Raw genomic sequence first — 51,589 nt, forward strand, 5'->3', positions numbered from 1 at the left:
TAATTGGTTTCTCTAAATTGCCCTTGGGCGTGAATGAGTGTGTGCATGGTTGTTTGTCCTGTGTGTGTCTGTGTTGGACTGGCGATCTGTCCAGGCCGCCTACTGCCCGTGGACCGCTGCAGCTCATTTCCACTACAGGTGGCTCTTCTTCTACTATCTCCTTCCTTCTGAGTGCAAATGTAGCACTCATTCCACTGTCAATGAAAGCCAAGTTTTGATTTGCTGTCTTCATTTCTTGGGAAATAATCACTCGATCCTCTTCAAGGTTTTTAATATCTCTTCCCTGGGGAAGGTCTGGAAGAAAGTTTGTTTCAGACCTACTAGGTTGTTTCTTCTTCCTCGTATATCCCCTGGACCTCTCTTCTCAGAGTTTATCTTTAGTTCCTGACAGCCAGCATCTCTTAGTTTCTGCCTATAATTGCCCATCTTAAATTTTAGACTTATTTTCCATTCATACCATCCTGATGTGGAACCCGGTTCCTTGAGGCAAAGGTGTTTTTCAACAAGACCGATGGCTGCACTTTCAAAGTCTTCATTCGCAGGGTACACCTTGAAGGAAAACATTGTCTCTGCCATCTTATCCAGGATTTCAGACATCATATCTTTTGAAAGAACCAAAAGTTTTCCATGAGTTTCAAAAGCATCATTTCCCTGCCTAAGCCTAAGCTCTGCATCAAATGAAAAGGTGGGAACTGGAAAGACTGTCGGCCTTGGCTGTGAACGTCCAGTAAAAGATGCTGATTGGCTGCTACTTGTAGACGTAGGAGAGGAGACTGAAAATGTTAAACTTGAACTACAAGAGTCCACACATGGCTCAGAGGAACCAGGGCAGAAGATGATTTTCAGTGTAGCCTTGTCATTTGGAAGATCATCAACACATGTCAGGTTACAGAAGTCTTGAAAGTCCTCATCTTCGTAGTGAAGGTCAAAAGACTGGCTCAGCTGTAGTTTGTTATTCAAAACCAGTTTAAGGTCCTCAACTGATTTAGGAGAAGAGTCCAGTCTTAGCTTTCTGATGTCCTGAGGTGAAACTATCAATCGTAGCAGCATCTTTGTTGGATTGACAACTGCTTTCTGTGAATTATAAAAAAGGGCCAAAATTAGGAAACAATTAATTAGCTTTTGTTTTCCAAAATGTAGGCAGGCTGTAATTATTTTTTGAGTATTTTGTGAAAGCAAAACATTTTTTAAATGAAGAAAAGGCCACAAATATAACAAAGCCAGAAGCACAACGACAAGAACCTGTAAATGAGAAGCTGACAACATAAGGAAGCAACACAGACATGCAACACTGACCTGCACAAACTAAACAACCAAAGCAGTTCAATTCTACCTTAATGAAGTAGGAAGGCCTTTGGTGACATATAGTTATGTCAGAATTCATTTCTGTGGTTTTATGTAATGTGATCCTGGTTCCTAGAAGTTTTTTTTAACTTTTTGCTGGATTGCCGCATGGGTTGGACCCTTCGCCAGGAGAGGGGAATGTCAGAATAAAGAATAAAGTAACATGGGGTTCCAAAAGTTTTTGCACTCATGGGAAAAAGGATAGCTCAGACCTCCAGTGAGGACTTAGTGACAATGCGAGAGAGACGTTGTGCTTTGTTTATATAAATGGTGCATAGCTCCCTAAGACCACATTCTGAAAACCTGTCTGAAATTATGCTGTTGATTCTTTTGTGAAATTTTACATCTCCACAGATTAGACAATTTTTGACATTTTCTTTGGGTATTCTGAAACTATCAAATATTGACCTGTAATCAGACCTTCCTCAAACATCATGTCACATTTTTGATATTCAGAATATTTAACTGATGGTCACTGCTAGTATACCAGGTGAAGTCAGAAGATCAATTCTCTTTGATTTTTCTGGATATTTTGATGAAGTTCCATGTAATTAAGCACCTAGGGTAATAATGAACCACTGCATTTACATAGCAAAATCCAGAAGGAAGACAAAGGCTTCATTTTGTTGATGTTGTGGAAACAGAAAAATTTGTTTGTTTCTTGCGCTGTTGAATGCCATAGAATGGTTGTGATTCCTCTGTAGATCGGGGAGACAAGTTTTTGGGCTACAAACACACTATGCATATCACCCACAGAGTGATGGAGACGTGGAGCGTGAGAATGGGACTAGCCAAGTGTTGTGAGGGCTCTGCCTATTGTTCTCACTTATGAGATTGAGACAAAGGACACAGGCAAATCTCAGTCCTTTTGAAGTGCTGTGTGGCCAATCTCCTAATTTGGGCATGGGAATATTGCCAAGATCACTTTCTTCCACATCTTTGTGTGAAGATAGGATGTTGTTTTACTGTCCACTGTGTTTTCTCAAGTTTCACAGACGTTGAAGGCTGCATTACCAGAAACAGCCACTTCCACCCTCCAGTCCTTTATTCCTGGCGACTGGATTCTGGTCAGAGAATCTAGGAGAAAACACTGGAAGTCCAGGCGCTGGAATGGCCCATATCAGATCCTACTAGTCACCCACACCGCTGTCAAGGATCATCCACAGCCTGAAAGGTGTGAGGACAGTGGACCACCACAAGACAAAGAACTGTAAGCTGATCACTGGCAAGTGATTAAAGAACACTGTTCTTACAAGGGCACAATAATCCCTTGGGCAGTGCAACGTTATTGCCTCACTTGCCCCACCACAGTGAGAGACACATAGGAACATACTGGGAAGACCTCTACACACTTGCACATAACCTTTCTCTGGATGATGGACTGGCGACGTCTGCTACGACTGTCAAACATGCACCACGAAGCTTATTCTCCTTAATTTGTTTTTCATTTGATGAATACTAGGCGCTCCTTTGCCTGGACAGTGTTGTGATTATTAATCTGAGAATATTATTTAATATTAATATTTTAATATTTTATCAAATAATATTTGGGTCTGTTAAGGGTTGTCCTGTGAATAGCAGCCCAGTAAGGCGATGGTATTAGGACAAAATAGAAAGGTGTGAGACGAGCTCTGACATTATGGAACAGCATAAACTCTGCACATATAAGGAATGAATTCACACAATTTCTTAAAATACAAGAATTTATTAACAAAAATAAGTCAACTCAAAGTCAAACATATTTCAATCAACAAACTCTTTACTATGCTAAAACAATCCAACTAAACTACCAAGCAGAATTAAAGAATAACGAAGACTAATGGGCTATGTACAATATAAACAAGTTGATTAAAGATGATTGAAAATTATGACCAAAAGAGTGATGCAACATTACCATGCAATGTTTATGTTTGAGAACCAAGGATTATCTTGAAGAATCTGGAAGTGAAGTTAAGTTAGTTTTGGAACTAACTTAGGAAATAATCAACAAACGTTTAGACAACCCTTCACAATGCAAGATCAGATAAAATATTATTTTAATAAAATAATGTTTTAAATAATGATCTGCCGAATAAAACCAACCTCCTGGATGACTAATTCTCAACGGTGTCTAATTAACTGCCTTTATTTATTGAAATAATATTTGAAGAAATATTATTGAGTAATTTGGAAAAGAGCCAAATCTTTCTGGAGAAATGTGGCTTAATGGTGTTTACTTAGTTATCAAATCTAGTAAATGATGTTCAGGGACTATTATCCACTAGCTTGAAAACCAACAACCTTTCTGTTGACTAGCCTTAATGCTAGCACACAGGTGTTCTTACCGTTAACAATTAAGCTAGCAAGAAGCGGATAGCTTAGCACCAGAATCAACACATACCTTTAAAATACCAGGATTAATGAAAGGGTTAAAATGCATAAGTGCGGACGGCGCGTTATGAGCAATGTTCTGGTCAAAACCACCCTTTAAATAAAGTTTATCTTAGCTTTAAAACATACAAAGAACACAGAACCGGCACGTGCCGTAACTAGCCTACTAGCGCTAAAGATAGCCAGGTTCCACAAAACAAACTTCATAACATGAAAACGTTTAGATCATTTCATCCTAAACCTATCTGTAAATCTGCCCAAACCTAACCTCTGATCATGTTGAGGGAATGTTGTCCAAGGGCGAAGTTTGAAGAAGATATCCACCAAAAGGGTTAGCTTCCCGCTAACTTCCTCAGTTTCTCCCGATCAGAAGGTGCGTTCGTTCTGTGAACAAAAGGGTTAGCTTCCCGCTAACCTCCAGCTGTGGATGAAGAACGAACGTTGTCCGCTGCGGTCTCTGCTGTCTTCCTTCAGGCTTCTCTCGAACACCGTTTTGCTTGCGGGGCCTCGGAGAGACAGTCAGCAATGCTTGTACCTTAATTATCTGCGTTCATGAATGAAAATACCGGATACACAAACAGTATTTCATTCTACTTAACTTTGCATATGATCGATGATCGTATGGCTTTGGATCCAGTTGAATTTATGTCTTTTTGCCAGCAAAAGACATTCGCGCGCTGGGCCTCTCCTGAACCGTCCTCCTCGGAGGCGTGTGGAAAGAGAAAGACTTGTGGAAAGGTGGGGGCTTATATGCGGCAGTGTCATTGCAGGAAGTCCGCAGTTACCCCCTTTCCTGGCTGTGCTTTTATTTGGGAAATGGCGCCACAGGAAGTCCGCAGTTACCCCCTTTCCTGGCTGTGCTGGAAGAAGGTTAATGCACTTTATTTTGAAAAGTTCCAGGAAAGTATGTACCGGAGTTTTAGTGTTGAAATCCATGGCTGTATGGTCCCAACACTTTGGTCACTCATGCCACTGCCAAACGTCGGTTTCAATGGTGCAAGGAGCGCAAATCTTGGGCTGTGGACAATGTGAAACATGTATTGTTCTCTGATGAGTCCATCTTTACTGTTTTTCCCACATCCAGGAGAGTTACGGTGTGGAGAAGCCCCAAAGAAGCGTACCACCCAGACTGTTGCATGCCCAGTGATGCTTCATAGCAGACAGCCGTTCTTCCCTCTTCCTGGTACTTGGCGCAGTACCGGACCGTATCGGCTCACTTTCACCCCTGTGCAGCACAGGCCAAAGCGCAAGCACTGAACGTGAGCGCTAAGCGCATTCATGAGAAGCAGGGATCAGAACCGGGCACGCACCAGTCAGTGTGCGAGCGCGAAAGAGCCGAGCCCATCACAGTGCATTCAGAGCAACAGTTTATCAGAGTTGAGCGTGTGTGAGATTTAAACGCACACACCACAATTTTTTGTTTGTTGACATAGATATATGTGCTCAAGTTGGTAGTGCAAATATAACACCACAAAGTATTTGAGGAAAACTGTGGGAAAGGTGATGGTGTTGAAACATCTCACATTGCTTACAGCTGCAACGCCCATAATCTGAGCGTTTATTTATTTTAGAATTTAAACCATCTTTATGTCATCAGTGGATCTAAAATACAGGGGTTGGACAATGAAACTGAAACACCTGTCATTTTAGTGTGGGAGGTTTCATGGCTAAATTGGAACAGCCTGGTAGCCAGTCTTCATTGATTGCACATTGCACCAGTAAGAGCAGAGTGTGAAGGTTCAATTAGCAGGGTAAGAGCACAGTTTTGCCCAAAATATTGAAATGCCCACAACATTATGGGTGACATACCAGAGTTTAAAAGAGGACAAATTGTTGGTGCACGTCTGGCTGGCGCATCTGTGACCAAGACAGCAAGTCTTTGTGATGTATCAAGAGCCACGGTATCCAGGATAATGTCAGCCTACCACCAAGAAGGACGAACCACATCCAACAGGATTAACTGTGGACGCAAGAGGAAGCTGTCTGAAAGGGATGTTCGGGTGCTAACCTGGATTGTATCCAAAAAACATAAAACCACGGCTGCCCAAATCCCGGCAGAATTAAATGTGCACCTCAACTCTCCTGTTTCCACCAGAACTGTCCGTCGGGAGCTCCACAGGGTCAATATACACGGCTGGGCTGCTATAGCCAAACCTTTGGTCACTCATGCCAATGCCAAACGTCGGTTTCAATGGTGCAAGGAGCGCAAATCTTGGGCTGTGGACAATGTGAAACATGTATTGTTCTCTGATGAGTCCACCTTTACTGTTTTCCCCACATCTGGGAGAGTTACAGTGTGAAGATGCCCCAAAGAAGCGTACCACCCAGACTGTTGCATGCCCAGAGTGATGCATGGGGGTGGATCAGTGATGGTTTGGGCTGCCATATCATGGCATTCCATTGGCCCAATACTTGTGCTAGATGGGCGCGTCACTGACAAGGACTACCGAACCATTCTTGAGGACCATGTGCATCCAATGGTTCAAACATTGTATCCTGAAGGCGGTGCCGTGTATCAGGATGACAATGCACCAAAACACACAGCAAGACTGGTGAAAGATTGGTTTGATGAACATGAAAGTGAAGTTGAACATCTCCCATGGCCGGCACAGTCACCAGATCTAAATATTATTGAGCCACTTTGGGGTGTTTTGGAGGAGCGAGTCAGGAAACGTTTTCCTCCACCAGTATCACGTAGTGACCTGGCCACTATCCTGCAAGAAGAATGGCTTAAAATCCCTCTGACCACTGTGCAGGACTTGTATATGTCATTCCCAAGACGAATTGGTGCTGTATTGGCCGCAAAAGGAGGCCCTATACCATACTAATAAATTATTGTGGTCTAAAACCAGGTGTTTCAGTTTCATTGTCCAACCCCTGTACATTTATATTGTAGTTTTATCTGCTTTCAATTATATTCTTACCTTTACCGTTTGTATTCTCTATATCCCTCTTGTGTCCAAGTTTTTTTCTGTCTGTCGAAGGCAAGCAGTGCAGCTAGCCGACGGCAGAGCAAGGGGAGAGCGGGAAACAGACAAAAAGCGAGCGGGATAAGAGGGGTTACCATGAAGTAAAGCTCAACGCCACGGAAAAATTACATTTTAATATTTTACTAATATTTTAAAACACTTATTAGATGTCCAGGTAGAAAATTACCTACGTTTCTTATTTTTTTTTTTGGAAAGGTGCCCAATAAGCTAGCTAGTTCCCTTAAAAATTAAACATAAATATAGTATGAAATACGGAATTAAAAACGTTAGACGACTGTTTAAAACAAAAACATAGTTAAATCAAACAGTGTTCTCAAATGAATCCTATAAAGTATCGAATTAAAGTCTTCTTACTCTGGAAGGATGAGAGATCCAGCGAAAAAGAAGATGGCGGCAAATCATTCTGAAACTTTTCTGACGAGTGTACCATGTGACAGTTGGCGTTACGTAGTGGCGCATGTGTGTTCAGTGGATTACAACTGGAACTACTTTTCATAAGTGTGCAGAATGGATTATTTGTAGTTTCTTCTCTCTTTTTAAGCTGACGTTCTTATAACAGATTTTAATCAGTTCAATGACGTAATGTGTACAGACAACTTGATTAAATAAGCTCAGCTGACAAAAACCCATAATTGTTTATTACAGTGTGGATATAGGCACCAGGTTCCCAGCGACCCACTATGGAAGAAGCAGTAGAAAATGACTGACTTTAGGTTACCAAAACCCCAAAAGTAATCATCCAGTTTCAGGCAAGTAACCTGTATAATTATGGAAAGTAACTTAAAGGTTCCTGGAGAGAAAACTTGTAAGGTGCAGTCCCTTTGACCGGTCCACAGATCAGGAAGATCCAAGAAACTAACCTGCAGGTTCTGGGAAAAATAACCTGAAAGTTGTGGAAAAAGTAACCGGAAAGTTCTGGGAAAGTAGCTTCTATTATCACCAAAGTTACCTGACAGATTTAGAAAGGCAAAGGCTGTTTTATGTATTGCTTCCAAAGAAATAATTAAAATTTTTACTGTGCCTAACTTTAACATAACAATTTTAGAAACAGATGTATTTGAGTCTGTTTGTTGTTGTGTATGAGTAGATAACATTATTGTGCCTAAGCCTTGTACCATTTTCTTAAATTTTAAGCTATTTAGCTAAATGTGTACTACAAATATTTAGGAACACCTCAAAAATGTTTGTGTGTTTGACAGTAAAGTAAAAAGCATATATTCTGCATGTCCTGAATCCTACTGAAGTACTTAAACTTGAGTACTTCTATACAATATTTCACTAAGCTTAGATATTTATATGATCAGTATTCAGCACCCTAACTAAGCTCAACTCCTGATACCAGTTTTTGTTCTAGTCGCTGTAATAGTTACCCACTTCCAGATTGCACAGCCATTTTTTAAAAATCGTGTCCTTTTTTATGTGAACAGCTTGCAATACTGTATTAAAGACCATGTATGTAATGTTTTAGATTAAACAAATCTGTTTTGCATGATGCTGACTTTGAAAGAGAGACAGTACTGGCAGCTGCAGCTTCCTGTCTGTGTCATGTGAGGTGTCAAGAGGGTAGTAGTCCTTCAATATGCAAAGCAAAGCAATACATTTTTTATTGTTTACAAAGCAGGAGAGAACATTTCTGTCAATTTCATATGCACTCACACATCTTGGATCCTTTCAAATCAGAACAGCTTCTTGCATTTATTTTGTTCCCTCTTTAACATCACAACATATTTTACTCGGTTTAAAAAAAATTACCAAAATGCTTATACAGCAAATAAGTTTTTTTTTTTTCTTGATGTAGATATTATTTTTTCTTGAGTCTGGCAAGAACTGTGTTTGAGATATTGTTGCTGCTGCTCATCTGCTTATCTCAACAGTTTGCTGCTTGGAGTGCATCATTAAATAAAAGAGGAACTGTCACAATCTGAGGCTTTGCTCACTGTGTTTTTCTTTGAGCTGTTTGCTCTATGCTTCATACAGCATAGAATACCTTTCCAAATGATTCCAAATGATCAAATTTTTTTCTCCAAAAAATTATTACTTTAATAAAGATTTAAAAGTTTGTACACAGCACATATTCAGAACAACATAACACCAAACAAGACATGGACATGACAGTATTTGTGCAGTCAACAGTATAAACGTAGATCATAAAGCTTGACGGAAACAAAAGTATTTTCAATAGCTTACAGTTTCATATATCATAAACCCAACAACATCACAATCAAAAAGGAAGTTCTGGCATGAGTGTAACAGACACCAAGCATGACATCCAAAATCAAAGACACAAGACAAACTGAGGCACAAAAAGATGGTTTTGACTTGCTCTAGTGTTACTTTCATGGCACCGTGCAGAGGCCTTAAATAACGTGCTGGAATACTTAAAAACTTTGATCAAACTGCTTTAATCTTAAAATGTCACCAGGGACCTCATAGATGCTTAATTAGCTCAAAACATCTTCAGGATATTAAAGACGATGATGGTACATGGGTGCAAACACCCTGACAGGCACTTTCCACCGTGAATAGTTTTTTGCAATTGAAAAAAAAAATCAGCTTTTTTATAAACATTGAAATGAACAATTTGTTTATACCAGAAGATTTTCTGAAATAATTAAGAGTCAGGTTTAGAAAAAGAAAACTAGTTTAGCAACACATTAAAACCCAGTAGCGTTCATGCATGGTTTTTAATACTAAAAGGGTAACAAGTTTGTTATTTATCATATCAGACCCTCAGCCTTTAAAAAAAAAGACAAATACAGCCACCTTGCAGGAATGTTAAATGCAATGACCTATTTTGAGACACCTTGCAGAGGCAACACATTATAAGTACTACATTACATCATGCAGAAGAGAAAAACAATTCAACATCACTCATATCGTATCCATTTTTCCCTCCTCATCCTCCTATTTTCCTTTCTCTTTCATCATCTACTTCTGGCTGCTATCCACTACTTATTATTCCCAACACTTTCTCCAACATTTCTCATCGCCTTACCTTGACTCCAAACTCTAAAGCTGTCACAGCCCTTAAATAATTCCTATCCAGGCCTGCTGCACAAATGGAGGGATTTCAGCTGCCCCAATTCAACTTCACACTTTTCACACAGAGCTCTCAGCTCTCTGGGAATAGCTCAAACTTAGAACTGACTGAATTTAGTACAATTGTTTTCAACAATGTAAGCACACAATGGCATTTAGTGCGCAGACAATTATGACAGGTATATGACACTATTTTCAGTAGTTTAAAGAAAAGGTTCAACATTTTGTAAAATAGGACATGAAAGCATGATATTAAGATATTAACCTTGGCACTGTGCTGCACAGTGTGTTCTGACAATCAGTTGAAAAATGGTGCTTTGGTGTATTTCCAAGGCAGTGTTTATCCTCTTATGACTCAAATGAGCAAATCCACTGTTATCTCTTAGTCTAATCTGTGCCAACATGTGATTCTGTAATTGTGGTCACCTTTAAAAAATAGGTTCATACATTCAAAACTGTTAGAAAGTAATTCCTCAGTTGTTCAGGGAGTTCAGAGAGAATGAGCTAACATCTTATCAGTTCTGATTAGCCAACTGTGTCTGAAGTGCCCACTCTAAATCTTGATCATAATAGAGATCTAGAAAGAGGATAGGTGTAGCGGGCTGATTTGACATTTCAAACGTGGTTTGAACCATCATTTGATAATTCTCCTTTATGTGTTCCCAATAATATGAATCAAATATCACCAGGATATACCCAAGTAGGCCTATAAGCCTAAATCTGGGTGGATAGACATAATGATTTGGTTGTTTTTGTCTGAAAATATGTTAAAATTAACATCATCTGCCTTAAAAACAGCTACAAAGTTTAATGACCCAAATCACATGTGACACTTTTTTGTTTTTCTTTGTACTTTTTTTTAGTTCTTTCCACCTTAGAGTAGCAAGAAATGGGTTTAAATAAAGTTTCATTTCATATTTTCCTCATTATCTCTATAATCCCCCTTATGAGGAGACAAACAGAGGACTCAGAGTACTCAGACATTTTTTACCACTTAAATCACATTAGCAGGCCAATGTTAGCGTTAGCATTCTAACATTAGCCTCGATTGGTTGGCTCGGACTGTAATGCATTATTATGTACTTCATAGTCTTTTTTTAAAGGTTCACTACTTTTATTATTAAAATGTGTCAGAATTCTAGATAATTAATTATGTTGTTGTTGATTAAAATTACTGTGAACATTTCAAATTTCAACATAGCTAAATAGCCATTGCTAGCATATTTGCTGTTCACTCTTTAGCTAACAGGCAGGCAAATGATGCGCTTCTAGATAATATTTTCAGGTTTGCTGAGAACAAAAATAATCTGAAAATTCTAAAACCATGTTGGCTTAATCTGAAATTATGATCCTCTTTTGACTTTAAACTAAACAATGCCAAACTTAAACATTTCCATTCTACAACAATGTTCCAGCTGTATGCAAATGCAATGCACCTTTTTACTTACACGGAAACACCGGAAAGGTTAAGATTATGAAGGTACTGCAAACTCTCTACCCACTTTATGTCAATATAACCTAGTATTATTTTCCTTGTTCCCTAATTTCTTGTTTTTGTAACATTCTGAATCAGTGTTGATACTGGCTAAACTAAATATTTTCTAAGATCTTTTCTCTATCAGTCACTGAGAGCTTTTGTTGTGTTTACTACAAGGCTCCCCTAGGTCTTTGGTGGTTCCACCGTAAACATCAATCCTGTTTTCGTCCCAGGGGACCACAATGCCCTGGGTTACTCTGTTGCATCGAGCTAGGCTGGCGACCTGGGCAGACGACAGAACCCGATCCCATAGGCCCACCTGAGACAGCTCTCCAACCAAGGCCTGGGTTGAATCAAAATCTCCACCCAGGGAATCCTGGAGAGGAAAATAAATCGCTCTTAGATAGTTGGATCACTTAAAAAGAGAAACACTTTTACTTGCAAACAGACATGACTCAGTTTTTGCAGTTTTGTTGCCTTGGGCAAACCATTGGCTCTGTGGAAGTTTAAGCAGTATTTGAAAAGGGGAGGGATTGTCTTACTCTGAATGATGGATTTATAGACTGTGTAGCTTATGACCAAAATTCACAAATTAAACCTGTCATATTAGCCCTACTACCCAACTTAAATCTGTAATGCAAATCAACCAATGGTTTTTTTATAAATTTTGTTTTAGCTTTTACAATAACGAAAAAATAAGCAAGACCCAGGACTTCACAGATTAAGGGTTATTTTACAAAGAATTTCTGCCTGCTTTGGCTGCCTGAAATTAATAAAACTAAACCATATATTGATTTAGTCTTTTAAATTTATATATGTGTAACTCACCTGCTCTTGCCCCAGGACTAGCTCTCCCCCAGGTCTGATGTGATGTCCAGGAGCCAGTCCGTGGCCCTCACCCCTCAGCTTTCCTCCCTGGTAGGCCAGCCATGCTCCACCTTTCTGGGTCCAACTCACACAAACGTGCTGCCAGTTCCCTTGAGAGAGATTCAGAGGCAGCTTCACCACCTACATATGGGGATGTGTTGTTAGAACAATGCAGTGAGCTGTTTTTTTGTGCTGCTTATTGAAACCTTAGGCATGTTATTATGCAGCTACAGGTGACAACATTTCAGCAAGACACAAATAAAATACAATGGCATGCCCTTTCTAAGAGTTTTCTGGGTTTAAATTAATCATTCAGATCATCTCCACAATGCTAAAGGCATTCTGCTGTCTCCAAGAGTCAAATTTTTTCCCTGTAGGAACATATCAAGTCAATGACTTCACAGAGTTCTAGTAAAAATCACAGCACTGCTCTGCATCACCCACAAATGCTTTCAAAGAGTAAATTTAAACTTTCATTAAAACACAAGAACAATGTATCAGACGAACACTTCATCAGCAATGTTATTACTTTAATGCTAATGCAAAGTACATGGCCTTCTTTGATGTTCATTGGAACATTTTAAATGAGGTCATAACATTAACACATCTCTGATATGCGCTTCGAATAACAAAATAAAAATGACCTTTTTTACAAGTACTCTTGTAAGATGAGGAAGATAATATAATTAGAAAGTCTCTAAATCTCCTGCAGACACAGTTAGCTGTTCAAAGTTAGCTAAATAAAGAGGAGTCAAATATTTCTGATGACTGATGTTAATTTAACCAAGGAAGCTAAAATATCATCATTTCATTGTTATCCCTGCAAAGGTAAGATCACCTTTTGTGTGGCAGGTACCTTTGTGGTTTTGATTGTTTTTTACATGACTTTCTCAGGAGCCATCTGCCTCAGTCAATTTGTTCTTGTATTTGAGATCTTTTTATGCTCTAGTGGAGGGAAATTTGGTTGCACAACCCCAATAAATAATGTAGGAGGTCATTCAGAGTTCTTTTAGTTTCATCAGGAATCGTAAATTTGATCGGAGTCAAATGGCCAATATGGGTATCAGGACATTGAAAATGATGTAATAATAAATAAAATTGAAAAGAGCTTAAAATCATTTGATATTTTTCCCCATATTTCATCAGCTACTAAGAGAAATAAACATAGATGGGGTGGTTTAAGTGCATGAGTACAAGATGATTTTTCTACAAGTTCCAAAAGGAGGTAGGAAAGGGCCAAATTGGTACTAAATGGGAGGACGGATTGCTTTTATCTCTGTATCATATGTAGCAAAGATTTAAAGACAACTGAAGTCTCAGGAAAAAAAAAATGAAGTGCATCCCATAAACAAATAACACAGTATGTTATGATTTGGGGGTGTTTGGTTTTTGGTTTGGGCCTTTCTCTTTATTTTGTTCTCACAATTGAGTTTTGGATCCTGCTTCTGTTCATTGTTTTCCAGGTGGTGCTTTGGTTCTTTGCTTAGGTTTACTTTCTCATTATTCTTGTAGTTTATTTTATGTGTGTTTATGTTCTAGCTATGTTTCTTAGGTGTGATTATGTCTTTGTAATATTTAGTTCCAACCATGTTTTGTTTTCACTCCTCTCTCAGCTTGTTATCAGCTTCATTCGGTCCACCTGTACCATGCAATCAGTCTCTTCGTTTCACCTGCACCATGCTCCATATATACTTCTCTATTCTGTTTACGCCTCGCAGAAACATCACAGTTCTCTGATCAACCATTCATGCCAAGCCTGTTTTACCTGCCTGTCATTGCCTGCATCTGCTACCTTAAACCTGCTGGCAGGCAAATGATGCGCTTCTAGATAATATTTTCAGGAGGTTTGCTGAGAAAAAAAATATTCTGAAAATTCTAAAACTATGTTGGCTTAATCTGAAATTATGATCCTCTTTTGACTTTAAACTAAGCAATGCCAAACTTAAACATTTCCATTCTATAACAATGTTCCAGCTGTATTTATGTATATATATATATATAAACTTGCTGTGAGTTTTCTATGTTAAATCTGCTCACCAAGCCACACTGCTTCCTGCCTGTCTACATTAGTCGTATAACGGAGCAATACAAAAACAGATAACACCAAAGTCCAACAAAAACTACCAACAATTCTGGCGACAATAGGTCATTACTAAATTGCGCTGAATTTTATTTTCTTTGTTTGAAAAAACAAATTCAATCCACAAAACAGAATTTCTAATAAAAATGCTTAAATACCCTTCTGAACCAGCAGGTGTCCTCTGACACCATCTACTATCTCTATATTAACGCTTAAGAGAGTAACATTGGGGGCAACCAAGTAGACTGCTACATCCTCATTCTCTATATATTATTTGTGGTAATAACATCAAACCATGTTACTTTCACTCAAGGTTATCATCCTGGCCGATGCCTCCATCTAAGCAGTTAATGTTTAGTTTTTTTGCCCTGTACCTTGTCGTTGATGAGCAGCTCAATGGGAGTGTGCATGCCTTGAAGGAGCACCAACTCGTTGGGCTGCTCGGGTACAGCATAAGATAGGGGGGTCCCAATTCCCACCCCGGCCGGCCGCAGCCACAGGCAGGCAGTAAAGGCCCGCAGCTTCGGGATGGCGTGTCTCATGAGAGCGAACATGTAGTTTGTCTGAGCTGGGAAGGACAGCCTGAACCCCTCTGGGAAAGAATGCTCTGCAGCACATTTGGAAATTTGGAATGGAAAGAAAAAAATAAGAGAACAGGAAACAATATTCATTATTTCATAGTTGTATTTTAAGATAATTATGAGCTTTTTATTTTACATAAAGCATATTTTTCATAGTTTTGTTATCAGAAAGCAAAAGAAGGGAATCTGATGTCATTCTTTCAAATCTTAAATTAGATTATTACTTATGATTAGCAACTTATATCACAATGTAATCATTAAATCAGTCACTGCCAGTGTTGTGTATGTTACTTTAAAATATTTAATTAGTTATAGCTACTAGCTACTTCTCCCAAAAAGTAACTGTTAGTAACTGAGTTACTCCATTTTAAAGGTAACTAGTTAACAGGGAAAGTTACTATTACATTACTTTTTCTAAAGTTTAAATATGTCTACAAATTAAGATTTTTTTTCTAATTCTTCACAAGCCAGTTGCATTAAGTGGAATTACATAGACAAGTAGCCTACTTACATCGAACTTTTAATATTTACTTCACATGTACGTTCTTGCCTCAAGAACAATTATTAACAGAACAACATAACATTACAACATAATCTTAATTGTTAAGGACAATATAATTAATGTTATTCCCATCACTGGTCACTGCATTTCTACCATCTCTATGTTACTATCCCCATCTACAGATTAAGTAGAGCAATGAAATATGAACACATTTCCTTCTTTCTTGCCCTTCTGCAGCTCACCTTCCTCCAGGCCTAAAATTCTTTGTTGTAGTTTGCTGATGCCATGGTCAACTTCCTGTCTATGCTTCTCTGCTTCCAGCCTCAGGGCTTTTCTCTCCTTCTCCAGAAGCTCCACCTTCCTCTCCAGCCCCTCTTCCAAGTCCTCCACCTCCCAGGGCTTGTCTGAACCGGTGCTGCGCCCCAGATAAGCTGACCTCTCCTGGCCGCCTTCCTCTGATGCTTCAGAGGACTTGCTGTCTGTGCGGTTGTGAGAAAATGGGCCGATGTCAGTCTGCAGAGGAGGGAGATAGAAAGCTGATCAGTATTTGAGCTTTACAGTCCGGGACCTTCTCTGCAACCACTATCAACATTATGTAATAACATGGCACTTGGTATAGTTTGTTGCATTGTAAAGCAGAAGCAGTTAGTTTTTTGCCTCTACAATAAACCCAAGGATAATAAAGGGGTAGATTTATCACAGTTTTACTATAGTGTGGTAGATTTATCTAGAATAGGTTTTAGAAAATAAGATGATCATTGTATTCATGATAACAACACCCAGTCCCAAACACTGTTAAACAGAATAATGTTGCTGTGTTTTTGCACAGCTGGAGTAACTGGCATCTAGGTTAAATCAGGGAATAGGATCATCACTGTGTTTATCTGTACATTCTTAAACTATTGGTCCAACCTTTCGTGGTGTTTTAATCTTTAATGCTGCATCAAGGAGCTTACCGCTTAGCTCTTCTGTGAAATATTGCAGAGGTCTGATTTTCCAATGTCAGAATTGATTTTATACAATGCAGTACAACTTGTGAAACCAAGAAAATACCAGTTCTCAGACTGATTTTAACTCACAGATGTATTAGTGCCATAGTCAAGTATTTATGTCCTTTCAACTCCTAATATTTTGCTAAATTACAGAGAGAAACTTCAATATATTTCGCTGAATTTTCTCTGATAGACTTACATGAATTAGTGTATTATTGTGAGATTGAAGGACATTGAAGTTTTTTGTTTTTTTTTATACAAATCTAAATCTTAAAAATGTGCCATGCATTCAGCATGACTATTTATAAATGAAAACCAATTATTGCTGCAATTACAGTCTTTTGAGTTTCGTATCTATCATCTTTGCTCATCTAGAGACATTGTTGTCCATTCTTCCCTGGACTCAAAAGAATTTATTTAGGTGTTTGCACAGATTCTCAATTCAATTCACTTCAATTCAATTCAAGTCAGTTTATTTATATAGCGCCAACTCACAACAGTCAGGTAGATACATTCCAATTAATCCTAACCATTGAACAGTGCAGTCAGATTCAGTTATTTATTCAAATTGGATAAAAAGTTTTTCTGTCTAAAGAAACCCAGCAGATTGCATCGAGTCAGAGACTTGTAGCATTCACTCCTCCTGGATGAGCATGTAGAGATAATGGACAGTCACTGGCGTTAACTTTGCAGCAATCCCTCATACTGAGCATGCATGTAGCGACAGTGGAGAGGAAAAACTCCCTTTTAACAGGAAGAAACGGATTTAGGTTCAGTATAGGATTTAGGTCTGGGTCATTGTAATACATAAATATGCTTGGATCAAAACAATTCCATTGTAGCTTGGTCTGTTTAAGGTCATTATCCTGCAACATTGGAGTGATGTATTCAGTGCACTGGTTTCCTCCCCACGTTTTGAATGTAGCCAATTTTTGGCCTTATCTGACCAGAAAAGGTCAAATGGTTGCTGTGTTCCCTACATGACCTTTGGAAAACTGCAACTGGCTTTCTTTTAGCAGTGGTTTTCTACATGCCATGTCAAGGCTGGATTTCAGAAATGTGCCACTAATAGTAGAATCATAGAGATTATGAGGAAATTTTTCCCCCTGAGCTTTAGATCTCTGCAGCTGCTCCAGAGTTACCATGGCTCTCCTAGTTGCTTTGATTAATGCTCTCCTTGCCCAGTCTGTCAGCTTAGGTGGGCGAATATGTCCTAGTAGGTTTTCAGATGTGACAGACTCTTTCAGTTTAAGATAATGTATTGAACTGTGCTCTGTGAGATGTTCACCCCATCACTTAAAATATATATTAAGGCTTTTTACACATTTTTACCAGAGTTGACAAAACGTTCTCTGCATTTTTTGAAAATATAAATAAGTTACGATGAAATTTTTACATTCTGTTTGTAAATAGGGTCAAATACAACACATCACCTTTTCTAAGAATGACCCCCCCCCCAACCCCCCTTTGCTTGAAGCTAGAAGACACTGAGAGTTGTTGGTGCATGATCAGCAAAATAATTGCAGACAACCCCACAGACAAAAAAAAAAGCTGGGCAGGTTTAATCTGAGCCAGTAGACAACATCCATTCATGCTACTCAAGTAGGTCAGGTAGCTCTTGTGCACAAACCTGATGTAGACGGTGTAAAAACAGTAAATGTGTTGATTAAAAAGGAAATGAGGCCAACTACCCAGCAAAACCTGTGAAAACCATAGAGGCAATCTTGGAAAAGGGCTGCAGAATACAGGGATTCCTTATTTCCTGAAAAGTGTCAAACTTGGACATTACATGTCTGTGTGGGGTGGAATAAAGAAAATAGACCGAAGAAAGTAAATGGCCCACACAGGCAACTCCTACATATTACAGAAGGAGGCGTATTACACTACAGGGATGCACATCCACTCTGTTACTCCTAACAAATATAGGCATACCATGAATTATGGATTGTATTACCTTTGTCCAAAATGGGGTTTTACATCACTTTATTCTGGTCACATCAGAGACTGGTTCATCTTGGCCTGCTGTATTCTTTACTCCTTGTTTCTTCTTCCTGCTCTCTCCTTCTAACTCCACACCAGTCTTTAGATGTGACTTTTTGTTCTCATTTACTGTCCTTATTAAAATAGCAACCTTTGCAGAATAATCAAATTAAAGTGTATATTATTGTTGAGTGGCATTCACAGTTACATGATTATAACTGATGCATGTTGACCGGGCTTTGGAAGTAGCTCATAAATCCCTTCTGCTGTGTAATGACCTGTTATGATTTGTGGGTGTTTTGGGGTTTTTGTTGGTCTTATTCACAGTTCAAGTTTTGAATCATGTTTCTGTTTATTTTTCAGGTCATGTTTTAGTCTTGTTCATGTTTTGTCAATTTTGGTTTTTGGTTCTGCTCATGCTTTAGTTTTTGTTTGTTTGTATTCAAGAGTCTCTGTTTTTGCTCCAGCCATGTTTTGTTCTGCCTGTTAATTAACGTTATCCGGTTCACCTGCACCTAGTTAATCTGACTTCTTGTTTCACCTGGTCACACTCCATATATACACACCTGTCCTGTTTATTCCTCGCGGAAACATTCTCAGATCATGCTCATTTCTTGTTTTGTGGATCATGCCAAGCCTGTCCTGCCTGTCTGTTTATTGTATTGTTCCTGCCTCTTCTGAGAGTGAGTTTGTTTGTTTTTTTATTAAATCATTTTGCACTTACCATTATGCTGCCTGCCAGTCTGCATTCAGGGGTCCTCTATCTTGCAAGCCCTGAGATAATTGGTTTTTATCGAGAACTGAAGACCTTTTAGTCCCACAACGTTTAAGGGGTAATGTTAAATAGTATAAAGTGATAGTTGAGTATTAGTATGTCTAACAAAACACAGAACAAAGTGACTCATCTCACGGTTCGTCGCACAGGTTCAGGATTACAGCTGTGTTATGATTCCAGCTATAAAAGTCTGTCTTTTTAAAGTTTTCATTTTTGTTTTGGTCATAAACTATTTTCTCGCAGCCTAGGTTTACAACTACAAAAGATATCAAAGACAAGCCCCTAGAAATCCACCCTGAACAGTCTTTAAGAAGGAATGAAAAAACAATGTTGCATTTCATCTAAGCAAAATGCAAAATAAATTAAAAACTTAAAAGATGTCTACTTGAAGAGATGTCTTTGTGTCTAAATGTGGGTGAAAACATGTTTGGGTTGATCAAATTGACAAACCAAGCCTGACTTTCAAAGAGTTTGTCTAAAGGGTAACTTTGGACAGAATGTCCAAGGGTCTAAAAAAGACTAATTTTAAAATATGTTTCTGGGTTAAATGTAGACAAGGACTGGCTGACCAAGACAATTAGACAATTAACCAGCTTGGTATGTTTTCAAGTGATTTGTATCATAATATTGAACTTCTTGACACAAGAAATGAATTCCAAGAGTTGCAGTCTGACAACTGGTTAAGAATGTATTAAACAGCCTGAGAAAACACACAACCCAGCATCTCTCTGTAAAGTTTGCCACACTGGTTTTCAACTGGGCTCCTTTTTTCTTCCTTTTCTTTTGCCTTTCAACCTGGGTTTGGGACAAAACAAGAAATCCTAGACAAGCCCAGGGAGCCAAAGATTCCCTGTAAGTAAATGTTCTTATAAAATACATAAAAAAATGTTGCTGCAATGAAACAAAATAAAAATGTATTTCTAAAGGTAAAGACAGAAAAGATTTCTACATAAAGAGATATCTTTATGTCTAAATCTGTTTGAAAAGTTTTTAGGGGTGATCAAATGAGCTAACCAAGCCTTTGATAGGTTGTATGGGTTGAAAACTTTATTTATTTATTTTTTTAAACAGTTACAATATCGTTTTCAAGAGTGAATTAAAGTATGGACTGGCCAAATTAAAATAGCCATAAAAACAGGATGTTCAATTTTTAGAAGAATTATTGGGGCACATCAGTAAATAAGACAAACCAGCTTGCTTGACTGTTAGAACAATGATTCAGTCATATTGACTTGAATTTATCCAATGATGACAAGTGAAAGTAATGGTATAAAAAAATAAACTTAAAAAAAAAGACTTGCACCAATAAATTGGCCAGTGATTGGAATAAGGTGATTGGGAATATTAACCTGTCCGGATTGATCATTTGACCAGCCAGAAACTAAGAATCTAACCAATAAGATGTTTTCCGATTGCTGAACATACCATACCTTGGTACCAACAGGTCATGCTGACAACACTCTTCTGAGTTGAAGTTGTTACTGAGAGAAAGAGACTTAGATATTAAGAGTTAGATATTTTCAGTTTCTGTCAGAGGAAGCAGAAAAGCAGTTTAAAGCTTTCAATGATGAAACTGCATTTTCTACAGACACATTATGGCTTTTGATTCAGGCTGCTGCAACAATGTCAGCGGAGACCATGGAGCTGAAGATATTACAGCAAAGTTGGTCTTTTTTTTCTAATCTAATTTAGAAAAAATGTATTTAATAAATTAGATTAGATTTTTTCTAATCTAATTTATTCTTTTTGCTAAGGGTGGCTTAGAATGTCAACTTGTCTTTATTGGATTAATTTGTGAAATCCTGTTTAACTCTCTCACACATTGTGTTACATTGCCTCTGTTTCCAATATTAACAAAATAAATGATTGATCATGATAAAACAACTCTATAAAAACTCTTTATACTTACAATGAGTGAATTAATATTTTAACAATGTATGGATAACAGTAATTTAGCTAAGTCAAAATGAGATGTGCTGTAGTTATGGGAACTTCCCATATGTAGTCCTTTAGTAATGGGCACCTCAGTCAAAAACCTCCATAATTTCACTGTATTTGAAGATTTCCCAGGATCCATAGAGAGACAACTCCAAAACTGTTTTAAAGAAAGTTTTCTATTACAATAACCTTTTTATTATTAAGACGGTTTAATTTTCAAATTGTTCAGAAAGACAAAGGATATCTTGTTATTTATAGTATTGAAAAGGAAATCGAATTCAGCAGGTAAAAGTTTTGTAAAACTGGTGATCAGAAATCTCTGATCGGTGCATCTCTAACAAAAAGAAACCATTTGTTATCAGCAAACTCTGAATCAAAGATATTTTAGTGTCTGAAATTTAAGAGTTAAGGTGGTCTGAATAGTGCTCCATATAGACTGTATTAGAGACACAGTACATTCGGCTGGGGTCCTTAGATAACTTTTTAGTGATCTAATTAACTTTTATTTTACTGTATTATTAGGATACACTTGCATTGTCTCTAATTACATCTGAATTTAACTCTGAACTGATTTCATACGTTAGTGAATTGATTAGTGTTTTTCTCCACTCTGCTTACCTCCAGTCTGTCTATGCGGTCTTTGAGCTGAGTGATAGCCTGTTCAAGCTCATCCACATTTCCAACCGTGAGCAGATGGACCCTGTCGGGCGCTGAATCCGCGCTGTCCCGCACCATCATCCGCTCCAAGTGCGCCTCCCCCTCAGCTCCTTTCCCTCCTGCCAGCGCGGCGGCGTTCCCGCGTCTGTCCGGGCTGCTGTTCCTGCCTCCAAGCCCCTTCTCGCACTCGGACAGCTTTCCTGTGAGCTCCTTGATGGTGCTCTGGTCGGTTAAGATCTGGTCCTTCTGCTGCAGAACGGTATTCCGGAGCTCCTCTTCGGTGGTCCGAAGGTACCCCCAGTCTTCCCCTGCATACAGCGACGGGTCGTCCGCTTGTTGCTGAAAGTTCCTGGTGTTACACCTTCCGGCGGGGACCGGGGTGCAGATGAGTCGACTGACCGCGGGATCGTGTCCCGTCAGTCCGCTGACCCCTTCCAGCCCTCCAAGGCCGACGTTGAAGGTGGGTGCTTCGGAATCGGGCGTTTCAGAACCGTGGAGAGCTCCCAGAGATCCTGGCCGAGGCACAAAGCCCCCTACGGCAGCGGGGGTCTGGGCGACTGCGTCCGGATACAGGGAATGGTTATCGGCCACGGGCTGCCGCTGAGCCGCAGCAGCCTTGGAGGATCCGGTGTGGACTGCCGCGATGATGCAGATAACCGCTCCGATGAAGGCCACCATCCCGACGGCCAAGATGACAACGATAAACTTCAGGGTGGCGGCGGGGCAAGCAAATTTTAGAAAATTCAGTGTTAACGCTCTTTATCTATGGGAAAGCGAAAGCTCCAAATGCAGCAAGTGGTCAATAATTAATCAGTCTAAGCTGAGAAAGAAAACGACTCCTCGCGTTGTTCTAAAAAAAAATAAGCGACCAGAAAATGAGTTTTGCCCATGATTAAGTGATGATGGAGTCAATACTAAACATCTTTTTAGCTGGGACACCGTGCAACACCTCTTTTCCTCCTGCAACGCGCATGTCCTCTGGTTCAGGCAGGATCCAGCCTATTAATACTGAGACTGAGTGAGGGGGCGAGAGATGGAACCAGGCATGAGAAAAACACAGCAGGACTGCTCTGACAGAACACATCCTCCTATAAAAGGTGAAATCACTTTTCCAATCATGTTTCACAGGTAATATTTGCTATATTTTAAGAGCGTGTCACATATCGTTGACGTAATCCAAGATCTAATTGTTTTACTTGTCTCTGTAAACACGCTTTTAATCGGAGATTTTCTCCATGTCAGAGCCTTACAAAAACAGAATTTCTTTACATTTTGTCACATTACAATTACAAACTATAATACATTTCATTGGGATTTTAATGGGATGTTTATGGTTCTTAGGTGGTTGAGCTTTGAGTTTTTTTCATGTCTCTGTTTTCTTCAATTCCCTGTTGTTTATATTGTCTTAGTGTCGTCATTTTAGTTCATTCCATGTATACTTATTTCTTAGTTCATTGTTGTATTCTTTGTACAGTTAGATTTTCCGTATTAGATTTTCCCAGGGTTTTACAGGTCCTTCTCAAAATATTAGCATATTGTGATAAAGTTAATTATTTTCCATAATGTCATGATGAAAATTTAACATTCATATATTTTAGATTCATTGCACACTAACTGAAATATTTCAGGTCTTTTATTATCTTAATACGGATGATTTTGGCATACAGCTCATGAAAACCCAAAATTCCTATCTCACAAAATTAGCATATTATTAAAAGGGTCTCTAAACGAACTATGAACCCAATCATCTGAATCAACGAGTTAACTCTAAACACCTGCAAAAGATTCCTGAGGCCTTTAAAACTCCCAGCCTGGTTCATCACTCAAAACCCCAATCATGGGTAAGACTGCCGACCTGACTGCTGTCCAGAAGGCCACTATTGACACCCTCAAGCAAGAGGGTAAGACACAGAAAGACATTTCTGAACGAATAGGCTGTTCCCAGAGTGCTGTATCAAGGCACCTCAGTGGGAAGGAAAAAGTGTGGCAGAAAACGCTGCACAACGAGAAGTGGTGACCGGACCCTGAGGAAGATTGTGGAGAAGGGCCGATTCCAGACCTTGGGGGACCTGCGGAAGCAGTGGACTGAGTCTGGAGTAGAAACATCCAGAGCCACCGTGCACAGGCGTGTGCAGGAAATGGGCTACAGGTGCCGCATTCCCCAGGTCAAGCCACTTTTGAACCAGAAACAGCGGCAGAAGCGCCTGACCTGGGCTACAGAGAAGCAGCACTGGACTGTTGCTCAGTAGTCCAAAGTACTTTTTTCGGATGAAAGCAAATTCTGCATGTCATTCGGAAATCAAGGTGCCAGAGTCTGGAGGAAGACTGGGGAGAAGGAAATGCCAAAATGCCAGAAGTCCAGTGTCAAGTACCCACAGTCAGTGATGGTCTGGGGTGCCGTGTCAGCTGCTGGTGTTGGTCCACTGTGTTTTATCAAGGGCAGGGTCAATGCAGCTAGCTATCAGGAGATTTTGGAGCACTTCATGCTTCCATCTGCTGAAAAGCTTTATGGAGATGAAGATTTCATTTTTCAGCACGACCTGGCACCTGCTCACAGTGCCAAAACCACTGGTAAATGGTTTACTGACCATGGTATCACTGTGCTCAATTGGCCTGCCAACTCTCCTGACCTGAACCCCATAGAGAATCTGTGGGATATTGTGAAGAGAACGTTGAGAGACTCAAGACCCAACACTCTGGATGAGCTAAAGGCCGCTATCGAAACATCCTGGGCCTCCATAAGACCTCAGCAGTGCCACAGGCTGATTGCCTCCATGCCACGCCGAATTGAAGCAGTCATTTCTGCAAAAGGATTCCCGACCAAGTATTGAGTGCATAACTGTACATGATTATTTGAAGGTTGACGTTTTTTGTATTAAAAACACTTTTCTTTTATTGGTCGGATGAAATATGCTAATTTTGTGAGATAGGAATTTTGGGTTTTCATGAGCTGTATGCCAAAATCATCCGTATTAAGACAATAAAAGACCTGAAATATTTCAGTTAGTGTGCAATGAATCTAAAATATATGAATGTTAAATTTTCATCATTACATTATGGAAAATAATGAACTTTATCACAATATGCTAATATTTTGAGAAGGACCTGTATGTCTTCATTCAGTTCTTCTGTGTTACTTAGTCTCATTTCCTCAGCAATGAAGAAATGAAAGCAGCTGTTCCACATTCTCACCTGGTTGCTCACACCAGCTTGCCTTCTCATTCTTCACACTTCCCTCAAAGAGATAAGCCCTGTGGTTGTCATAACTCATTGCTGCTTTCCTTGCTGGTTCAACTTTGTTTTCTTTTATTAAAGAAAATGTTTTTCATTCAGTCTGAAATTGGGTCCTTTACAAACCGACACAACCATGACAGGATGTACGTAAAGAAATTTGTCCATAACTATGGGTGAATTAAATGTTTTCAAATTTAAAAACAGAAAAGTCACAAGTGTGGCATGTAAACAGCCCCATTTACTTTGACACCCCTAATCCAGTTTAACAAATTGCCTTCAGATGTCACCTGATAAGTAAATAGTCAACCTGTGTAGTTTAATCTAAGTATAAATGCAGTCTCTGAGGTTTTTACGAGAACATTAGTAAAGAAACTCAAACCGGGACGGCTGCATCAAGGACTGAGGCTTCCATATATGGGTCACGTGCTGTATCATTATACCCCACGATCCGCACGAATGTATGTTAAATTGTTTTAAATATTTTGTGCTTTTGTTTTGACTTTCTTGCTTACCTATTTTCTCCGGGATATTAATTTTCCCAGTATTTCCCAATAACCCATTCTCAGATGGGTATGGTTTAGATGTTGTTTCCTCACCATTTACAGCTCTTTGTGAGTTCATCAGAACTCTCTGTGGGTGCAGTTTGCCCCAAGCAATGTACAAGAGACAGCAAACATGTGGAAGAATGTGCTCTTGTCAGAAGAGACCAAAGTGGAGCTTACATTAAAAAAAAAACCATTGTGTGAAGAATGCTCCCACTCTGAACACACCATCCCCGTGAAACATGGTAGTGGCAGCATCATGCCTCCCTGTCATTCTCAGTACTGAACAGTAGGCTGCAAAAGACTTAAGACTGGGGCAGAGGTTCACCTTCCACCAGGAAAATGACCCCTAAACATACAGCTAAAGCTACAAAGTAATGGTTTAAGAATATTTATGAGTTAGAATGAACTAGTCAAAGTCCGGACCAGAAACAAAATTGTGCAAAAACTTTACTCTCTAGACATGCAAAGTTTGTAAAGACATACTCCAAAAGGCAGCTGAACCTCACCTCTCTCACCAAGACAGTTCAGCAGAGAATGTACTTCCTGCAGCAGCTTAAGAAGTTCAGCCTGCCAAAGACAATGATGGTGCATTTCTACTCCGCCATCATTGAGTCCATCTTCACCTCCTTCATCTCCATCTGGTACACTGCTGCCATCATCAGGCACAAGGGCAGGCTGCAGTGTATCATTTGCTTTGCATAGAGGGTGATTGGCAGGAATCATCCTTCTCTTCAGGAACTGCAGGCCTCCAGGAGTCGGAGGTGAGCAGGAAAGATTACAGCAGACCCCTCCCACCCTGGACACAAACTGTTTCAGACTCTACCCTCTGGCAAGAGGCTGCGGTCCATAAGGACCAAAACCTCTTGCCACAAAAACAGCTTCTTCCCGTCTGCAGCTAGCCTCATTAACAAAGCCCTGGTCCCCCACTGACACTTTCCCCTTGCAAATACTACGACTATCTCAGCACATGTAAATACTATTTCATTTAATTGTATATTGCTGTCATTGTATGTTGTATATTTTTGATATTTGCCACAGTGCTCTATTTTTCTCATAAAATTCCTACCCAACTACATATTTCCAAATTTATTTATTTCACCTTTAGTTTGTCTATGTGTACCACTTTCCAACCAAAGCAAATTCTTCATACCTGTGAAACACTACTTGGCATTAAAGTTCTTCCTGATTCTGTAATTATAGTAAAAGCTGGTCCAAATTGGGTTTAATACAAATGCACACTGCATTTTTCTGATTTTTGTTTTGTGTGTGAAAAATGTTGCAAATCGTGCATAATTGTCCTTCCACTTGCTCTACCATAAAAAAGCAGTAAAACTAACTCAAGTTTGTAGTTGTAACTTGACAAAATGTGAAAATGTTTCCCAGGTTCTTTTGCTGGAAGAGGCAGAAAACCTCAGATTATGAAGGGTCTTTGTTGCTGTAGTATTTACCAAACATTAAAGGGTGCTTAAGGTACACAGCCATAGGTCAGTGTCAAGATTTCCAGATTCACAGCAGCACAGACGAAGAGACTGATAAATCTACATTTTAATGTGTGCATGATAGTCAGAGCATGATAAATTACTAGGAAGTTTAATTTCACCATGCTTTCCTGACAAACTGACATGATTAAAAAGAAACAGTGATGAAGATAGCAGAAAAACAGACAATGGGGGGAAAAAGTGCTCGAGTTTGTTTAAAGTTGAGCTGTAGATCTCATACACATAACAAGGGGGGATTTAGGATGAGACTTTTCATCGTGACAGGAGCTGAAAGCTGTAATTTAAAATGGGCACAGGAGAAGGCATATAAGATCCAACATGTGCAGGAGACTGAACACAAGCTCCCTGGCTTCACGAGATTGCAGAAGTGGAGAAAGAGACTGTAACCTGCAGAAGGGAGGATAATCATTAAACTGACTGATGAGAAACAGCAATCTTTAAATCTCCATTTATATGCAACACATACTCTCACTGGCACCAATGGCATCTTTGGCTTAGCAGCAGGGAGAATCGTTACTATTCTACAACTGATAGTTACAGTATGGTCATAATCAAATTAGAGTAGACAAACAATTAATCACAATTTGTTGGGAAGAGAACACAAAATGAAACCTAAACATTACAGTATCGTTAATTATGTTATTTGGTGGTAATATAGAATATCAAAGTGTGTGACAGTAGGAAATTTAATGTTGATTAGTTGTGTTCTTTAAAGCTTTTATGAGTTTTTGTTTATTTAGGAAGTATGTGCCTGTCTTACATAATGCCGTTTGTAAATGGAAGGTAAAAACACTGGCATAATCAATATATATGACTATGATGTTTAATTTCCCTTTGGGATTCATAAAGTATTTTTGATTGAATTGAATTTGAATGCCTATAGAAAAACTGCAAGATGCTGCTTCGACATGCTAGCTTCTGTATCAGGTGATCCAATAAATAAATAAAATATGCATAGCAATGTCTCTGCAGCACTGATTCTCTTTTTTCAGACAATACTTAGTCTGCATGCTACAGTTTATACTCAAAGAACCAAAAGAACAAAGAGATTGCATGAACAAGCCTGCTGTACCTGTTTAATGTTCTGGTCATGTCTTCCTTTGGATTATAGTGCCACCTGCTGTGTGCATTTATCTTCTCCAGTATTTATTCTATGTTTGTTTGTCCAAAGAGATTGTCAGAGCGCTACCCCACATCCTGCCTGTTTTTTTTCTTTTTGACACATATCAGATGAAACATACCACACTTTTAGCACTCAGTCCAGGCTTGTAGAAAAAGGAATACATCAGCCATGCAGCATCAACTTCACTCTGCAGTGGGTTCACCGGGAGTTCACTAATACAGGCAAAAATGAGAGAGAGGAAAAAAATGGCAGTCAGGCAATAGAGCAGATCTGTGGAAGGACATCTGCATCATTTTATTTTTGCAGCAAAAAATATAAAATGCATTGTGTGCTTTCTATTTAACCCTCTTTACACTAACAACACTAAACTAAGGTTTTTTTGAGAGCTTTATTGAACATCCTGCAACACGATTACTAAGGCAGGTAGGCCAGGTAGAAATAAAAACAAAAATTAAAATTAAGGCAGGGGTAAGTTATTAAACAACATCCAAAGCTCTTAACATCTCATAGAGCTAAGTTCAATCATCATCTTTAAAGGGAAAGAGTAACTCTTAAGGAGCTGCAGAGATCTGCAGAGATCCTTAGCTTAGGTGTTGATTTGGCAACTTTTTGTTGTACATTGCACACATTTTTACTCCACAGCTGAGCAGTAAGAAGAAAGCCACTTTTGAAAGAAAACCACAAGAAGACATTTTTAAAGGCCTCACATGTCATATAAGGGACTCGGCTAACAAGTGGATGAAGGTGCTCTGGTCAGATGAGACCAAAACGGAACACGCCAACACGGGCCAGTTGGCAGGTGAACCAGGTGCAGGTGGACAGCAGGTAGAGCTCTCGCCCCAGGACAAAATAGCCGTTTTTGTCCCCCCTCTGCACCATCCCTACAGTGAACCAGGGTGGTGGCAGTATCATGTTTGTTTGTTTTTTTTATGGAATTTCTTTTGATTAGGGACAAGGAAGCTGGTGGGAGTTGGGATATAGCTAAAGTTGAGTACAGGAAAATCCTACAAGAAAATCTTGAAGCAGGTAAGCGACAGCAAATATACAACCAGAGCTTCATGTGTTAGTCTTGACTAGAAAAGAGCCCTAGTAAATCCAACTGATAAGCTGTGGCAGACTTAAAAATACTGTAGATCAGACTTTATGTCTACCACATAAAGTCCTAATAAAAGCATTGAAGTTTGGAGTTGTAGTGTCACTAAATATGTAAAGTCCAAGGAGTACAAAGGGTTAAGGCGGGTTTATGTAGTGGGTCATGTTTCTCTGCTGTTTCTTATTTGAACCCTATAAAGAAATCCAATTTCAATCTTCAGTGCCATTACTTTATCATAGCAAAGTTTAGATAAATTTATTAAGTTACGGAAACAAACAAAGAATTATAGATATGCTTTATGGACTTCAGTAGACCTCTACTATTCAGTAATGACATCTCTATTTTTATTTAGTGATACTGAAGATATCAAATACCACAATAAAAGATAAATGAACTTTATGTTAACTTCTTTATGACTGTGAAAACAGTTCTCTGTTAAAGCCTTGAATAAAACATACAGTGAGTCACTCACACATGCACACACACACCCTCCCCCCCGACACACACATGCACACACACACACACACACAGTATGGGCCAATGTGTTTTATGGTTTAGCAGTGTTTAATTATTTACTCCTGTCTTTCTTAGGCAGAACTGGTTTCTGTCACACTAGGCTTCCTTCTCCCCTAAGCTCCACGTCTAGTCCGATCCAACTCGACCTGCCTTTCTTCCACAGCCTGGCTCACTCTTACTGGATAATTGACCGATTGGTTACTGGTATTCTTTAAGGTTTTCACTGACTGCTGTAACATTCTAGATGTAAACATGTCGGGAATTAATAGTGACCAGCTGCACCGCTCCACCTTGGGGATTTACATGGTGAGTAAAAGCTCTTTGTGTTAGCCAGTGCCCCAAAATTAGAGGGCACTGGCTCAGTTAAACCATTTAATATATTTTTCTACCAAGCACATATGTTCCTCTATCCTGAGAACAACTTAAAGTCTTTAGCTGTCAGTGAAAATGTGTGTGCATCCGTACTGAATGAATAAAAGACATTCTTTTATTGATTCTTCTTTTGATGAGCCCTGACTTTCTCAGTTTTCTTTTTTGTTTGTCTTTCAAAATTTAGCTACATTTTTAGTGAATTCATGTTTGTGCTTTTCTAACAGAACTTGACTGACGAGTTCAACCCAAGTCTACAGAAATTGGTTTCACTGGGAAACAGCTACATCCATGCTTTCAAAGGTAAGAAATAAAGGAAGCATGGCAGACACAAATGAAGGAGGGAGGAAGAGAAAGGAGGTAACTAAGAAAAGTAGGAGTGAAGAAAGAAATGAGGGTGGGAGGAAGGAAGGAAATGAAAGAAGGGGAGACAAATAAAGGAGGAAAGGGAAAAATAAGAAAATGAAAGAAAAATTAACCAAAGGAAGAAAAAAAGACAGGAAGTAATAACAGATGAAATAAAAAAATGGAGGGAATAAAGGAGGAAAGGAAGCAATGAAAGTAGGAAGGGAAGAGAGACCGAAGAAGATAAAAAAGAAAAACAGAAAGAAGATAGGTAGGATGGACTGAAGGAAGGCTGATGTTCTTTACTTCTACCTGCTCACTCAGAGATAAATCTTTTTGATGGAAGTATTTAGGATTTGACATAAAAATTATCCACACTGCGACAGAAAGAGTCATTAATTTAATGTGCCATAACATGTAAATAAAAGTGAGATGTAGCATATGCAGATGAATCTTTGATAAGTTTATTAAAAGATTATAAATGTTACATCAAGAAGCTTTCAGTAATGGCACCACCAGCAGCCCAACAGTCATTAAATATAGATTAACCTCCTATTTGCCACCTGCAGCAAAGTTGTAATTTCCCCTTTGTGTGCAGGGCTGGGCTGTAACCTTATGCTGATGAGCTTTTCCCTCAACATTCATTCAAATGAAGCTTGTTTATTCAATTTATTGAGCTCTTTAAGTTACACAAATGGTACAGGCAATTATAGCAGTTTTTATCAGTGTCAGATTTGTTGATTATTCTGTGTTAGCTGCACCTTGATTTGGGTGTTGTACTCAAAAAGCACATAGTCATAGTTATGAATGGGCAACCAAGACCATTCTGCTGTGGTATACTATTTAAATATTCTTATTCCCTGAACTTCTTACATTTTGTAACATCACAATCACAATCTTCATTGTATTTTGTTTGGATTTTATGTGACAGATCAACACATAATTGAGTAAAATTGAGAAGCGGATAGATGATACACATGTTTTCCTGCTAATATAGAAATTTGAAAAGTGCAAAATGGCTCAGTCTCATTCAGCTTGGATGGAAAGTGTCTGTGAACATCAAATTACTTGAAAAGATTCTCAATTTAATTTGAGTCTGGTCTTTGACTGGACCACTGTAACACAACATTTCTTTAGGGTATTTATACTGCTGGAATTTCACCTCTGCCCCCCAGTCTGAAGTTTTTTGTATTCTCTAACAGATTTTCTTCCAGGTTTTTCCTGTATTTAGCTCAATTCATTTATTAGTCCTGACGAGATTTCCTAAAGAACAGTAGCTCCACACCATGATGATGCCCCCAGCATGGTTCACCATGGTGGTAATGTATTCAGCTTAAATTGAGTGTTAGGTTTCCTTCACAAATACTGTTTTGCACGAAGGCCAAAAAGCTTACTCACCCCTGACCAGACCATCTTCTTCCACATTTTTGCTTTGTCCCCTCAATAATTTTTTTTTTTGTTGTAAACGCCTTTCCTTCTTCCGCTCTTCCATAAAGGCCTGATATGTGGAGTGCCCAACTAATAATTGTCCTCTCCACAGATGCTTGCACCTGAGTTGTGGATCTCTGCAGCTCCACCAAAGTTGCTTTAAGTGCTAGAGTCACTTAACTGCTTGTTTGATTTATCCTTTCCTTGCCAGGGCTGTCAGTTTATATCGACAGCATTGTCTTGGTAGGTTTATTGTTGTGCTATTTTAACATTCAGATGATAGACTTAACAGTTGTTAGATGTTCAAAACTTGGGATATTTTTTCATAACCTAACCCTGCTTTAAAACCTCCACCCCACCCTGACCTGTCTGCTGTGTTTCTTGGTCTGCATTCTCCTGTTTGTTCACTGATGTTCTCTAACAAACCTCTGATGCCTGCATAGAACAGCTGGATCTATCATGAGATTAAATTACACACAAGTAGGGTGTTTTTACTAATTAGATGAGTAGATTTTAACTAGGGGTATAAGAAAAAGGGGGATGGATATAAATACATGGCACACTTTTCAGTTTTTTATTTTAAAAAAACCAAAATGACTTCTTTCATCCCACCTACAATTGCGCACTACCTTACGTTGGTAGTCAAATAAAATACAAATAAAATACACACACGTTTGTGTTTCAAAATGAAAAAATGCTATAAAATTCAATGGGTGTGAACATGTTCTGTAAGGTGCTTTTATAAATGTACATTTGTCTGCATGAAGGATGTAACTTTGAAAGCATGAATTCTTTTTGTTTGTTTCAGCTCTTACTGTAAGCAGCGATGCCTACTTCAATGCACTTTCAAAGATTGGAGAAAAGGCTTTCTACTCCATGTCCTCCCGCTCCCTGGGTATGTCAGAAAACACGGTCAGGCACATTTGGTTTAGACAAGCTCAGCTGACCAGGATGTGTTCAGTTTGTCCTCATAATAATTTATTAAACGCAGTCTCTTCCGTGTCATGGAGATCAAAGTTTAACCTCAGGCGGCGTTTAATTGCTCCTCTGCAAACATGACAGTGACTCTGTAATGTGTGTTGCTAGGATATTCTTGGGCGTGTGTGAAAACATATTCTGAGACTTTATTCCACATTATTTAACAGTCAGTGCTTAGGTCATGCTGTTCACTCAGATTTCCTTCACGCTGCTAGTTCAAAGCTCGGCTTGGTGATAATGTAAGTTTAAGCGTACTTTCATGTGGATTGCAATGAGTCTGATGGCCATATCCAACAAAAATTATAGATGATGACAGGCAGTTCTCCGCACACGTAACCTAAAGGCATTATGACAGCGCAATGCCAGGTTAAAAAGCTGGCATAGAGGGCGATTGTGTAGTCCTTATACTGAGGTAATGAATCCCAACATTAGCTTTTTTTGAAGGTACTATGAAAGAACAGATAAAGGGAGCCAATCTTCCATTATCAGTGGGAATCATTTCAAAATGCAAACAAAGTCATGACAGATGCCTGGGCTTGATTGTGTCCATCATTAGCTGTGTAGAGCAACACTTTGGTGTCCACAGGAGAAAGAAATAGCAAACAAACAGTGACTGCATTAATAAATCAGATTAGGACTGTCAATCCCAGTGTCCCCCGTCATTACTGGCACCCCTAGTAAAGATTTGTGCAAAAGCCTTAAAATAAATGGTTGTTATGGAGACACACTGACCCCAAGCAGCCGCGCTTTGCTTTGAAGAATTTTTTTTTGTATCATCCTGCTCACTCCATGTGGTAACAAGACTCACTGAAGTGCCAAAAGCAGTTGCCTTCACACAAGTATGAACTTGAGTGACTTTCTTAATCTACAGAATTTATAATGTCGGCCCTACCTTTGCCACTGTACCAGCTTTAGCTCTTTTCGAAAAGCTTTCTCCAAGTTTAGAAGTGTGTTTGTGGGAATTTTTGCTCATTCTTCTAGAAGAGCATTTGTGAGGTCAGGGACTGATGTTGGACGACAAGGCCCATCTTACAGTTGACACTCTAATCCAACTCTGAAATGTGTTCTATAGAGTTAAGATCAGCTCTCTGTTTAGGCTAGTTAAGGTCTTCCACACCAAACTCACTCATTCATGCACTAGTGAACACTCATGGGGACACATGAAGGTAACATCCCCCACCTTTGCCACAAAGTTGGGAGAGTGAAAGCAGCTCTGCATTAGGAGCTGCTTTCACTGGAGCTAAGGGGCCGAGCCAAAAAATCCTGAAAAGCAGTTCCACACTCTGCATCAAATTCCACACTTGTCACAGTGCAGTTAGGCAAGGGCTATTTTGCTGGCAGCTGTCAAACCCAGACAGAGAACATGTCTCCAGAGAACATGTCTCCCCTGCTCTAGAATGGCATAGTGCTGTGCACCACTGTACCGGACTCTTTGCATCAAACCTAATGACGTAAGGCCTTGATTCACCTGCTTAACCATGAAAACACATACATCTTAGAGGGAGCAGTCTTTCACTCCTTTCCTGATGCCAAAATTTACACCATCTCTGATGCCATATTTAGATATTCCAACTACTAACAAACTAAATGTTGCTAATCTTGGAGTCTACCAAAATACATCTTAATCAGACCATTTCTTCTGGGTGCTTTGTTTTTCAGTCCGTATGTAAAAAAAAGCCTAAAATGGGAATGAGTTTTAATGCAATTCCAGGTTGCAGCTGGTTTTAAATGTGACTGCTTTCTGTTATATTTAGTCACTACACTCAGCAATACTTTAGTCACACCCTAAGCACTGATATGGATGTCCAAATAGGACTAAATTCAAAACAACGTACAACAAGGCCCTAATGAAGCTAATTAGATTAAGCCAAGATCTAATAGACTATTGCAAAGGCAAACAATAACCACATCCTGCCAATAGAACAAAACATGTTCCTCAAACAAGTCACACGGCTGGGCCCAAAAAAAACACCATACATAAAAATACTTTTTACTGATTTATTAGTGTAATCTGTTGTTGGCGGTGGCTTCTTTTACTACCCTATCGAGTTTATAGTGAATTGATTCTGTTTATTTGGCTCTGCCACTGACTTCATATTTATTTTAACCCCGTAGGGTAAGGATCCACGAATGAATATGATTTTCTTAACTTGTATTGTTATCTTTAAGGAGATGTCCTGATTCAGATCTCTGAGAACCAACAGAGACTCACCTTAGAGATGGAAAGAGTGGTAAATGATGTCAATGCTGATCAGATTACCAGTCAGTAGCCAGTTTGTGTTTACAGCAATGTAAACCCAATTTCTCTCTTTACAGTTCCACAAGTTCAGTTTGGATGTCCTGCAGGTGATGAGCGACAACATTCAGCTGGACATGGACTACATTTCAGTGAGTGAGAGTTGAGAAAAGACCTATAATGTCATCATAATAAGTAAATGTAACATAAGGGCATGTTTTTATGGGTGAACAATAAAATAAGTCACAGAAAGTGAGAAAGATTCATGGAGGATTCACATGTATTTTAAATAGTCCTACAAAAAGCTATTTGTATTGTATTACTGTGTCAACAAAGCCTACCTCACACAAAATATCTTTGACATGATCTTTGATCAGGAGTTTACATCCCATCTCATTTCAGGGATGATTATACAACAAGCAACTTCTAGAATATTTTTAAATAATATCTGGTTGCAATTGTTTAGATTGATTGTGGAGTTTCTTTAATCCACAAAGAGGGAACAAGTCATCGGCAAGTTGCAGAGAAACCACACACTTTGCACAGCAACATCTGCAGGCATCTGGCATGATTTTTACTAGATGTTCCACCGTACTTCTTTTAAAACTTCTTACTTTATGCTTCTAATAAGAAAAAAAACTTTCCTTGTTACTGCAAATAAACATGTTCCATTGAGCCGATTCTTTTTATGAGAAGTGGTAAAACCTAATTAAATTGGTTTGTTTCCTAGCACTGACCAGACTTTTAAGCACAATCCATATATTTTCAAAAGGGTAAAGGCTGGAGCCATTTCAGAAGCTTAATGTTAGTTAACTTTTTCAAAACCAGTTCCAATCGGTGTTGGTTTAAGGTGAGAAATATACAGGTAGTCCAGTGATATCATTATTTCACCCTGTTTTGTTCAGTTAATGAGCAAAAGAAGCCACACAGTGTGATACTGCCACACCAGGCTTAAAGGTTAGTATAGACTTCCAAAATTCAAAAGTCTCTCCTTTTATCCTCCAAAGAATTATTTATGTCACTGTACCCAAATAAAGGGCTGTGAAAGAGTAATTGCCCCCTAAACCAAAAACTGGGTGTCTCACTCTTGAGGGAACAAATGCCCTGTTTGTGGAAACTGACGAGTGTTTTAAATCACTGTGGAGGAATTCTGACCAACTCTCCATTGCAGAATTGTTTGGATTTACCAATGGTGGAGGAGTTTATTAAGGTCATGACACACAATCCTAATCTGATCTATATCTGGACTTTGACTAGGCCACACCAAAATTCTTTCCTAGACATTTGGAGGTAGAACAAAAATATAATAAAAGGTCATAAACAGATGACAGATGGCCAGACATTCTTCCACAGCATTTCTTTGCTAGAGAGCAGAATTCATGGTTCAGTCAGTTACAGGAAGTTGTCTAAGTCCAAAAATAACAAAGTCCCAGACCACTGTTTAACTGACAGTGTAATGTGCTTTTTCTGAAATGCTACATCAGTTTTATGCCAGATGGATTAAAAAAGTCCACAACATATTTTCCCAAAAGTCTTGGGAAGGATTTTTTAGCAAATGTAAGTTGAGTCTTTGTAATCTTTTGGTTTGCAGTGGGTTTTTGCTTTGGAACTCTCCCATGGAGGTCATTTCTCCAGGGGAAGGTTCACCAATCTTTTATTTTCTCTCTGGATAATGGTTCTCACTTGGGTTGACTTGTCTCTTATATAACTAATATCTTCTTATCTAGATATTACACTCTGGGTCAGAAAATAAAAGAATTGGTGATAGTTGGGCGTTTCAGCCAGACAAAGCCCCAAGACACACATCAAAACTGTTGCTTAAATCTATGAAGCAGGCTAACTTAATCCTCCTGGAATTGTCCTGACATGAAATGTTTCGGAAATGTATGGGCCATACTTTAAAGCAGTCATTACCAACCTTTTTTGACTTGTGTTCCCCCTGAGCCATTTTGCAATACCACAGGAAACCCCCACCAGTGTTTCCCTAGGATATATATATATATATATATATATATATATATATATATATATATATATATATATATATATATAATTTCTAAGATGTTGTCATTCTAAAATGTTCTTTGTTAATCTTCCACCTGCTTTATTTATATATCATTTCTATATCTTTTTTCTCTATAATTGTTTCTCCATTCTTTCTTATTTCTCCATCTTTCTGTCTCTCTCTTTATCACATCTTTCATCTGTTTTTGTCTCTTTCCATCTTGTATGTATTTATTTACCAAGCTCTGTCTTTTAAAGCCAGGAGGATTATTTCACCTCGAACAGCCAAGCCAGTCAAAAGCTTTTATTCTGTGGTGACTGGACTTTGGCTGCGTGTCAGGGTCAGAGCATGAAACACTTGGGCTATTTTGTCTACTTGTATCTTCGCCATATGTACCAGGAGTAGGATAGTTAGCCGTGCTGCAATCAAAACAAAATTTGGGTTCATCTGTGTCACACATCCAAGAATTACCCCTACTGACTGGTGATATGTACCTGTCACCTTGGAAATAAAATATTAAATGTTTCCACATACCCCCTGCAATGTGCTCACGTACCACTAGGGGATTGAGGACCCCTGGTTACGAATCACTGCTTTAAAGGATGGAAACCAACCAATTTACCAACCAGGTCTGCCAAAATGTGTGGTCAAATATTCAGCCAGAATTATAGCACTATCTTGTGGTTGGCTGTGGTTTCCCTGTAACTTGCTGCTGGCAATCTTTTCCAACTATTAGTGGGGGCGATTGTGTATATGTGAATCTGTATGTATAGCTTTGACCCTAAGTGGATGAGAATATTTATCATACATTTAAAAGTGGACACTCAATTTTTTTTAAATTCACTGAATTGCATGTTTTCTTATCAGAAAAACTATTTCAAATTATTCATTAAAAGTCAAACAATAAGATGAGATTGTGGAAATAATGAGCACATGTAAACATCTGACCAGAACTTTATATCAGATTGCTCATTTTGATCTCGGACAGGGCTTGAACTAGGACAAATTAACAGGGATCTGATCTGAACTGTCCCACAGGACAGCAGAGTAAAGTATGAGACTGAGGTCCATAACCAGGTAGCAGCTTTGAAGAGGCAGAGGAGGGGAGGAACTGGCCAGGTATGTTTTTTTTTTTTTCTTTTTCATCGTGGAGGGAAATGTTTTATGTTATGTCTGCACTGCAGTTCAGTTTGCTGTATATCTGCTCCGTCTATTCTGTGTATCCTTAGGACTCTAGTGAGTATGTTCAGTTTGTGAGGGAGAGCCACCGTGAGGCTTTGGAGGAGGAGGAGAGGCGGTACCGCTTCCTGGCTGAGAAACACTGTGGCCTCATGCAGTCCATTGGTCAATTTATGAACAAGGTATACAGATGACGTCACCAAGCCTGAATTTTACTGCTCACAGTAACTTATCTGCTCTTATCTGCCATGTGGATGAGTAACAAATGTCAGTTAGACAACGACTCCTTAAAATAGAACCATTATTAACAAGAGAAGATGATGTGAGACTTTAATGGTCTTTGTGTGTACATTTCCCTGTTTGATTCCCAAGAATCAATCCCATTATAGCAGCATCACAGTTTCCACAGGAGGGATTCCATATTAACAGGTTGTGTGTTTGAACTCTGTGCAATCACTGGGAACTCTTAAGCGCCTAAAAGAAGTAGTCTTTCAAATACCACACATAACATACAATAATACAGTCAGAATATTTATACTTATCCTTTTATTACTTACTGTTTTTTAATTTACGACGGGGCTCTCATAAAGCGTATTTGAACTGCACCAGTCATGGAGCATGACATCAAATTACCTTAGACATGAGGTTATTTAACTCTCTGCACACATACAGCAGCCTATACACAATGCAAAATGTGGGACTGCAGTAAAACATGACACCTTAGAAAAAACCTATAGCTTGTAAATGAAACAACTGATTACAGGGAATAAGATGTCCAGATGCTGCCCTCATGTGACCACAGTCACACAATACAAACCCTTTGCCGACACGTGAACATACTCATGTTAATGACTATGTTTTGCCACTTGGAAAACTTCTAAAGCTGTAAAATCTGATAAAAAAAATTGTTAGGAAGTTTTCATAATTTTGATCTTAACTAGGCCACTCTTTATATATATTTGTTCTTAACCATTAAGAAGGGGACTTGCTGAGGTTCATTGGATTATTGTCCTTTTGCATAAGCCGCATAAGCCAGGTGCACTGGAGCTTGAGGTGACCAACTGATGGACGTTGTCCTCAGGATTTTCTTTTAGAGTGCAGAATTCATGGTTGAATGCATGTTCTGTGGACTACATTGTTTAAACATGAATAACAGAGAACAAATCTCAGATGCATTGACATTCTACAAACTAAAGACAACCAGACAATACATCATTAGTGTGTCAAGAGCAATGTGATACTTCCTCTTATTGATGATGTAACCAATGTTCAAACGCTGGCAGCATATTATTCATTACTGTTATCTTGGTGGTTACTAATTGGCTACATTACAGCAGTGCTCTTGGCAACATCAATATTGAAAACTACTAAACACACTCTAAACACCTTAACTGTCTGCCTAAATGGCTGCTTCATACCAAAATTCAATGAATGGATCATAAACTATAGCACACGTTTTAATGCAATTCTTTATATAAGTTTTGAACTGCTTCTTTTCTTAATTACAGTAGAAGGTAGCTGTGCTACACTGCTAATTCTAGCTTGTATGAGCAGCAGAGAAGCAAATGTTAAGAATGTTTAGAATTAAATCCTTTTTTTTTTTTACATCATTTATATTTTTATTTATACTTTCCTTTTTTTAGCCTGATCAAAGTTTCTAGAAATGTTAATTTAGTAATAAATGATTTTTGGTTTACTTGTTGTATAAAAAGACCCAACAGGGCCCAACAGTCCCATTTATATTAGTTCGACAAGAACCTACATTTACCTTGCCGCCATGCGCTGTGAGCAAGGTGGCAAGGAAAGGAAAAAGCAGGTCTAGAAGTTCCCTGTTAGAGAACTGCTAAGAATTTCATCCTTGGGTCACCAATTCCTCTTTTCCATTTACGTTTCCAGCACTGCATAGTTCCACTCCGCTCGAACCCCCTCTACTAGGCATTAAACCTATTGTGTTTCCATTGATGGCTGGAGGTACAGCTTTGTGTCCCACACAATGTAAATGAAACCCTCATCATCGCAGATCATGTCCTCCATCGATGAGGATGCAGAATCCAGGCCCCCCTCTCCTCCACGACTCAGATTACGATGGCCATAAATGCCATCCATGATTTTCAACCACCACCACTTTTGTTTTGACCCACTCTGCCCATTGTCTGGCCTCAATATTTTTTATTCTCTCTGCTACCTTGGCGAACACTTTCTCATCAGTGAACAGCAATCAGTTTATGTCACATTTCAGCCCTGCTCAACCCCAACAGGACCTCCTGCTGAACAGGTACCAAAAAAACCCATCAGGTCCGCAAAGGATAGTAATAAAAACGATTGCGAAACGGGCTGAGTAGAGTGGAGCTGGCCAAAGTAGAGCCCATGCAAAAGGGTCATAAGTCTCCATAACAACCATTACCTGTCATCTATATGCCCATATTTGGGATTAATGCCAGAAAAATTACTTTTTTGTCCTAACAAAACAAATGTGAACATGTAGAGTTTGCTAATCTCTACTGAGAGCTTAACTGTAATCAGACTAAGATTGAGTTTTTCGGCAACAATCACTACAAATGGGTCTGGTGTAAGAGGCTGAATTTGTGGAGAAGCTCCTCATGCCCTGGTAACTTTGTTAGAGTGCCTGACATCATGAGCATTTCAAAAGAGCAGATTCTAAGAAAAAGAGGCCCCATTGCTGCAACGAAGGATGAGTTTATTAAGGAAGTTTATCAGGAGTGTCATTAAATGTTGCCTGCAGTGCATATTGATTAGCACCTGAAGGAGAAGAAGCGCTGCACTTCCCATGCTGATGATCACTTTTCACACTTTTCTTTTTCATGAGGCAGACAGGAGGAACTCTCCTGCACAAAGCTGATATGTGGACAGAGGAGGTCGGGGCCACCAGACGACCAGAGGTCAAGCGACCTGCTTCTGTGGAGAACATTGTAAGGTCAAGAGTGTCAACAACTGACTGAGAAACAAGTTGTTGAGTCTGTGAATTATTTATGTAGAGCTGCAGCCAGGGTTGACAAAAAGCCTTCAATCCTTTACACCAAAAATACTGAGATATTAGCAAGTCATGTTTTTGGTGTGAGTGAATAGAGCCGATCTGCACTCAATTAATCTTTGGAACCCAAAAAGCAATTCAAATTTACATCATGTTACATATTGTGTTTGTGTCTAAATTTCTAAAACAAATATTAAATAAAATAAAACCCATGAAGGTATAACTACATATTATTTGCAATTATTTCATTTACTCGAAGGCACCAGTTTCCACATGAAAAATAATTAAATTTCAGCAAGGATTATTCAGTTGCAAGGGCGCCCACTTGTGGATGGTCTGTAATGTAATTAGATAGAGCCTTCAGAAGAGGATTAAGCCTGCAGCTGCAAAACAGAAAACAAGTTTTGATAATCATGGTATAATTACTGCACATAAATGTTGAATTGGAATATTATTTTCCTTCCATTTTACAATTAGTGTACCACATAAAATCCCTAATACTTTTATAATTGTGGTTGGAATTTGACACGATATGATTTTATTAGTTTTGCAAGACACTGTGGCTTGTTTTTCCGCAATAAGGAATGAGAGAACGGCTTTGTGTAGCTATGGGGCCATTGAATTGACAAACGCATCAAATAGTACTTGGCAATAAAGCTTTTCTGATTTCTGATTTCTGATTTCTAGTGCTAGACTTATGCATAATTACTTGTTTACAGGGAGGAATGAGGGCGGAGGACATCAGACAGATCAGAGAGGAGATGTCCCTTGGCAAGATACCATCAAGGGGTGAGTGGGTCTATGTTAAAATATATTGGTTACAACAAAAGAGATTTTGCAATTAAACCTCTTCAAAAGGTTAATATTATTTAACCTCTTTATGATTCTGTCAGTGTTCATTTCAGCTCTAAATGACTTGCACCCAGCACTCTTGATGAATTCCAGTTTATCTGATTGTTCATAATTATTTCAGTCTTTTATTTCCCCTTTTTTATCCTCATGGTTTTGCATACCACATCCTCATTTGTACCATTCCTGCAGAACATCTGTCTAATCATTTAGCTTTCTTATCTAAAGTAAAAAATAGACCCAGTAATGATGAATCAACAACTGACAATAAATAATCTCAGCAATAATAAATACCCCCCATTCCTCCCCTCTAATATAGTTAACTTTCTGCCCTTCTGAAATGCTGCAAACAGCAGGACTGCAGTCTGACGCTGCCAAGCTGGTGTTCACTGGAGAGAAACAAATGGCACCTTGTTGAGCATAATCAAATTATCTGCATCACCTGCTGCTGAAACAAAGGCAATTAACATGTAGATTTAGCAGTCTGCTCAAAATCATAATGCAAGTAGTTAGGAATAACAATAAATTAGAACTCTATCATGCAAATTCTAACAAAAATTTAAAATGAAGTTAAGTCATTCGCATCTTCTGATGTATAAATTCCTGCTGTTTATCAGCTAGATTTGTGCTTCAACTAATTGTTTTTTGTGTGTATTGTGTGTATGTATTGTATGTATTGCTCCTCCAGCACCTTCTCCAGCGGGAAGCGTTTATCGCTCTCGAGGTGGCGGAGGAGGTGTGTCCATGAGGGCCAGGGTGGCTCACCAGCCCACTGGCTCCAATCCTACCTTACTGCCCTTCTCCAGGGGACAAATCATCACTGTTCTAGTCCAGCAACCCAAGAACGGCTGGCTCTATGGATACGCTGAAAACAGTTCATAGTAAGGGACTGTAACTGTGTGTTTGGGTTTGAATGGGTGTAAAAGGGGTGTAAACCTCTAGTCCTAGAGGGCCTGTGTCCTGCAACTTTTAGATGTGTCCCTGGTTCAACATACCTGAATCAAATACCTCCTCAGTATACAGTCAAGTTCTTCAGAGTCATGCTAATAAACTAATTATCAGATTCAGGTGTGATGAAGCAGAGACACATCTAACACTGACATTAACACTCACCATCTGATCCATCTGATATGATCTTTTCTCTCTGTTTTCTTTGTTTTCAGTCAGGGATGGTTTCCAGCCTCTTATGTGGAAGAATTTGATGAGCCTCTAATGTTCCAGAGTTCCCGGTAAATGGACCTAGTGATATACACACCCTACAAGTTTAAAATATTCAAAATCACTTCATACAAAAAATACATAAATTATTTCGTGAGATGTCAGTTATTTTTATTTTTCCAAGATTTTATAAGAATATAGTGAACTTACTCCTGAAATGTCAATTTGGAAGGGGAGTAAAAATATGAAACAATAAAAAACTGCTTTGAGTCAGGTGTAAATTTTAGGGATTACTGTCTGGTGTCGTTTTCAGTCCTTTAGATCCAGTGTAAGAAAGAACTCCTAATTCATCAGCATACCAAGATATTTTGGATAATTTTGGAAATTCCCATAAACACACTTCTAAACCTTGAAGAAAGCCTTCCTATATGTGTTAAGTCTATTATAGTGATATTGGTGACGGGTGAACATCATATTAGATTCTATGAAAAAAAGGTTAAATGTTATATGTATGTGATGGCAGACAAGCAAATAGCTTTGGCAATATAATGTACATGCTATACAATTTAAGTGAAAAGCAAACAAAAATTAGTTATTGGCAAAAATAAAATACAAATTTTAAAAAGCTGCAGTAACATTTTTGCTAACTTTTACAAACAAAGCAACTTTTGATACAGTTTCAGCATTTAAGCTTCTTTATTTTATACTTTCCATCAATTATGATGAATGTGACTAGTTGGAAATACAGTTCAGGTGTTCTAGTACAAATTTACCAGCATTTTCTTGCATCCTTTAGCTAAACCCATAGTTTGCAGAGCAGCTGAAATGGATAAAATAAGCTCATTGTGCAAATCTTCAGGAAAAACTTATATAAACTTCTACAGCATAATAAGGAATCAGTCACAGGAGATTCTGCTTAAAACAGGTTGTGTACAACATGTGACAACAGTCTCCTATATTCTCCATTTCTCTGGACTCTGGAGTACTGTTGCAAGTCAGAAGCCTGTTCTTAACATCCAGGCATGCATGGTAAAATCCCCTAAAAACTTGTGGGAAGTGTTGTTCTATTTTGCAATGAAAAACGAGCGACTTTTGACGTTTCTAGACGTGCAAAGCTGGTAGAATATACCCCGAAAGACTTGCAGCAGTACCTAATCATAACATATTGATCTATCAATGAAAACTTCATTAATAATTACATCTGGATGAAGTGAGAAAATAAAACATTAAACTTGCTGCCCAGAGTTTGACTGAAATAAAAAAAACTAATTGTTTTCAGTTGCTCCAAGGCTGTTCCTGTTATATTTGGGGCTAATGGCTTTAAAAGAGGGTCAGTTTGAAACTTGAGCCTGGAATGATAAAATTAACTATAGATATTTGGGTGACCCATAGCTGTGAGGAAACCCACACAGAACTGTTAAGCTATGAGGAAACACTTTTTTTCTGTACTTTGTCACCTATCTATGAAGTAAATATCATACAATTCAAATCTAAAGCCCTCTGTCACAATTTGTTCTTGATCTTATGTTTAAGATGTATAAACTAAAGAAAATCATTAAGCACAAGGGTTAGTAAGCATTAAATGAGGAAGATTTTATGTCTTACATGAGCAAAACTGCTGAACTGGATTTCTCTCGCCTACATCCAGTAACTCTGGTCTCCTGAGGAGCAGCAGCATGAGCAACTTGCTGGACCAACCGGGAGCTAGCAGTAGCAGAAGCAGCATTGCCATGAGTAATGTGTTTGACCAGCCAAGACCCAGCAGCAAGACCCCTAGCAGCAGCAAAGGCGGAGCCCCACCTCCTCCACCTCCACTACTAACACAATCCTCAAGCGTAAGTAAACAAATGGCGAGCCATGCGATCAAACTGACAGAAATGCTGTCTTAGTCAGAAAACAATCCACAATAAAAAAGTGAAAATTTAAGCCAGAACCTACCAAAGGAAACACTTTTAGGACGACTAACCATGAATTTTACTGAGGTCTGTGCAGAGCTGAATTTTAAAATGTCATTAACCAACCAGCATCACAGATCCTCCACTGTAATTTACAATGGCCATGAGGTACTTTCTCATATATTTAGTCTTTGTTTTACGTTAAACCCACCTGGAGTGTTTTTGAGGAGAAGCTCAATCTTCGCCTGTGGTTCAATGGAAGGAGTAGTCATCTTGCAACGCAAAATTTAAAATTTTCAATTACAGCTTTCTCTGCTACAAAATGTAGATCTACCCTTGGGCAAGGCACTTAACCCCCAGCTACGACAGGCTTCCGGTATCAGTGTATGAATATATGAAAATGGTGTAGTGTAAGTGTGTTCGTGGTTAGCATGAATTCACTATATGAATTCAGTCCATTTACTAATTTTGCCAATATCTGAACAAAGTGGGTTCTGGTCATGCCGTCGTTTCATAACCTTCACAGTTTCGGATGTGTTGTACTCAGTTTTATTAGGTACAAAATGGTGCTGTGCTCTGCGGGACATTTCGTACAGACCTTGGTTCTTTTTATATCTGCCAGGGAGACATTTTGCACTCAGTTTAATGGCTAACAGGTTAAAACCGTTTTTAATCATCTACTAAACTTCACTGTGAGGAAATGTGCTTTCATGATTTCGTTATATAACTGCTAGCAGGAGGGTTTTAATACACGGTCATATTCTCTTATACTTTGTAAAAAATTAACTGGCCCAAATGGGGATAAAGACCAAAACAAATGGAAATTGGGTGGAATACATAGTTCCCATACAACAATTTTAATTTAAAGGAAATTACTACATTTAAATACCTATTTACTTTCATTGAAAATTAATCAAAATGCATAAATACAAATGCAAATAAACAGATATGCATTGATTTAAATATATATAGTTTAACTGTATATGAGAAATGGTTTCTTTGCGAGCACAAATGGAAGTAGGAAGCGGCAATATTGCAATGTGTAGTTACAAAATGGGGACATGAACTGGGCAAGGAGCAAGTTGACCCAGAGTTGACTAACGCATATGGTTCCAATGAGAGTTTCGCAAACTTTGACCATATTATAGGCGCAGGGAAGTTTAGGCGAGTTTAGTTTTACTTGTGATCATTTTCAGTCTAAGACAATAAGCCTGGGTCAACCCCAGGCAACCCAGAAATAATATATGACTAAAGTTCATACAGAGTCTGAATAACTTATAAACATAAACTCTTCATAAAAACTTAAAATGTTTTAGTTACATGTATTTAAATGTCAATGGTTGCCAATAAGTAAGGCACTGCTGATTAGGTTAAAAAAATAAAAATAAAGAAAGACAATTACAAGTTTAAGGCAGATTTTTTTCCCAATGAAATAAATGTTCTTAAATGAGAGATTTACTTAGCTTTTTAGTTTTACTTTTTATTTTACTTATTATGTTACTTCAAAGAATAATACATTTATTTTAAGGTTTCTTTACGCATCTTACTGTATGTGTTGAGAGTTCTGGGGGAGGTTGTCTTTCAATATTAGTGAAACCTCAGCAGGGGCAACAGTGATCTACAAGAGGAACATCTAGAAAGTAGAGCCGTCAAGCTCACAAAGGAACCAAATCCATTGACACACTGAACACAAACCGTGGGAACTAAGTCGCAGTTGAAAGCTGTTCTTTTAATTGTACAGATGCACACACTAGCTCCCTATTTGCAACTATATTGAGTGGGAAAGAGAACAGGCACAAGGTGTAGAGCACAGTGAAGTAAATGTACAGGGGGGATGTGATGTGCAAATATTGCACCATGTCATTTGAGCTGTTTACTCTGCCTTTATGTAAGTGACTTATAAGCAGTGGTCTCAGGGGGACAGTGGGGTACACTTCATTTGTATAAAATGGCTTGTGAGCAAACAAAAAGAAAGCGAAGACAAAATAACTTATCCAAAACTCATCATTCATCTCTGTGATTTATATTATTAGTAAAGCAAGGCAAGTTTATTTGTATAGCACATTTCAGGTACAAGACAATTCAAAGTGCTTTACATTATGACAAAAAACATTAAAAGGTACATTGCACTGGCATGATAAAGGAAAGTAAAGACAAGCTGGACAACGGATTGAAATGAATAACTTAAACAATATGTAAACTCGACCAAACGAACCCCTTGCAGGAAAATTTAAATCTTTAACCCATTAATTGATGCACTCTGTGCTTTTTGATCCATATTTTTCACCCTAAAATCAAATGTTTTTCCTTGGGGAGGAGGTAATTCTTTAGAACCCTTCTGGCCCATAACTCGTCTGGGTAATGGGGGAATATTCCTTTAAAACTTGTCCAAGTCTGGACCAAGAGTCAGAGCCTTCTCAGCACTCTGTAACCTTTCCCCTAACTATTGTCAGGAGAGCCCAGCCACAGTCAGCCATTGAGGGGTCTTCTGCAATGAACTGCTTGTCACTGCATGCAGCCAGGTCCACCTTGCTCAGTTCTAAGGTGGAAACTCCCAAATTACCTTGATCCTCAGTAGTAAAATATGTCACCCCTGATTGGCTTTAAAAAAAAATAGATAATATAAAATTAACCAGCCTTTTGACCTTTTTAAAATGATCCACAAGATATGGCTCGCTTTAAAAGCTGTAAATCCCACCTCTCATAGTGACAAATGATAGCCTTGATGAGGTTCTTTACCTGTACTGTAGATGTATTTGCCCATCTGTCCAGCAGGGGCACTGTGGCAGAGTGCTGTTCTCAATGGCACCTCAGCCTTCTTTCTGGTGGACGCAGGGAGGGAGCTCCAGCTGCTGATCATGTGATTTGCAATTCTGTTGCTACTGTTTGGATGCCGATGTGTCATGGTGTACCTTTTATTTTTGCAGCTATTCAGACATAGAAATGGGAATATCTGAATATCCTTATTACTTATGTCTCAAGCATGCAGAGTCAAATATTATGAACATAACTGTTTCAAAGTTTAATTAACTGTAAATGCACAATCAAATTAGTAAATTTAGCAGAAAGTTATCAACGCCTTTATATTCCTTTCCCGAAAAAAATCCCAAGCCGAGAATGCTAATTACAAAATAAACCCAGAAATGTCTGTGGTCATTTGCTTCTGCATGCTCCCAGTTTCCATTTCTATAGCACAAATTAGCAAATTTGTGCCATTTGAACACAAAGCGAAGTGTGCGTGTATGTGAGTGTGTGTGCAGCAGCGTTGTTCACATCAGTGGACAACTTGTAGGAGGACAGATTAAAAGCAGAACTGCTGGATGGCAGCTAAGTCTCCATTAGTGCATGTCAACGATGGTGTTTCTGGTTGGCCCCTTACTAACCTCTGTCCTCTCTAACATCTTTCTGCAGAATTCATCCTTAGAGACGTGGCAGAACGTACTCTTCCCAAGGTAAGAATAATAGCCGCAGCCGCGCTCTGAAAGTGGAGGAAAGCTATTAAAATGAATGCCATTCATAATACCATTATATCATGAACCCATTAAATCTGAGAACAACAGATGGGGAAACTGATCTTAATGGCACAGAATGACTTCTCTTCCATTAGGGTTTCACACTGAAACAGTTTCAGTTATAAACGTTTAGGACCAGTGACTGTCAACATGACTTCAGATGAACAGTTCACTTAATGATGTTTGAAATGTGCCGCTCTTATCACTGGTTGTGACCCGTACCCCCAGATTCCTAAACATTATTTTAGGTCCGCCCACTTTTCACATATCCCATTTGTCTTTTTCTCTCTCTCTCCCTGCTTCTTCTCTCCTTCCTCCCTTGTATTTCACAGGGGTACCAATCCATTTGCTACAGTGAAGCTGAAGCCCACTCACACCAATGACAGATCTGCTCCAGTGCTACATCGGAGATGACTTTTTATATAGGAAAGAGATGCTTCCATTTAGTTTGACAGCTGGAGGTTCAGCAGTGGCTGTTTTTTGGAACTACACTAAATATCTCAGTAAAGCATTTACCCTTTCAGAAATAGAGTGGCTTACAAAAGTATTATAACCTCTAGAACATTTTTTTATATTTTGTATTGTTTCACCACAAACTTAAATGGGTCATTGACTGGGTCATTCTAACAATATGCTTTGATCTAAACCGTTCCATTGTAGCTCTGGTTGTATGCTCAGATGTTGTCCAGGTGGAAGGTGAACCTCCTCACCAGTCTCAAATCATTTTGCAGCCTCTAACAGGTTTTCCTCCCTGACTGCCAAAGAAAGTAGCTTCATCCTTCTTTCATTAACTCAGACCGGCATTCCCACACCATGATGCTGCCACCATGTTTCATTGTTGATTATTGTTCTCCTGTCAGTTTAGTGTGACAGAGGTATCTTGGGAGATTTGCAGTTTTGCCATAATGTTTGCTGGGGTTGTAGAGGTGCCATACCTGCATTAGGAGGGACCGTTACTCCCTGCTGTTACCCCCAGGTGGGGCCGGTGCGTGCCCAATGTCCAGACTGACCGCAGTTGTAGCACACATCTCCCAGTGCCCTGCTGGCTCCACCCGTTCCTCTGGGTGCTCCACACCATCCACCACGACCAGCTGACCACCAACATGCCATCCGCCTCCACAACCGGGGCCACTGTACCTGTAATTATTAAAATAGATAGGGTGAAGGAGGGGGTAACCCCCCTCCTTGGCACTGATCAGTCACAGGTGGTAACATAAACATAGGGGTGTGTGCTGCAGGAGGAACAGGTTGAGCTGCAGCTAACATTACATTTTCAGTTATATCATTTTTTATCTTATTTAATTTCTCTTTGGCCTCTTGCAGCTGTAATTCAAGGAGCTGGTTCTGGAACTGCTCTTTCTCCTCTTTTCTTTTTCTCTGCCTCCTGGGCTGTATGTAAATGGTGAATTAAATGTTTTTCCACTTTGTGAAGTCTGTTCCCTGCAAATCAGGATTATTTTTCATCTTTTGACACATGTAAACAGGAACTCCTTTTAATATGGCTTTTTAAACAGCTGTCCCATTCCTGTCCCGTCACCCTTAGGATTAACTCCTGTGTGTCTCATCCACGTGTCCACTGCAGCACTAATGTGCTCTTTAGGATGCTGATTAGGGTCCCAATCGAATTGAGGGACTGCAACGGGGGCGGATACTGATTTCTTATGGCCTTCCCTAGGGCTGTCATTACACGTGTCAGGGGTGTGTCATCAGGGTCCTTACTGCAATCAGCATTCTGGTCTATCTCCCTAGCCAATGAGGGACGCACAAATCGTCCCAAAATTGCTCTAAAGTCACCCAAGGCCAGTGTCATGCCTTTAGTCAATGTATCTAATTCCTGTAACCAGACACGTCCGCATCCTGCAATAGGTGGCAACTTATCCACTAATGCCTGTACATCTCCCAATGAAAAAGGGCCATATTTTGTCATTCCAACTGATGAGGTCAACAACGGACATTGAAATCTGAATGGACCGCTCTGGCTACAAGTAGTCATGGTGTGTGTTCTTCCAGAATCTTTAAACTGTTTTCCTGTCATCTGTTGAGAAGCTTTCTCATATAAATCATGCACTTTTGATTCCAATAGTGTAACCCCTCTTAAAAGTCTAAGCGTTTCTTGTGCTTCTGTCTCTCTTAGGCCCTACTTCAGTTCTTTTGCTTCAACTTTACACTTTATTCCACCAAGTCGCCCTTTCTCATCAGCTTTAATCAACCAACTTTCTTTATCCTTCAGATACCTCTTATATTCTCGGTTCAACCATCTACCTAACGGTTCCCTGTCATCTACTCCTCCTTCGACAATCAATCTCTCCTGCCATATTGAACAACTTGTCTTTTTTTTTTTTTCACTCTATGGCAATACAGTTTGTAATATAATCACCGCTTCTACAGTCACTCACACTCAAGTGCAGCCATTCGCAGCCACTCATTTGTATTCTCTTCTCACTCATATGCATAGTAAATCCAGTTAGACAAGTACAAAAACACAACACGATATATAGCTTGCGCGCGCGGAGGGCCTTTAACCCTTCCACTCAGCGGGACTTTTTCAATCTCTCCTGGTCCAACCGCTGTAATGCCAAACCCAGTTTGACACCTAGGAATCAGCTCTCCGTTGACTCCCTGGAATTCCTTTTACTTAATCTTATTATTACAGTTTCACCATTTAAGTATCTCAACTGTCTTTCCTCACCTGCCAATTCAGGGTCTCGGGGTCCTATTCCTGGCCACTTTGAGGCGTCCCAATCCCTCGGGGAGGCTTTTACTAACCCCAGCCTAAACACCCCAGTCCTCGTCAGGACTGAGTTTGGATTGCCAAATCCGGAACTTATTTACTTCAACACCGTCACCATTTAAGTATCTTCAGTGAAAAGTATGTTACAGCCTCAACATTCAAGTATCTCGGATAAAATTTATCTTGTGTCAATCAACAAATATTTTTACGCAATATATCATTTCTTTACCGTAATACATTATTTCAACCAACAAATATTTTACCCAAAACTGATCAAGACTGTAAATTTAAGAGAAAACAGATATCTATT

General features: G+C 39.0%; 2 protein-coding genes across 2 annotated transcripts; one reads left to right on the forward strand and one right to left on the reverse strand.

Moving 5' to 3' along the window:
- Positions 1-11,036: 11,036 nt before the first annotated feature.
- On the reverse strand, positions 11,037-22,630 carry LOC124864011 (neuronal pentraxin-2-like). Its single transcript, XM_047358611.1, has 5 exons — positions 21,554-22,630; positions 15,493-15,763; positions 14,542-14,774; positions 12,049-12,228; positions 11,037-11,596 (listed from the first exon to the last, which is right to left on the reverse strand). The coding sequence occupies exons 1-5, from the start codon at positions 22,268-22,270 to the stop codon at positions 11,366-11,368; spliced, it is 1,632 nt and encodes a 543-aa protein (XP_047214567.1). The 5' UTR covers positions 22,271-22,630; the 3' UTR covers positions 11,037-11,365.
- Positions 22,631-29,706: 7,076 nt separating this feature from the next.
- On the forward strand, positions 29,707-49,095 carry LOC124864579 (brain-specific angiogenesis inhibitor 1-associated protein 2-like protein 2). The gene is made up of 14 exons (XM_047359415.1): positions 29,707-29,908; positions 30,199-30,274; positions 32,553-32,639; positions 34,892-34,953; positions 35,039-35,110; positions 38,002-38,082; positions 38,193-38,324; positions 40,974-41,072; positions 41,854-41,923; positions 42,672-42,864; positions 43,147-43,212; positions 44,790-44,976; positions 48,448-48,488; positions 48,881-49,095. The coding sequence occupies exons 1-14, from the start codon at positions 29,855-29,857 to the stop codon at positions 48,960-48,962; spliced, it is 1,302 nt and encodes a 433-aa protein (XP_047215371.1). The 5' UTR covers positions 29,707-29,854; the 3' UTR covers positions 48,963-49,095.
- Positions 49,096-51,589: the final 2,494 nt, after the last annotated feature.

The sequence above is a fragment of the Girardinichthys multiradiatus genome, chromosome Y (assembly GCF_021462225.1).
Source record: "Girardinichthys multiradiatus isolate DD_20200921_A chromosome Y, DD_fGirMul_XY1, whole genome shotgun sequence".
In the NCBI taxonomy this organism is placed as follows: Eukaryota; Metazoa; Chordata; class Actinopteri; order Cyprinodontiformes; family Goodeidae; genus Girardinichthys; species Girardinichthys multiradiatus.

Bases quoted from the DNA above. Each gene is read 5' to 3' on its own strand.
- LOC124864011 (XM_047358611.1), bottom strand. From the start codon at position 22,270: ATGGTGGCCTTCATCGGAGCGGTTATCTGCATCATCGCGGCAGTCCAC. The intron at 12,229-14,541 runs GTACAGGGCAAA...CCCCATATGTAG, and splicing joins AGCTGCTCATCAACGACAAG to GTGGTGAAGCTGCCTCTGAA. The intron at 11,597-12,048 runs GTGAGTTACACA...TTTCCTCTCCAG, and splicing joins TAGTCCTGGGGCAAGAGCAG to GATTCCCTGGGTGGAGATTT.
- LOC124864579 (XM_047359415.1), top strand. From the start codon at position 29,855: ATGTCGGGAATTAATAGTGACCAGCTGCACCGCTCCACCTTGGGGATT. The intron at 30,275-32,552 runs GTAAGAAATAAA...TGTTTGTTTCAG, and splicing joins CTACATCCATGCTTTCAAAG to CTCTTACTGTAAGCAGCGAT. The intron at 34,954-35,038 runs GTAAATGATGTC...CTCTCTTTACAG, and splicing joins CCTTAGAGATGGAAAGAGTG to TTCCACAAGTTCAGTTTGGA.